The sequence below is a fragment of the Spea bombifrons genome, chromosome 1, assembly GCF_027358695.1.
Source record: "Spea bombifrons isolate aSpeBom1 chromosome 1, aSpeBom1.2.pri, whole genome shotgun sequence".
Lineage (NCBI taxonomy): Eukaryota > Metazoa > Chordata > Amphibia > Anura > Pelobatidae > Spea > Spea bombifrons.
In genome coordinates, this window is record NC_071087.1 from 148,816,288 (window position 1) to 148,888,376 (window position 72,089).

The 72,089-nt window shown below is 38.6% G+C and overlaps 1 protein-coding gene across 1 annotated transcript; it reads right to left on the reverse strand.

The window, feature by feature from the left end:
* Positions 1–1,032: 1,032 nt before the first annotated feature.
* MAP3K1 (mitogen-activated protein kinase kinase kinase 1) lies at positions 1,033–39,164 on the reverse strand. Its single transcript, XM_053448042.1, has 20 exons — positions 38,833–39,164; positions 17,242–17,392; positions 16,482–16,679; positions 16,000–16,200; positions 15,715–15,831; positions 15,193–15,341; positions 13,390–13,511; positions 11,630–11,711; positions 11,098–11,281; positions 10,537–10,815; positions 10,298–10,419; positions 9,856–9,947; positions 9,089–9,278; positions 7,666–8,941; positions 6,661–6,813; positions 6,124–6,286; positions 5,908–6,039; positions 3,842–3,984; positions 3,205–3,336; positions 1,033–2,558 (listed from the first exon to the last, which is right to left on the reverse strand). The coding sequence occupies exons 1-20, from the start codon at positions 39,123–39,125 to the stop codon at positions 2,409–2,411; spliced, it is 4,329 nt and encodes a 1,442-aa protein (XP_053304017.1). The 5' UTR covers positions 39,126–39,164; the 3' UTR covers positions 1,033–2,408.
* Positions 39,165–72,089: the final 32,925 nt, after the last annotated feature.

The window sequence follows — 72,089 nt, forward strand, 5'->3', positions numbered from 1 at the left end:
ACCCCTACAAAAAGGATAACCAAAAAAAATTCCAAAATAATTTAACTTAAATTCGCAAAGATGAAAACATTGACAAAAAGAAACCAGACTCTTAGTTTGTTCAAAAACTTGGATTTACTATAAAGACAAAAACACCAGAAATACATACAAATTATACTATAAAATCCATTTGTGGGTTAAAAACCTTTAATAATTAAAATATATCTTGATATATTTAAAATAACAAAGGATACATTTAAGCCAAATGTTCTTAACCCAGAGATTTCTGCAACATTTGCTTGCACAGTAAGGAGCTAAAAGATTAGCCCTCGAGCCCTGGAAATCTTAGGAATCATACAGCAAATAATAGTCTCATTGTGAAAGTGAACTTTGGTAGAAGAAGAAAAAAAAAAATCTAAAAGGACACCTGAGGTAGTCGAGACTGGAATAAACAGCAGTAGACATTATTTACAACTTAAGAAGAGTACCAAATAACGTTAAAGGACATCACAAAATAAAAAACACAATTATACAGGTATTCAGTCCAGCTTTGATCCAAAGAAATAAGATTACAACACAATATGCATAAAGAGAAAACACCACAATTGCCAGCAAGCTGAAGGAGACAAGGGTGACAGCAACATGGAAGAGAGTTTGAAGCGTAGGAATCAAGTTATAACACTGATCAGATGAGGTTCAGTTCTGTAAGGAGAAGCATTATTCATTACAAAGACCAATCTTCCAGTATGCGAAACAAGAACGCATAAGAAGCAACAATGGCAGCATGACAATAACAGTAAGACTTAAGGAAAGAAATAAAAATAAATCAGGTTTATGCCGTGGCATAATAGTCAAGTACAATACAGTTAGAGCTACCAAATTTCACATTTAGGAACAGTTTAACTCTTTGGAACTTGCTTGCCTGTCACACAATAAGGAATGCTGGATTTCATCGACTTGACGTTCACATTTAACACCTCGGTGTTAGGCATGTTTCAGGGTTATTTGCATCTTTTTATTTATTTTTTTTAGATGCAAGGAAAAAATTCCAACTTCTTAATAGTACATTTTTATTACATGCACAATAGCTTATTTTATTATCTCTTTCATCCTGAGTTTTGGAATAATCGTGTATTTTTTCAATGTGCAACAAACTAACCGGCTTCCAATGAGTTAAATACAAAACAAGCCATTTTTGATTGAAAATCTAACCGAAAGAAAAGAAAGCAATGCACCAGCTGCCTTTTAATTTAAGTTGCCATGCATAAAATAACAGGAAAACTATTTAAAAATAGAATGCTTAAAATTGAACACGAAAAGCATCACCCGCTGAATAGACGCAAGAAGCATTTAACGCGACGCTGAGTGATGCACAACAGTCCTCCCAATGTAGAAATACACTTTCAAGTAGTTTTTTTGTCTTTTTCTTTTTTTACACTTAACCCTTTGAGTGTCGGCAAGGCTGGCAACGCAATGGTTACCCTCACAGGCACCCAAAGTGCTCAATTGCATAACAGCCACATCCTACTCATAATGTACAACACAAGGAAACCCGCAGAAATCAATTTAAAAAGTACATAAAACGTGATTATGTAAAATGCGTTTGATTTGGTTTGGAACCTACAACTTAAAAAGCTACACAATAGAATAAAAAAATCCTGAATGTTCCAGAACATTAACAATTATGCCTGCTTTGTATTTTTGCAGAAGGATGCAACAGGTGAAGCAAACAAAGCCCTATCCAAATAATACAAATGACAGAAATCACAAAAATAGATGAATCCATTTTTTGAGGGGGGGGGGACCCAAATTGTTATGATGCAAGAGAAGAATGAATGCGCCAGCATCAAAGTACAGATGTGGAAAGTCAGAGCCGCCTCATAGAAACAGCTGCGGGACACAGTGTGGACAGTATTTACACATTGCAAAAACTTGATGGCCTTGTATCGGGATCTCCTGCAAAACAAGAACCAGGAGCTCAAACAGTATTCCCTCGCCCCATGACGACATCTCTTAAAGGAGGCTTCTAAACACTACTTTGCACATACATCATATACTGTGCACACATCCACAGAGAACACATGCGCCAGATGCCTCCTGACATGCACACGTTTCTGTAGGTTCTAATACACTGAATAGAATATATGTGTGTTTTTGAAGCACAATGAAGGGAAAGAATAACTTTTTCTTTCAATTTTAGGGGACTTCCAAAAGGCACAGTTTGTCAAAAATATGTGCTGTATATTTCAGCTAGAAATATAATCCTCGTCTGAAGGTTTTGAGTTGTCATGCACAGGACAGGGATGCTCTATACCGGGCCTATCACCACGGCTGATAAACAGGACACGCTGCTGCATTTCAGCAGGACCCATTGTCTCTGCAATCAGTAGCAATTATTCTTTTAAAGTCTTCTCCTTTTACAGTTTCTTCTACCACTTTATTCGAAAGACGGGGTGTTTCAGCAGCTCCCTCGAAGGAGGTCTGTCTTGCGGCTGAAGCTCCAAACACCGCAGGGTCACATCACGCAGACCAGGAGAAAGGTGCGGTGGGATTGTTGGAGCGGTTGTGGCACTTGCAATCTAAAATAATAACATTTTCAGTTATTTTTACATATATATATACAAAACACACACAAACACCTTCTTCCAAGATATCCACGTGTAAGCCTGTCACTACAAAATGCCACAACACGAACAAAAGACAATTAAAGATATATATATATATATATATATATAACTATATTTGTGTATTGTACATGTCCATTTACTAAAAAAAAAAAAAAATGAATTTGGCAAGACAAAAACTTTGTGTAATATATATATTACATACATATATACACATATACATATAGAAGCTCTTCTTTCTTCTGAGGATTTCTTCTGGTTCATGAGTACCATAAACAGTTCTCAACATCTTAGTCTATTATACAGAACTCTAAAGGTACGTATTGCCTGGCTCATTAAAACACAAGACAGGCTTGCAATTGTTTGACCAGGTTTCCTAGTTGAGCAACTGCTCCTCTCAACCCCTGTGCCAGGTTTATCAAAAGCCAAAAAATAAGGGGCAGAAAAAAAAGCCTGCTGACCTGCATGTCCTTCAGACTACCTGTGACAGTACGCCATATAAATTGTAACAGAATTGCTTACAACCGGTTGAAATAATAAACCTTTTATAACCCCATATACATCTAATATATTTAAGGACGAGACCCGCTTTGGCTCTTACCTTGAATATGAGAGCAAGGTGATTAGAGTGCTTTTCTGCATTCCACGGTGGTTTGGCACAAGACATCTCAATAATGCTGCAGCCAACACTCCACACATCACAGCTTCTTCCATACTGCTGCCCCCGAAGCACCTACAAAAGCAGAGGAAAAAATAGGAAAAGAGGCTCACTTTTACAGTTCATCCACCGTACATCCTACCACAGCTTAAGAAACCAAAAGGTAGCTGATATTCATGGGACCCGAGGTTCCACAAGTCATCTTTGATGTTTGAGGAATTGCTAAAATGGAATTGAACATTTTTTTTGTAGATCTCACATTTATTTTTGAAATGTGTAACTACTTAAGGGACTCTGCAGTCATCACAGGCACTTTAATGAGACGCCCAGCACATGCGCAGAAGGCATTCCCATTAATTTCAACAAGAGCGCTTTTCCAGTCAGTGTTCAAGAAAGGCTGTGTTCTGGTTTCTCATGAAGATATTTTGTATATTTTAGTACTGGATTCCTCATTGTGTGGGCTGTATGGGGCACTAAACTATCCCTTTAAGGTCATCCTCAGTCATTTAATCAGCAGGGGAAGAACACTAAGCACCTAAAGCCGATTTGGTCTCTGATTCTATTTCGCTATCAGACTTACCTCTGGTGCCATGAATGCAATGGTTCCCAGTAGCTGTCCCTGAAATTCCCCAGCGCCAGTGCCCTTTGATGCGAGCCGAGCTGCGGCTCCAAAATCTGCAATTCGCAGCCGCTGCCCAGTGCTGTCAATGAGTAGATTGGCGCCTAGAAAAAGAGCGAGCACTCAGCTTTAATCTTTCATTCCCGAAGCAATCAGCTTTAATAAACTTTACCAGGTTATTTTAAAGTCTAGGCAAGCAGTGTGATTCCCATGAACTAGGACTTGTGGTTAAGCATTGTCTAACAAACAGCTGGGAAAAGTCCTGTCTGGCTTTGTATAGAGGATGCCCAAGAAAACAAACACCACCAAAGTCTGGCTCTGGTTTCATTTGTTTGTACGGGCAAAGTAATCAAACACGCACGCTTCACGTGTGAAAAGATAATCAAAAATTAACAGCGCATTGCAGGAGTCCTAAACTGTTCTATGTACAGAATATAGGACCCGCACCTGGAAAAAAGAAAAAGAAAACTATGCTTTCCCCATTACCAGGCTCAAGCTAGTTGTCAAACATCACAGGGTCATGATTTAACCCCTTTGTGACAGAGATTTTTCACCCTAAGCCATCCGAGCTTTTTTCTGTTTTTTTGCATATTCTGCCACTTTTACTTAGAATTTCCTCTACAAATTTATGTCCAGCTTCTGAATAGAATCTCACATGCACGTTTTAAATTTCATAGCAAAATGCTCCCTCACAGAAAACATTTTTATCAACTTTTAAATTATCTCTGTAATAATTTATGTTGATTAATAAGCCTTTAAAGACTTTCAGGATCTATTTTGCAACTTGATGGTACCCCTTATGATGCCATGGGTACCACTACAGCCTGTTTAACATTCATTTTTAACTAATTTTTTTAAAATATTATTGAAGAGAAACAGCTTCTCACTCTTTTCACTTTGATCCCTACTGCTGCTGATCACAGGGCGATCAGTAAGCAGGGCTCCATTGCCTGCGCTGTTGAGCCCAAGACTGACACTGCCAGCAGAGAATGCACCAACTTTCAGGTAATTTTTTTTCTTATTCCTGAGGGATTGGTCAGCAGGAAAGCTAGCAATACTAGCTGTTGCTGACATGGCAGACCCCAGGCTGTCAAAAGACACTCCGATCCCCATTTCCTGCCGGTGTGAAACCCATATGACATACTATCACGTCCTCTGTCATCTAGGGTCTGTATTATAGGATGTAATAGTCTTAAGGTTGCAAAGTGGTTAAGGGTGCTTTTCTTCATTATTTGCGTTGTATCAGTGAATCTTACAAGAGATTATGATCATCATTATTATCTGTCAGCCTGCTAATGATCCAGAACATCAATGACAGAAAGGTTGAACAACAAGAATTTTCTTAAGATTCTTGGCAAAAATCTAGTCAGTTGTGGCAGGACCTGAAACAAGCAGTTTATTCACAAAAGCGCATACAAGAACAGAAAGCAACTTAATAGCATGTCCCACTAGGATGTGTCAAGCTTTAGTCCATAGTGGCATTTGAAAGGAAAAATCTCCAGAAATATCGGGTCCAGAACTCAAATGCAAGGCAAACGCCCTCAGCACAAGGGAACCAACAACCACAGAGGTTCTATATGGCAGGCTATTAAGTTGAGTTTTCAGTTGAGTTGTTCTCAATCTCTTCTTGTGCGCAATGTCTCCCCTTTGAGATCTTTTGGGGCTTACTCTAACTATACAGTCAAGTCCAAACATAGACCTACTTATGCCTAGACTGATACCAATCACACTCTAACAACAATGCAATATTGAACAGATGTGCAGAGAAATATGAATTTAGGATCTGGAAAAACATGTGTCCCTGAAAAATCTACGCGCTCACAAATTACTAATGTGCTTTTTTTTTTTTTTTACACAATGCATGTATTATAGTAGGACTCCCTGCGTCCCCCAAATGTTAAGATAAAAAAAAAGAGGTAGTACAAATAGACATGGTTGTGTGTGTGTGGTCAATTAAATTGCCTCCAAGAAGGGGATCACTTTGAGAAACTATAGGGCACTATTACACACAGCCTGGCGATTCATACCTTTTATGTCTCTGTGAATGATCTGGTTCTCGTGCAGGTATGATAGGCCACGCAGGAGCTGCTCAGTGTAGTTAATGATTACAGTTTCCTTAAATGCTCCATATTTACTCAGCAGGTGGGCAACAGAACCACCTGGAGGAAAGATGTGGTGCCAATTAATTCTCAGAAAATAATCATTACTTCCTCACTTTATTCCATAATGCAGATGGCTCTTACCTGCCATCCATTCAATGAACAGGTTGTAGTTGCTCTTTTCACATGTAGCACCTAACATTCTAATAATATTAGGGTGAGATAGGTGGTTCATCATCCTTATTTCTTCTCTGAGAGCCTCAACTACCTCTCCTTGCTCGGCTGAAGTATTCCGCACGTAGGTTACCTATCAAACATGGACATTCAAAAAACAGTTAAAAATCCACTTTTATGGCAAATTTAGTGGAACATTTTCATTTAGGGTACATTTATCTACACATAGGATTAGAAGCCTTTCCCATTTGGCAACTGCCTAACAGAAGGGAACGTCCACTGCAAATGCCTAAGCCATTGTGTACCGCCAAATGGGCTCGGCAAACGAATACATTACTTTAGTTGCTTACTGGAAAGTAAATTGAAGGCTAGGCATTATACACATTATAGCCTATACACAATAATACACAAAAGAAAAGGTAGGGTAGTAAAGCTGGATAGTGAAAAGTATTTACTCCACTGAATGACTGTTTCTTTATACGCAAAAAAAGCTAAATCAAAAGTCACCTGTTTAACGGCCATTAATGTTCCAGTTCCGACATCCTGAGCTTGATAGCAGGAAGAAAAAGCCCCTAAGCCGATCTGCTGGCCTTTTAGCCACTCCACCTCCTCCCTGTAATGATGTTTTGCTTTGGTATGTCCAGGCAGGGTCTCCGGAGTCTGTCAAAAAACATTAAAAACATTACAAGTTCAAAAGAAATGAAAAAGATAAGCTTTAAGTGAAAATATAAAAAGTAAAAAATAAACCTTCCAGCTGGTATGTGGACCATAATGAAGTCTTAGTTAGCAAAGTTTCTGCATGAAGTATTCTAAAATACATAGCACTTTAGTGACATGGATGTTTCTCTCCATAATTTTGGTTTACAGAAGAAGCATTATTATTCCCATGACTATACCAACTACAGCTATTTAATGACTATTAAAATTCCATTAAAATTAAGACTGCTTATTTGAACTTATGAGATGAAATATTTGATTTAAACTCATTGATTAGTGAATAAACTAGGAACGGTTTGCAGGTTAAAAATGATCAAGAAAGAATAGATACCTCGGAGGAGAGAAAACAGGGATGCATACAACGAAAGTACAAGTAAATTTCAAAGGAGGAGAAATCATTCTAAACGTAGAGCGTCAGAGGCTTCCATGTGAAATACTTAAGTTTTACTTCACCAAGGGGGTGGTAGATAAGTAGAACAGCTGTTAATACAGTGAGGGGATTTAAACACGCATGAAAAAGAAATGGGAAGATAAGATGGGCCACATTATTCTTATCAGCAAACTCCTGAGTTGCAAAAAGAGACATGAAAATAATGCTTCATGGTCACATCCAGACCGTGTCAACCCCCACCTACTATAACTCTATACTACAAGGGGTAGTAAGATCAAAATAAGAAGAATTAGCTTTCCAAGGTTATTCTTATAAATTTGTTCAAATGTAATACATTTACTATATCCTAACACACCGGCTCTGATAGATGTACGTTAAAAAGTATCAAGAAAATGCAAACTTACATCCTGCTGAATTATAATAATGTCCTCCCCATTTTGAACCTGCAGCTGGGGTATAACTGGCAAGGCATCCTGGGAGGCGGACATTGCCAAAACAACGGCTAGAGCTTCTTCTTCCTCCGCTTCCATTTTCTCCTTGCATTTCTGATTATGGCTAACATCATCTTTGTAAGTGTTATCAACCTCTGCTTTCTCAGTAGAAAGTACAGCAACTTCAGACTTGAAGGTGACGGTGCTATCACATGCTGAATTTGAAGCCTCCAGAAGGTCCTCCATGCTAGAATTGAGCTCTGTGTTGGCGTCCAGTCTGCACTTTTCCTCCACAGGTGTGAACACCGTGTCATCACTTGGTATAACTGCATTCATGTTATTACCGCAGTTTTCACAGTGTGAAACATTCAAGTCAAGAGTCATATGGGCTTTTGGAGTTTCTCCTGTTTTCCCCATGTTGTCACCGATTGTTGGTCGAGATGGCTTTGGCCGGTGTATTTGATGAGATGGTAATGGTCTTGCTTGAGTGAAAACAGGAGAAAGTTTATCGGGCTCCTTACTTCCTGAATAGTGCTTTTGTATTTGAAGTGAAAACTTCCTCTGCGTTTGGGGGGAAGCAGAAGACAATTTAGAGGGTGTAAAAGCCTGAGGTTTAGGTTTTGTGGCGTCTGTGCCAGGACCAGCTGGCACAGAAGGAGTAGAAGTGGGAGAAGGCAAAGTTTGGAAAAGGGAATGGGGGTGAGCGGAAGACTGAGAGTTCAAGCACTGACTCGGTGGTCTACGTTTTGTTTGAACAGCAGGCTTTGGTTGCTCATTTGTTACAGAGGACAAACTTAGTCCTAAGGACATGACTTCCAGTTCATCGCGTAAATCCTCCGGGCTGGAATCAGATTTTGAGTCACAACGATCTCTGCCCACTTTCCTTGATAGCTGCATAGTATTTTCGGGGGAATTATTTTGTGAGATTACTGGGGAGTTGGCAGGGGCAGAAGGCTGCACAAATGCTTCTCTGCGGTGTTCAAAGGCCTGAGCATCTTCAAGACCCTGTTGGATAACATCGACAATGTCCATCTCTTCAGCGATCGCCATTAGACGTCTCCGCATGCGGATGTAATGTGTTGAACTGGTTGCACTTAACATATCCAGCAATTTGACGTACACATGAGGAACTCTTGCAACCATTCTCGCTGCACTTAAGAACACCCTGCGTGACAGCTTCCCCACCATCGAATGTGAATTGTCAATAGATTGCAAGGCAAAATTTAACAAGGACAGCAGGTTCTTATACCTGTGAAGTGAGAGGGGACAATAATGAACATACATTCTTAAAGTGGTTCGTTATCACAATATCATTCATTTAACAGGAATGTACAATGTTCGCGGCATCTTTACGTAAATCCAATGTCATATTCTTCCATCGCGTTTTCCCCAATACCTTTCCACTGCTGCATCAGCCTGCAAAACCTCTCCGCTGATAATGTGAGGATAAAACTCAGCAGGAAACTCCAGAAGAAGTCTGTCAATTAGACACAGACGGCCGAGAAGGGCCTGCCAGTTGGTAGCTTCTGTTTGGGTGGCGAGAATACAGTTTAGGACATAGTCAACGCCACCAATTCCAATGGAACCTGACAGGGAAAAAAAGAAGAGAAAAACCCAAACATATACATATTGCTTATACATGCTTCATAAAAACGTTGTTAACCAAGATAAACATTTCCCATATATTTTATATATATATATATATAATAGTTTATGGATCATTAGTCATGGGTCAATAACACTAATCAAGAATAATACTGTAATATAATAATGTTAACATACTGCTGTTTAAATGCAAGATTTGAAGCGTGAATAGGTGTGAAAGTGAAAAAGTAATCCTACATCCTGCAGTTAACATGCTATAGGTTTATGAAATGTCAGATATATAAGATTAAAACGTAAAAATAACAGTCTACGGCTCAAGTTTCATAGGACAATGTGTTCTTTAAGATTGTGTACCTTTAATTAATTAGAATGGACACACTTGTCTGTGTGTAATATAAACAAGTCACAAGGCAATATATATTTATGCAAAATATATGCCTGGGTGAGTATGTCTTATAATTAGTTCTACCCATTTCTCCAGTTTTTCTTTTGTTAGCGATTTGGTTTATTTTGAGACGCACAAAACCATCAAGAAATAAAAAAAAAGCAATAATTTACCAGATTTGAGTATTTCTCTTCCGACCGCCAACTCTCCAGCTTGCCCTTTGCATAGCTCCAACAACGTTGACACTGAAAGTTGGCTTGTCCGGCTGCAGGGGTCAGACAAGATTTAATGGTCATCTGTCTTCATTCAAAAGCACAGATCCTATCTAAAGTCAATTAACTAAACCTACATGTAACTATTGCTTGTTTTCTAGTATGTGTACATTTTTTTTGGGAGATACTTGAAAGTATAAGTATTTTTCTTTACTGGTAAATGGGCAGGATGGATAGAATGGTTGTTATCTGCAGTCAAATTCTCTGTAAATGACGGGGGAACATCCATAACCATTAACTTTCTGCCCTGAATTCCTGTGCTTCCCCGCACCTCACCATAATAAAGGCTGCTTTAATTAAGACAATATTTTTGACAGTATTCATCCTTTGCATACTGCTGTACCTGTTGGCATCTGCACACTTGACCAAGATGGTTTCCACCACAGGGTTGAGAAGTCGTTGCAGTTTTTTTCTTTCCGCTGGCGTATGGCAGGGAGTATACACCAACATGGCTCGTAGGGTTTTCTAGAAAAGAGTGGACAAAGTTACTACTGGCCGAAGCTCATGAGTCTATGTTTAGCTTTAATCACAGGGAAGCTGGTACAAAGAAACGAGATATGAAAGTAAAGCGCTGATACTTACTAAAGCAGCGACATACACTTTGTAGACGGGGTCAGCGCACACCATAGACAGTACGCTGCAGCATGCTTCCACCACAACATCCCCTGAGATACTGGATTGAGATGAGCCACTAGCAGCCTGTGGGGCACTAGGGGTACCCCCACTGCCTGAATTTCCAGTGCTTTCACCATTTGCTAAGAGAAGGGCTCCGCTGACATCATGTGAAAGACGGCGCAAGGCCATTTCTCTAATATTCCAGTTGCGAGAAAACAAACAGCCCACCAACTCCATGCCGAACACCTGAAAAACAAAAACAATATTGATGTTATTTGGTATAAATTACTATAGGATGCATGTGCATCCCTAGCTCTATATGATATATACACAGTCTAGTAGCAGTAGATACATCTAAGTAAGTAGAAATTTGGGTATTGAAGAACTACTGCCCACGAGCTGCCTAACATAACCCGACCACACTATCCCTATTTCTGAAAAGGCAGGACATTAGATGGTAAACAAAGACTACAAACAGTAAACTGAGCCCAAGCGAATCCCTCAAGATTTTACACGTAGCCAAGATACCTGAATCCATGGCTCAGCCATGCTCTTGTAGGCAGAGGGAATTTGCTGGACTCCATAATGTGTCAGGTTTAAGTTGGAGTCCTGTGACCTTCTTTGGGACCCAGCTGTAGACGGTTGTTGTAGAGATGGTTGCTGAACAGCACGATGGACGGGAGGAGAATCCACAGGACCAGGTAACTCATGGCTACAAAATACAAAAAACACAAACTGTATTAAAAAGAGGCAGTCTGGAACTTTTATTTTCCTTCTTCAATCAGTGATGCACTCAAGCCTCCGGAGCAGGTAACTTTGGGAGATGGGGTTTGTTGATGGGCATTGCACCATGTTTCACACCAAAAAGTAAGATACAGGGAGCTTATTGGTTAGCCTAATATTTCAGTAAAGTTTTTTAAAGAAGTCGTAGGTAAGGTAGGTGAGATGGGTACTTAAAATGTACTTTTATTCTACACAATGAAGCATGGATATAATGTTAAGTCTTGCTTCTGAACTTACAAACAAGATGCCCCACATAAAGATCTCTCATTATACCTACCTGTGGAAATCCTGTGACCTCCACTTTGAACGACAAAGCGGACAAATCAGGGGCTCCCTGTTTCTTCTGCACTCCTCAGCCCCTGCAATATAGAGACATTTAAATACATACAGCAGCCTCAGCGAGCAGCACAGAGTACACCAACTGCCTTTAGCAACATCTACTTGATAGTTCTAATACAAGAAAATGATAAAACTGAGCACGCTCAACACCCAAACACAGACCAGTAAACTTTAATGAAGGCAATGCAAGATGCTAAAGACTTGAAACAGAGCTCCAGCTGCTCCTTGGGGTGAAGAGTCTTGCACTAGTGTTATGTTAACAGACCGTCCACCATTATCCATGGAAAATCTAAAAGTTTACTATAATTACAAGTTACATTTACCTTTAAATAAATATATCTGCTGAATTTGACATGTCACCCCCTGACTTTTAAAGCTACTGCTGCAGATGTTTAGTAGATCAGAGAATTCACGTCTTGTAATTAGTGCTGGTTAGAGCTCTCTGTATACGTTATGTAAACTCATCAACGCAGCACAGATGTCGGCGAGCGATTGCAAAAGACATTGACCTAGATATCCCGATGCTAACAAAAGCAGATCCAGCAATATACCGACATTATCCTATTTGTGCGTCCAATTTGTACTTCAACTGCAAATTCTCTACATAGGGCAGGACAACGGTTCCTCAGCCACTGTTACATGAGCCACTTTTGAGCAGATCACCTATATTGATGAGAGCGGTCAACCAAAATACAGCTGGCCGAGCCGTGCTTGTAAATCTGAGAAGGCGATATGTACCGGCATATACAAGCGGCAGAGCTCATATAACACAGCGTACGGAAACAAAGTCCTTATCTTCATGGCTCAGTACCTTAGTTTTGTATTTTGTTTTTAAATCATCCCCATGTTGACATAGAAGGTATTTTATTTTGACTGCTATATTCTATATACTGAGTGTAAGGATGCTGAATCTGTGAATTTTATAAGTTATTTTATAGCCATGTCCACTTGGAGGCAGCATTGCAACAAAATACAACATTTCTAAAAATCTGAACGTCTGCAACAGATGTTGCATTGCATTTGAGATTAAAAAAAAGGTATTCAATTGTAAACGATCAACAAGCCTATTGAAGCTTGCGTTTTATTATATTTCTACACTTTTTAAAGTGTATATAGTTGTGCAATGGTTATTATTTATCATTTTAAGTGTTTTAATCATCGTTTTAGCTGTAGGTAAGGTTTTATTCACCAACGAGGAAGTTGGCAGGAGATTTGAAGTTTGTTCTCCCTCGCTTCATTTTACATGATAAAGGGCCAATCCCAACGAGCGTCTGCTCAGAAGCCGTTCTGTACAAAGCAAATATCAAATATGAAAGTTCCTTGGAGACACCTACTGAACACACCATGCAGGAGACGCTCAGTGATTTTTGAACAGAAATTTATAAAAGTTTAGATAATTTAGAGAGTTGCAACCATAAATCTCCTGTCAACGCCTGCTTTAGTAAATAAATACCAAAACAATGTTCACTGAATGTAAAAAGCTGTCACATTACCCAGGGCTTTATCCCCCAGTAATATTTTGAAATTACCCCCAATTCACACAGAGGCGAAAGCTCTAATTATGCTCACTGGGTCTCGCATAGCAGTGAAAAAGTCCCCTAGGTGCCGGTAGTAACGCAAAGTAAAAACCTGACATCTACGCGATTATTAGATGACCGTGGCCGTGAATGTCATGCAGTATGGCGGCGGGTGACGTACAAATTGACATGCAGTGATGGTGCAGCTTGTTTCGGCAGCCTTCTTCACATACTATCAGGCTTTCCTCATCCAGCATGCCCAGCAAACAGATGGGGCACATCTGCTCCTCTTCATCCTTCAAGCTGCCAAATAAGAAGAAATGCACAAAAACTATCAGTTTCATGTACTTTGGATATATTAGGTGTACTTAACTAATTCAGTGCCAGATGGTTTAAAATAGTCAAGTGGAATATCACTCCATTACAAGGAATAGAAAGTGTCACAACAGTGCTGGTGATCTGGTTAGTTTTATAGGTATTACCAAGACTTTGTCTTTCCAGTGGAGTTGCCGCACTCAACTTAAGTTTGGCAGGATGAGAACATTTAAACTCCCTAAAAATCACAAAGCAGCAGAGCTTCTTCTGCATGGAGCCAAGTCTGACTTATTTAAAGAGTTTGAGGCTACTTCACACAAATTTTCCAGCGCTGTATTACGTAGGAACTGGCCCATAATACTGCATACATGTCAGGAATATTGAATGTTATCATATATATATATATACGTACATATACACACACACACAACACGCAATATTTGGGAACAAAAATACGTCTATTATTCTTGTTTCTGTCGTACTGAACTAGTTTGTGTCCAGGTCTAGGTTCAGAGAACAAACATCCTAAATAAGGCTGATACTTTATTATATGGAATCCCTGACATCTATTCTTGTTATAATACCGGTAGATTTGCCTTAAAAGGAACTTGTAGTCCCTACAGCGGTATTTTTATTTTTTAAACACACGTCAGAGCTCATTTTATAGCTTGCATATTGGAGGACGCATCTCAGCTGCATTTACTGAACCCAGGTAAAACCAGCATGGCTACAAAGGGCCTTCTCCGGACTATGTGCAACAAGGGCATCTAACACGCAAATAGGGCTGAAGTGCTCCTTTAAAAAGAATGATGGTCATTAGTGTTATCAGTCACGCTTCCAAGAGAGCTACATGTCTCATGCAAAATTATGAAAACCACAATTACTTAATATATTCAATTATACATAAAATTCTTAACAGACGTCAAACTAATAAAAACAATGCAATCAAATGGCATACAATACAACTGGCTAATAAATCTTAATTTTCACTTAAATAAAACAACTGTAGGCTCCTCAGATGAAAACTGATAAAAGGCATTCCGCATTCATAACAGTGCGCATGGACAAAAAATCTAAAAGGTTTAATAGCACTGGAATTCACTCACATTTGTAAGCTCACACGCTCCCAACATTTCCTTTCCTAGCAGCCCATTCAGGGCTAAACTCAGTCACCAAAGATGCGTGCCAATGGTACGCTAGCCTTCTGGACCAGCAAATGTGACAATTGACAAAAAGGGACATGCAGTACTGCCTAATGTATAATGTTCTGAAAGCAACAGTTAACCTACTGGTTAACTAGTTTCCATTACTCCTTTGTACCGTATCTGATAACTCTTCTATAATAATTTTATATAGCGTGTCATCAAAAATAGCAAAGATGGATTGGCCTAAAACCGTTAAATCCGAGCTGCAAGACGTTACAGCTGCTAGCATGTTTATGGTCATCCTCAACTTTCACCTTATGTCTAGAAGATTGTAATCTCTCAAGCGCAGGCCCCCTATAATTCTGTACCATCACATCTTATTTGTGTTCAATTTATTGTTAATTTTGTATATTGTTTGATTTTATAATGCATGAGGGTCTCTACATTATTATTAGTTTCTGTGTCAATAATGAAAATAAAGGAGACAAACTCTGAAATCTTAGCACCAATTCCTAGGTACAAACCTGGCATCTGAACTAGATGTTGAGGTGGTAGATGATGACAATGTATGAGAATTTGACATGCGTGACACAAACTTCTGGATGGTGTTACGTGATGGAGCTTTGATCCTTGAGCTACGTCTACTGTGATATTTCTGGAACAAACTCTCAACCTAACAGAAGAAAACAGCAGGTGTGAAATCTCATACGTTTACAGAAAAACACAGCTCAACGCTAAGCCACCCAAACTAGAGTCCTGATCATCACAACAGCGACATGAATCGTATCAGAAGGATGCGAGTACAGCTGTCCAAAATGAAAAATAAATAAAACTAGGTACCCTGAAAATGTTGATTAGATCCTGAATACGGGCTAGATTTATAAACGCTAATGTTTAATGTACAGCGTGTTTTAATTTGAGAACACCAACTGAACACTAGCCTACCGGAGGGCAAATATCTGCGTTGTCAGTTGAGCCTCTCTTCCGAAAGCCCAAAATGTCCCTTTATATTTTCAATATTTGACCAAACACAGTTAATGATGTACCTCAAAATTCTTTAGCGCTTTCCGCCAGAGCATGGTGTCTGAAGGTTCCAGCTGAAACACTCGCAGCATGACAAACAGGAGATGGATACAGAAAGAGCCTCTGCCACAGCTGCACGTCTGCAAGAGACAGACTTTTAGTTTGGGGAAAACATTAGCGGTAGACTTATCGGTGTGATCTTTGGGTTAGAAAGACAGAGTTTGAAGGCTGTAACATGCTGGCGACTACATTATTAAGTGTTAGATGTTACATTCCAGGATCGAGTTATGTGTTAAAAGCATCCTTACCTGAGGTCCAATGAACACTCTGTACTTATTATCAGGACTGTCGCCACCAATTAAGAAAGAATTGGGTCCAATCTGCTGCAGCAAGTAGAGTCGGGCTCGCATTACTTTGTTGACTCTGCGGCTGGTCTCCTCGGGACTGTAAGGTGAAAAGCCATCAGGAGAGGGCGCTCTTCGGGGCGGTGTAACACGTCCACTCTGAAACTACAAACAAAAGAGCTCTTATTCTACTAGTAGAAGTATAATAATAGGAAAGTGTGAATAATGGGCTGTGTGGTATATTTACAGACAATAAATAATAAGCACTTCGTAGTAAAAGGTGGATCTTATAATAAAACATGTAACATGTAACATGCCACATTATCAGTTAGGAGGCCTGCTAGCACTTACTATGTAATAAACATGGAGCAGAACATACAGATAATGTGAATGGCTTTCAATCTCTTAAACGGAATTATAAAGTAATTTTACAGATTGGAACTCACAGGGATGGGAGATATTCCTCTCCGCCGTACTCCTGGAGAATCTGGCTTCGTTGATTTGGATGAGCTTGACGAGCTACTAGGAGAAGGGCTACGCCTCCCTTTTTGTAAGTGGGTCAACCCGTTCAGAGACCGGTCACCGCTGGAGTCCGTTTTGGAGGAGTCCGATCCATCAGCTTTCACGGGAATTGGTTTAACAATCTACAACATAAAAGAAAAACAATAAGCAGGTTAAAAGGTGCTATATAGTCATATAATTAATATATTTAACCTGGCGTGTGCTAAAATGAATGTATTTGTCTGAATTTGGGGGAGGACAAAGGTTCATTAACTTATTTAGTGCGACTCCTTCAGGAGATCCATAACATTGCAAACGTCTATGTAAATGTGTGGTCTCTGCACTGGTATTTTGACTTTTTATGTTCTTGACATTGTCGTGATCTTCTTTGCATCACAAAATCAACATGACTGAAACTCAATAGTCCTTCCCAAAATTAACCCAACTGAGTGATAGACCACGTCTCAATTAAGAGTCCCCATTAAATACTTTTTTTTTATTATTATTTATTTTTTTACTTGGGGCCAACTGGCAGATTTAGCTACGGACGTCCCATGTAAAAATGATACCATTGCACACTAGAACACACGTACAGCGTATATTACTGCTGTTTTGTATGTGAAACAATATAACGTTTTCATGTTAGCCTAGGCTGACCTAAGAGGGCAGTGTGACTCCATAAAACGACAGCGCGACCAGGCTTACCACAGGGCCGCGTTTGTTCTTCCTCTCCAACCATTCGTGCTTCCAGGCTGGCATACACGTCGCCTTGAGTTTCTCCCTGATCATGCGCTCCTCTGGGCGGTCATCCATTTTCTGTAAGCCCCTGAGTGTTTCTTTATTCTCCATGTCACGGCTGCAGGAAAGACATAAAGCGCAGATCAAATCATTAGCGAGGTTGCTGGGCAGGGTGCGCGGTGGCACGATTTCCAGCCTGTCCACCGTGCTTCTCTGCTCTCGTATTACAACTACTGGAAGATTAATTCCGACTGGCCGGAGCAAGGCACGTAAGCAGCGCTCTGAAAATATTTGCTGGTTTGCTTTTTAGAGCAGAAGTGCCCGAGGACATTTTGGACATCCGAGAGCAGGATATAAAAAGTACAAATAAAATCAATAACCTTTCAAGAATATAAAAGAACACAGCTAATGTATTATGTTTCAGCACCGGAGAATCATCATGATAGAAGCTACAAAACATAAATAAAAAAAATAATTATGACATTATTAATTATAAGGACATTATTCTAACAGCCACAAGTAGCTGGTGTGTAGTTTCATCATATGTGTAAACATTATACACACACTGCATACAATTAAATTAGAGAATACACTACCCATCAGATTACATTCATACCATAAACTATTTCAGCAATAATGTGCTTTTCACCCTTTTAAGATGAATATCATGGCAGAAACACATGCTTCTAACCCTAAAACAGCCACAAGAACCTGGATTGAAAACGTTCATCAGATACATTCTAAGTACAGAAGTATAGCATTGTCTTAACCCTTTGTAGCACACATAAAACAACTCAGGTGACAAGTTTAAAGAGACAATCCAGTGTCTTAATGCAGCCCCGTCAATGACGAATGCATATTCTAAGTTAATATCAGTTTTCGGTTGCTTAAATCAGCAGTCTCTGGTAGAAAAGTGCTCCCATTGATATTGATGGAAGCATGTTCTGGAGACATAACATCCATAGAGATGGAGAAAAGGCAAATGCATGGGTGGCCAAATACCGACAAATGTCTATGCATTTACAAGAGGGAAAGGAGCGTTAATCCAAAGATGGCACTCCGCTGTCATATGTATTAAACTATACGGGAAAACACAAGCGCGTGGGTACATCAAAAAGTCAAGTCTTGATAATGAACCATGTAGTTACGAGTATTAGTCCACTAACATAACTGCAAAGTAGCAGAACGTTGCAGAATCTTGTAATACCTTTTATTGGACTAACCGTATTTTTGTAATAAGCCATGTTAAGAGGAGGAAAAAAATAAATAAAAAAAAACGCAGAGAATTGTGTTTCTCTTGGAAAGAATATCAATTCAACTTGGCAATGCGACTACAACACTACAGATCCCCTTCAGAAAATAACCTCTGTGCAGACACAAGAGCCTGTACAAGGAGCACCAAAACAAAAAGCCAGATAACGTCCAGCATATGGTAGGCAGCCCCGAACACTAGCCTTCCAGCAATAGAGAGGAGGGAGGGGAGGAAAAACACCCTCGGAGAAAATCCCTTTCAATTAACTAGGTCGGGAAACTGGATAAGAGCAAGGCTTTCTGAACCCAGTGTTTGTGCTTGATCTCTGCTGACTGCTATAACTGAAGACATTAGTACTGCATGCGGGGAGAGAAAAGATCCTTTGAGATGCAAATGCCTGTAAAATAAATACTCTCGGGCTTTTATCATAAGAGTAAATACATCGAGAAAACATAAGAGGCAGGAAGGTATAAAACCGATGTACGTGGATTACCCCAACGTCTCACAGATTACATTTTAAGTAGACTAATACCCAGCGCTCACACGTTTTGTTCACAATTGCAATTGACCTGGAAAATGTTTTGTCTGCACACAACGATCAGAGTATACGAAACAAATTTCTATACACGCATGGGATCGGCACACGACCCCGGAATCTAAGACAAGAACAGAAACCGATTAATGATGTGGTCTCTAATCCATGGGGCAGACCAGAGGGGCGGAATGGTTCTTATCTGCCGTCAAATTCTGTATTTATATACCTCTCTCTCTATATATATTATCCTGGATAAATACATCACCGGGCTGAACCCTTTATATTGGGCTTTCAGGGTCAATGAAAACAAATTCTCTAAACTTCGTATACCATAAAAGCCATTATGTGACTATCCAGATATAGCCCTTCCCTCGACGTCTTTAGACGCCTCGCATATAAGTCTGTAACACGTGTGTACTAGTCGTGCCGCGGTTACAATGCTTCCCAAACACGTTTGCTTTAAAAGGAGTTTGGAAGGAGATTACGGGCGACCTGTTTGTCAGCACGACCTTTGGAAAGAAATTGAGTCATTACAATAATTTATCAGGAAGGAGTAAAGGATCTTGGAGGAAAGAAGAGAGATGTGATAAAAACATTAAATAATTAAATAGATGTAATACAGTAAAGAAGAGAAGTCTGAGAGGTCAAAGGGTAAAACTGGAGGGGTCAGAGGTTTAAATGTAAAAATGTTTGCCTTTACCGAGAAGTTGCCAGCCGCCGATTAGAAGTGATGTTTTTTTTTTTTTTTTCTGTTTTTAAAGAATGCATATTAAATAACTTTCTGATCAGTAACGATGGTCTGAATTCTGTCAGTTTCCATGGACCAAGAAGCCAATCAGAATTCAGCTTTTAGTTGAAATATTTATTTTGGTCGTTTATATTTCTCCATCACCCTCAGTTCCTGATTTCACTAAAAGTAGGACTATGTAGGACTCATGGAAACGTATGAATTTATCTGTATTTGAACTTCGGACATAGTGCTTGGTGTAAACTAATTTACATTAAAGAATATTCCATTCAACCAAACATTGCTTGTGTTATTCACGTCTTCTTAGTTGGGCAAAAGCTATCTTGGAAACAGACTTGGCAGAATTCTTTAATAATTAGAGTAAAATGCTGAAACGGTGGAATGCTTAAAGCAACGCAATACAAAAGATAGCAAACTAGATTTATCCAAGACGCAGGAATGGCCTTAAAGGCCACGCGGATTAACTACAGGTCTCTAGACACATCTTCCAAAATGATGGGAAGCGAAAGAGTTAAGTGCAGAAAAGTGAAATAAATTGCATGCAACTTCCTTTTTCTTTTTAAGGGGACTTTGTTTTCATTCTCTTTCAGACTTCCTGCCTCTAGAACACACACACACGCATACATACACACACACACACACACACACACACACACACACACACACACAGCTGCGTAGTTCCTGTCAGCTCAGCAAAAGAACATAACAAATGGAAGTGCTTCAGAGCTGCAGCCATCTGAAAGCATGTTGGGAAAAGGGCCCATAAAACAAACAAGAATATCTGTTTATGTTTTACGAAGCGAACGGACATCGCTTTCTGCGGTACCAGAGGCTTCGAAATAATATTTTCCCAAACGTGTTTTTTGCAGCTTTGTGCTCACACACATATGCAGATTAAAGTGGACCTCTCACCAAATATACATTTGGGATCAACAGGGCATGAGAAGTACGTGTGCTGTACTAACACCTTAATCACATGACTGTTTGTAAGCTATTTAACTAATAAAAGGTTCCAGCCACGCTGTTAAAATAGAATTTCCTATGGGCACTGATTGACACCACTGTATCTCCTGTTCTACAACATACACAACATGACCAAAAGGAATGCCAACAGGTCTTCAAACACGCAAATCCAAATCACGGCTATTAATATTGATTTGGTGAATCTTTGAGGCTTTCTACCTCCATTCGGCCACAAGCTCGTCAGTCCGATCAGACACGGATGTTGGACTATCTGACACGGCTTGCAGTTGGCATTCGAGTTCATCCCGAAGATGGTCGAGCCTGCGTGGCCCGGCACTTCTTGGCAGAGCTGTTGTTCCACCTGGATGTTTCCACATTTACAGCTGAAAATGGCAGATATTGGACAAACCGGTGTAAAGGCTCCATGTTAAATGTCATCCAGGTTGGCAGTAAAGGGCGATCTAATGCCGATACCATGGCCGTGAGCTTCTTGTTACGCACCTATCAGCAATGGGTTTGGCTGAAATAACCAAATCCACTAATCAGAAGAGACGTCCGCATACTTTTGGACACGTAGCCAGTTAGAGATTTAAACCAAAGCCGTTAAAGATTTGCACAGCAAACTAGCAGATCTACCTTGTGTTAGGACATGTGATAACTGAGTGAATACATAGTAATAATTATAGTAACTATTTTCCAGCAACTCGTGTTGGCCATCGCTCCAATAAATCTCCGTATTCATTTTAACTGAATAAGTAAATAAAACTGAATGTGAAATGGTGCTCACTTTACAATTTATGGTTTCCACTGCCTCTGGAGCAAAAAACAAATTAATCACTCATAAGAATCAAACCAAGACAGCAAGTAGTCTGAGACGGCCTAGCTTGGCTAATCATGAGGGGAAATACGCTCAAGTAATATGATACACGATTAATATGATCAAACGTGTGACTTCTGTAGAACACACTAAGCGTTGTATGAGGGTTCTTACTGTGTCATTTCATATCAAAGAGAAATCAAGATCTGCCTAAACTATATTTTGACGTTAATGCCGACTGTAAATCTACACGTTATCTTGAACGCCATGACAGTAAACACAGAACAGGACCTTCCCAGATAAGTCATGAAGTTGTTTCTTACAGAGGAACCCTGGAATACATACATGTAACACGCGTGGCTGTAAAGCTTTGGAACAACATTTGCCATGAAAAGGGATCATGAGAGTTTTTCAACAACTGGAGAGTTTCAGTGTTTTACTACCTTGTCCACAGTGTTATAAAGACGCTTCCGTGAGGAAACAAAAGGTTTCAAGTTATTTTAATGATTCGATTTTGCGTGGAAGCAGACGTTAAGAGTTAATTAGTGGCTACAAATTACTTTCTGAATGATCAGTAGAAGGATTGAAGAAAAGATTGCAGCAAGTGAGAAAGAAATAGCAAAGATGCGGAATCCTGAAAGAAAGAACGAAAAAGAACAACGAGAAAGAGACTGAGGAGAGAGACGGCTCAATCTGCACTCGTGTTGCAGGAGCTCTCTCGCTCTCATGTGACAGTCGGCCCAGTTTACTTTCACGCGGCACAAAGGCCTATTGTTTTCCTAATGCAGGTGGGAACGGTGAAGCTTTCCAATAAGACGAGAAACGGGTTTGGTGAAAGACAGGTTTGTGCACATGACTTTCCTCCCCAGACACGACTTTATGAAATTAATGGGATCTCTCTGTGTCGTGTGATTTCCAGGGGAGGGGGAGGGGAGAGAAAAAGGCTGGTTTCAGCCATACGTTTATACGAATTATATGAAGCAAAAAATGAAATATACTATTCAGGTATTCGGTTATAGGAGAACAGATTTTTCTAACAAAGCAAGGTTTTTTTTTGGCTCAATTAGTCTATAAAAGACAAAAAGGTAAGAACGATACAATCCGTGAAGTCATTTTGACATTTGCTACTTAAGCTGTCAACATAATATCGTGGCAAAACGAACAAGAATTCGTCCCGTCAACAAATGTTAAGGGAAGGCAGTGACATCTTCCCTGGGGTTTTCATCATCACAGAATAGGCTCGGATCACCAGGCTGGTAAATCCCATCAGAGGGCCATACTCGCTAAATAGGAAGCAGTGTTTTTACTTCTTAAAAGGGACACCCCAGCCATCGCATGTACTTTAACGCATATTATTTCTGCATGCGCCGCCCTCCGCTTGCAAACACACGACTCTGCAGAATTCCTCCATATGCATTTGTCCCTTTCCCCATCCGCCAGCTATTTCTGTGCAGGAGACGTACATATCTCCATACACGTGATATATTTACTACCAATCAGCTCCTGTTCAGGGGGCCTGAACAGGAGCTGATCGGTGCACATGCGCTGGAAGCGCTCCCACAGATTTCAGTGAAGGAGGAATCTTAAAACCATGGCGGAAAAAAGCTACATATTCTAGATCTGGTCTATTTTTATTATTTTGGAAGAAGGCATAGTGAATTACCCAAAGAGCTTTAGCATGCGTTCTCCTTTAGAGGGAGTATTAGGGAGCGTAAACAACCCCTTGTGTATCAAAAGTGCAGAGTTTCAGATTTTGCAGTAAACTTTATAAGCTTTCGAAGCGAAAGAATGAAGGGAAAAAAAGCTTAGCTTGAGTGCTTATCAAATAATTTTATAAAGCTGCTTCGGGACCTGTGAGCGCAACTGGAGTCTCTGTATATTTCATTGGAAAATCTAACATACTCATGGACATCCTAAGCATATAAAAGTGTTTCCAAAGACAAGCAAATTAATATATTTTTAGTATTTTTTGAGAAATTTGAATAGTCTGTATACAATTTATAAATGGTTTTTTCTTTCATTTTTTTTTTTAACATAGTTAATACAAAAATCTAAATTGTTGCAGCTCGGCTTTAATTGTACAAATAGGAGAGTTACTAACAGTGGTAGTAAACTGGAGATTGTACAAGTGTTTGAATAATTCACATATTATATGAAGAATCAGAACACATTCCCTCTGAGTGTGACAGGAAGAGCGAGGCCAATTAACACCGATGAATCAGGACATCCAGAGATCATGCCAGAAACCTTTCTACGTGAAGAGAAGAATCCTAGAGGAATGAGGCTGCAAAGTACATGGGCTGCTTCCTTAACAAATACCAGAGAACAACCAAAACACAGCTGAGCGAGCCATCTAGTCGTATACTATGGATTTGCTACGTTTAATTGTTAATTACTTTTAAACGTGTTATTTCTGATGTACTAGTGGTTCAGTGTCTGCGGCCAAGAGGTGCCATGTCTCATCTGCAGGGGATTATGAGAAACCTCACCCGGCCTTTACAGATCACGTAGCGTTCCTAGTAAAATAGAGAATCCAATATAGGAAAACTAAACAAAGGGAAACTTTGTATCCCATTATTGATTTGTGTTAATCAGACCTTTTCAGTACATTACGTTGTATTCGACTGATCAATAGGATTCACACAATGCTAACAACTGATCACACAATGTTTTCAGGTAGCTGCATATTAGTCAAGGGTATATTATCCAGCACGGTTATTCTATCTAGACCAAACACCTCAGACTCGCTGCTTTGTGGTAAACAATAGAAAGTTATTGTTCATTACACTGCCGGACTCTCTGACTGATAAAAGTCTATGGAGGAATGGACTTCATTAGCATTGCCGTAAGGAATCAGCTCAGTGTGTTTGCGCAGTCACGTGATTGACAACAGCTGAAGTCTCCAGGTTTGTAGATAATAAAAGTAAATTTTTTGGAACAAAATTAGATAAACCAAGTATTTGTCAATGCCAACATACACTAATATTACAACATAGATATAGCTATATTATTTATATATATATATATATACACATATACATATATATATATATACATACCGTATTTATCGGCGTATAACACGCACTTTTTTAACTAAAATATGAAGCTGAAACCCTACCTGCGTGTTATACGCCGATAAATCCTAGAGCCAGTGGCGGAACTACCGGGGTCGCAACTGCGACCTGGAGTTCTGCCAGTCAGGGGGGGCCCAAGGGGTGCCGAGCGGTTGCTGAAGACGACGGCTCGGCAACTCTCGGGCCCCCCTGACTGACAGAAATCCAGGACTCCTCTGCTGGCGGCCGCCGCCGCCTGCCTCAGCCGCCGCCTGCCTCAGCGCTTCAACTCTTGTGTTGGAAGCGTGAGGCGTTTGTCTCGGGTGCCGGCGCTCAGCAGTGAAGCGCCGGCACCCGAGACAAACGCCTCACGCTTCCAACACAGGAGTTGAAGGTAAGTGACCGGGGTGGGGAGATCCTGAGAAGGGGGGTTAGGGTGTGTGTGTCTGAGTGTGTGTGTGTGTCTTACTGTGTGTGTGGTTTCCCAGATAGCAGTGATTCTGATGAAGTTTTTTTTGTTCAGTTTTTTTGTTCAAAAATGGGGGTGCGTGTTATACACCAGTGCGTGTTATACGCCGATAAATACGGTATATATATATCACTGTAGTTTATACTCAAATCGATTTTAACTTCCTGTTCCTCCATTACTTTTCCTCTTCACACACCCCATTTCCCCTGCCCACCACCGTCAGCAGGACTGCCAACAGATGTCAGCAGGCAGCCCTGGCCACGTCCCGCAGGGGTAGGTTTCCGGATAGCCAGAGCCCACGAGTTCCCAGGCATGTCTTTGTAGGATGGGGTGGAGAAGGGCAGAAAATATCTGGACAGATAATTGCTATGCTCATTGTGCCATGTATCAACACATTTCTCAAGTTCGTAATCTAAATAGTTACTTTAAAGCAGATCATCTTTAAGACGGTTACACTAAATGACAATTTACTAAAGGTAGTTTAATTACTTATTCTAAAAACGAGCTGACCGCTTTCAGTTTCTCTTAAACCATATGAAAACTTGACTACATCACAAAGTACAACCAAAACAGAAAACATATCAGTAAGAGACACTGTCTACGATTACTTTTCATACATACATTTTATTTATTCTTTAATATGAGTATATGAAAAATATATTTTATTGGATATATTACACACACGAGTGCAAGAGATAAGAAACTGTAAGAGTTAAAAACTAACCCTTAACGTATCAGCCTATTTTAATGCATTTAGTTAATACAGCCCTGGATATATTGCCATTGCCTTTCTAACACTTTATAAGACCACGATATTTAAAAGTTAAAAAAGTATCTAAATGCCAAAGTGTGCCATAAGCAGGATATTAAAAGGTTAATTTACACTAGTGGAGGGGGAGACAGAGACAAACAGAAGTTACTGACCTTGACGAGAACAATAGTGGATTAATCTGGGTGCAGAAACATTAATCAGAGCGAACCAGCTCAAAATACATGACTTATGGCAGGAATGAAGGGGATGCTAAATCACTGAACAATATTTCACCCTCCGTTCCAATTAACCTGTAAAACGTCAAAAAGGGACACCCTTTTCTGGCAACAGGGCCATTAAGTAGGGAGAACAGTTGGCTATAAAAAAAGTTTCATGTTTGAAGCTCTCTAATCTTAACAAAGGAATTCTAATTGCAGGTGGTCCAAGTATTAACTTTGATCCTTTCTTCGGCTCTTAACTCATGTACTGGTTTTTAATCATCCAGATCCTTCAAGTCCTGTAACTGGTGCACTTCTAGCTTTTCCCACCCCCTGACCTGTCTTTCTTCTTTCAAGTTATATAAAAAAAAAAAAAATACTAATCTCCAGTTTCCTCTTACACTGCAGTCTTTTCAGAGGTTTTAATTTGTGACCTTTGCAGCAGAAGACAGTTACAAAAGGACTTCCCTTTTGTGTACAGACACACAAAGACCTTTTATTTATAATAAAAAAAAATTAAAAACAAATTAAACAAAAAAAACACAAGGCTGGGAAAATGCAGATTTTATAATTGAAGCCTGCTCTGCCGCACTAAACTTTCAGGTGAAAGCAGGAACAGCATGGGTTCATGGAGGGGACAGACTAATAAACGGGGAAGAGAAGGGGATGAGGGGGAGAGAGAGAAAAAAAAAGAATGGGTCGTAAAACTTTAACAGAATGCTTTAATACAAAATAAAACTAACAAGAGACATTTAAATGCCAAGAACAGTTTAATACCCCTGGTCCACAGTCGTTTTACTCCAGGATAAGTACAGTCCCTAGTGCTTGCGACTGCCCTTAGGGTTCATTGCAGTTTTGCTTGCACGGTGCAAACAAAGAGTAGCTTTGCAGATACAGCGACTACCGAGGGGAAGACGGAGCTTCCCACAAACTTTGAGGAATTGACCAGACTTGCGATCCTTTCCGAGGTATCAGCAGAACAGCTGCGCAGCTCAAGGGAGGTCCCGGCAGAATACCATGTATTCTCCTTATAGACATCAATGGGACAGATGCTATTTTTCAGCCAATGTTTATATTATTGAAGGGGAAGGCAAAATATTTAGGGGATTTATATAAATCAGGTAGAGCTACAAAGGTCTGTATGAAATGCTCACATTGGAGGCACCAGGCAGTACCAGCACAGAGGTCCATGACCTCCCCTCTGACTCCTGGGATTTCTCAAAACGCTGCTTTACATTTTGACACTTTGCAAAACAATGTGCGAGCGCCTAGAGAGAAGAGGAGTTTTTACTTACCTAAATGTAATATTTCTACAATTATTCCTTTATACCTCAAAATAAACTGCGTAAAATTTAAACGGTATCAATACAGGAAAGGCTATACTAGCATACAATTCACTGATGTGTCAAAATAAATGTAAAAATAGTATATACTATACACCAGTAAGAAGGGTCAAGATGACCTTCAGTAATGCTTAGTCAGTGAGGAGAAAGTCTTCAGTTGCCCTACAAACTCTTATCTAGTATTGCATAAACCCTGTAATTTCTTCAAGACAGGGCTGGTCACAGTTAACACAGTTGCCCTTTGGCGATTTTATTTAACTTTCTAAACTAAACGCTTTCTATAGAATGAGTGTCACCACTAACTAAGCCGCAAAGAATGTAGTTCTATCATTCTACTGTACTTGAAGTCTTCAGAATAGGTGGGATCTGCTTCATGCGACCAAACATCGATTCTGGGAGACGGGCATAAAGGATATTAAAAGTCCAAAAATTTGGTTCAATAGCATGAATGTTAAAAATATACTTCCTGCACAGTTCCCCTCCCAGACGGCTTGTCTTTAGAAGTCCATCAGAGGAAAGACATTGTAAATTAGAAATGGTCACATTCAGAATTTATGGCCAAGGATCAATGTTCCATCTAATTTTTCTTAGCTGGCGTGCGCAGAAAATGTCTCTTGTGCAAAGTTTCAAAAAAAAAAATTTTTTTTTTCTTTTTTTGGGAAAAACTGTTGTGCGCACAATTTTTGGACGTGTGCGCTCTCTAAAAAAAGCTATGTGCGCGCGCACAAGCGCACAGCTTAGAGGGAACACTGCCAAGGATTGCTCTCCGATAGATGCGACAGTACTGTATACCGTGCAGGAAACACCAAATCAGCATACAGCAGATGTATAGACAAGCATTTTTTTTTGCTTTCAACATTGTTTTCTAAATATACAAATGCGGTTTTCTCAGTTGAAGAAAATGATTATGATTTCCTGGAATATAAAAAAAAAAAAAAAAAAAAAAAAAAAAAGTATTTCTGTGTAGGACATTTAACATTTGCAGATTAAAGCAAGAATGTGCATTTACCCGCAGGAAAAGACACAAAAGCACTTTAGATTACATTAACCCCTTACTATTTTACAAGTTACAATAAAAAAAAAAACTTTCTAAAATAGAAATACCTAAAATTCCGGAGTATAAATTGTGCTAGATGTTTCGGAACAAAGTTTGGATCTTAAGAGGGTTAAGTTCTGTGTAGCAGTCTATAACCTATATAAAAAAGACTGAATAGGGATGTCGAGATGGAACCTCATTCCCTATTATGAAACTTGTGAACACTGCACCACCTATCAACATACGCACATGTGATCCCTACACGTGGGAGGAAGTCCCCCTTAGCATTTGGATCATATGGCCTGTCATGCCCAGCTCTGCCCCGAGTCTATTGGTCACATGGACCTGCGGCTGCATACATTACAATACTTTATACTGACTTTACTCTACTGTTCTGGATCTTTAGAGAGATTACAAGCCTTTCATGGTGAAATAAAGGGCACATCTAAATTTTTGAAGCAACAATGGCTGAAGAGCTTTGTAGCATCAGGAGGGTTTCATGCAAGGCGCTACTAGCCTATAAAATAAACTCGAGGTACAATGCATTACAACATCGTCATCCAAGGAGATGAGTTTTTGGCTTACACCATTTGAAAAAACAATCTCCATAGAATAGAACCTCATACACGTCATGACAACTCCAATTAGTGTTGACCAAGTCCATGTTACAGGAGATTTCCACCAACTTAAGTAGTTACTTTGTCATCTAATTAGCACACATAAAAAACCCCTGCCAATGTTGCTGAATTATTTAGTATATTGAAAGTGTAATCTAATGAAATATGTATTTCTGCTTGGTGTCATTCCATCTTCTAGGCTACAAACACGTTTGGACAAGGCCCTGCTAACCTTTTGTTTCTAAAAAGAGCAAATTGTTATTTCATGTGCGCTTTTATTTGCCCTTGTACAGCGCTGCAAAATATAATAAAAAGATACATAAATTAATAAAAATGTATTACTGAAAGTAACAGCAAACATTGAGACCTCAAGTCACACTCAATTCTGGAGACATGGTGCATCAGCTAAGCTAAATTGCCTTTATTGAAAAGACAGCTGCAGAGGACATTAAGATACAAATCCCACTGTACAGCGCTGCTTTATACGATGGCGCTTTATAAATCAATACATTATAATAAAATAATTCTCCATTGTACAATCAGCGCATCTCCAACTCAGTAGAAACAGAGGCTGCCTACATTATCGTGAGGAGGTGATTCCCACAATCTACCTCAGAGAAACGACACGAGCGAAAGTTGTGGCACCTCTTGTGTGGCCTAATAACTTAGACATTATTAGAGAGGGACAAAGTTACCATCAACACTTATGACTGCTTAATGTCTAATAAAAATGCAACACATTTACTCTCTGGCATACCCAGAACTTTCACTATGGACTAATTTCTGGGGGAAAAAGGCTGAATATAACCAGGATTTACTTTTAAAGGGCTGGAGAGAGGTACAAGAATGAGCATTGGCAGGCACCAGTAAGAAATGGCAGAAGTTTGGGGCTGCACTTCTGTGAAAAGATTTGGGAATTTGGTCAGATTTAATCCGTTCCCAGCACTGTGGACATACAGGTAGGCCTGAAAAGGCAGACCGAGATTACGTTTAAGATGTAGCTGTACGTCATGTGTTTTACACAACAGCAGGGACATTGTCTACCACCAGTCTGGACTGCCCCATCAGCAGAAGCAAGTTTTGCTGGCTCCCTGCCTACCGATTGTGTGTAACGGAGCTCGGTGTGAGCACCGGTACATAAGGAATGCCCAATCGGCCATTCCCTTTCAGTAGGAGTCACCAACGGCCACCGAAAGGTCACTGGAGGACAGGAGGGACATAGCAGAAATGTTTACTTAATAAGCTGAACTACATAATGTAATGTGGGGGGGGGGGCATTTGAAAATGAACCTCCTATAACCACGGGACTTGACTGCAGTGGCCAAAAATCTTGAATCCCATAACTGATTGTACCTAATGTTTAGAATCACCTTGTATTGGGCTCTATTCACAGCCACCCCCTAAATTCACTTGAATCAAAAGAAACACGTCAAGTTCAACCGCCTTTTTTTGACATTAAGAGTTTAGAGGGTTCTACTCTACATCCTTACTTTGCATTTTCAGTCTTGGTTGATGCTATTTTTACACAAAAACCTGTAATTTGAAAGCAATTGGGTAATTAAGGAAGGACAGGGTGTATCCTTTTAAGCACATACTGAAATAGTTTCATTCTTTATAGTTAAGACGCCCAAACATGTTGCTACGAAGAAGGGGAAGAGAATGGACAACAGCTACTGCACGGTTAGAGAAAATTTGATAAGTGGGACCAAAAAGAAGTGCATTTCTTTAGAATTGTCTAAAATTTTAACATTTATGATTTTGGGAATCATGATCGTTAGCCTTTTATTGTGGATTGCAAGAAAGAAGATCAACCAAAAGCAAGTTACACAAAAGTTTATTTTATGCGTTTTAATGAAAAGGAGAAATTTTCTCTTAAAACAAGAAGATAGATTTAATATTCTACTAAGCTACACCAATTCTATTCTATCTACCCTACTGTTACATGCAATATGACAACCACAAAACAAAAAATATAAAGAACAATGGTGATAGTGTTACAACCTCAAAAAACATTATTGCATCCCAATATTTCCACAGTAGAATATAAACTGGATAAAATCGGGAAACATACAGCATGAGAACTTTTTCTCATTTCCTTCACTATGCTTCCTTGATATACAATGGTCTATAACATAGCAGGTATCCATGATGAAAGGTGGAAAAACAGCCATCAAGGCCAGAGTTTTCCACCAGCCTATGACCCCAAAAAAAAAATAAAAAAATTCCAAATGGGAAACAGATTTTTCCGATGATGTTTCAGAATCTCTCTACAAAACGTTAGATTATTTCAAATAAAATGCCCAAGAAAAAACAGGGCTTGTCAAGTTTTGTTTTAAAGCATTCTGAGCCAGGAGATGGACCTCCACTATCCAATACCCCCTCCATCAGCTTTTACCTCTTGGGATGTCAGCAAGGGCAGAGTTTATGCCACCCAGTCACGGCGTATTGTAATCATCTTATAGGCTCAGGTTGGATCAGTGCAAGAGCGTGCTGTGAGACGCAGAATAGATACTATGTGCAGAACTACCATTTTTCTTCCATAACCTCAAGCATTCAGATATCATCCAATACATACTGTAATATTATAAACTTTTTACTATTTCGATATGTTTTGCCCATTATTGTAATCAAAATCATCTGTTGATTGCCGTACTGAACTGAATCCCGTTTAATTTGAAGCCTGCTCACAGATTGTAGAAGACAGATATTTGTTTGCTTCATGCGACATGTAACAAGGCTTCTCTAATCCTGTAGATGCAGTCTCAAACAGAAACGGTTCACATACCGAGGTGAAATTCCGCATGGTTTATCGTTAAATATTTTCTCTTAGGATGCTACCCTCAGCAAATTACACGAGATGTTACATTTTCCCCATTTCTACAGCCTTTCCTAAAACCAACATTGTTTTTCGTAAACAGTCCGGTATATATGCATACATAAAACTATAAAGACTGTGTACACATTCCTGCAGGTCTGTACACGAACAAATAATACTTTGTATAGTATCACATGGCAGTATGTATGATTGAGTCTATAGAATTCTGTGGCATGTCTTAGAAGCTTGTGGGCTCAAGCTCATGTATACCAACCTACAAACGGAGAACCTTCTTCCTTAGCTTGGCCAGGCAAGACCATCAAGACCAAGACCAAGACCATCAAGCTCTCTGCTTGCACACCGAGTTAAGGCCAGCCACAACTCATACAATACACAGGCAAAGTTTGTATCTTCTTCTGGATCACCAGCCGGGTTGACCTTGACGGACTTGCGTCTTTTTGCCATAAACACGAACCGACTGTTGGGCACTAAGGCTTCCGCTAAAGTCAGTCTTCTGGGAGTTTACTAGACTCCCAATATTCCTACCTCAACAAGCAGAAAGGCGCATGTGCTTAAATAGCAACTTTCAACTAGTTTATTATCACATGCCCTACTAGTACATCAGCCAAAAACAACATAATCATGTGGTTGAATTTAACCATATCAAAGACACAGTTATGAAAATGATTTACGGTAAATCACTCAGACATGTCCTCACTTAAACTTCTACATGATTTAACAAAAACAGTTCGCAGGGAGACGTATAAACAGCGCCGTATCTAAACCCACCCATAATCTGATCTGTCTTACTTTACTTGTGTTCGTATGTTATGGCTAATGCTGCCTGTAATAGTTTTATAGCCAAAAATAGTCTTAACGTGACATCTTCATACTAATAGGGGCAGAAGATAACCACACACTTACACCATAATCATTTTAAACAATGATGGCACATTCACAATTACATTGCTTTAATAAAACACCCCTATTTACCAGCAAATTATCAATTCCTGTTTTGTGTTCAGAGGTTTCTATTTTTATGGCAAAAATTTAGAACTAGAACTGACCCGGTACCACATTCCAACAGGATGGACAACCATGACAAGCGACTTCTACGTGCTTGTTTAACATAAACGACGCAAAGTAGAGCTCCGGATTTGAAATCGACACAACTCTCACGGGCGATACAGCAACTTATTTAGTGGAAAGGCAAGCGGGTGAACGGGTTTGTTGGGGTAAATTATCTTTAAGATATCTTAGAGGAAAAAAGTGTCAAAGTATTTAATATGACACAACTAAGAAAAGGTGTGTGATGAAGCCAGTTAGAGGAAATGCGGCGCACTCACACCTCAAAAATAAGAGAAAGAACACAAATTTCTTTATCAGTTACAATGTAGAGAAAAAAAAAATTAAACCCGAAAGGGCAAAAAATATAAAGGGGGGGGCATAGCATATAGTGATGGCACACTTTGTTCAGTAAGCAGGTTTACACATCTATATCAGCCAACCTACATTACACAACAGACTCTTCTACTGAAGAAAAAAAAATGATTCAAGAACATTACTAAAATGAAGACACATTACCACAATGGTTGTGATTCTAACGAGAATGAAAATATCAATAATTAGCGTGAGACCGTTATGCGGGGCAGAGCGCCAACTGTAAAACACTTTGTATTATCGGAGAAATTACATAAAAAACTAAGAATTTCAAATATATGAACATAGTGAACATAAGGAAAGCTGTCACCATCAACAGAAAAGACTAAAAAGAACGGCACTGAGTAATTAGGGGTCAACCCCATCCATTAGGACAAGACAACCTCTCACCATTCTTCTTTAACAGCTTCTCAAAATATCATGAAGCAGCCATTGTTACTAATGGGACTTAAACACAGCCTAGGACAATACATAGCCCATGGCATGTCCATCCTCTTGTTGTTTTAGAGATCAGTAACTGTAGAGGAACACCGCAGGAGAGGTGACCCGTACAGACACGTTAAAGCCTCCAATGGGCATCAACATCTCCTTGATTGGGGGCATTATTGCAAACTTTTTAAGTTTTGAAATATCGTATCTGTGCATTAAAGGGTTTCCCTCTCAAAATGAGCGCAAGGTAGTAATAAAAACAGATGTAGCAGGGATACAATGTATTGGGGGGGAGGGGAAAGAAAGAAAAAGAAAAGGAAAAAAAGACAGGAAGTCTAAGCAATAACTACAGATAAGATAAGCGAAAGAGACAGCAGGAGCAGTGTCAGCAGACTGGAGGCAGTGGCAATATTTACTGTCTGTCTCCATCCTTCAGATGGAAGCTATGTTGTCTAAGACAGCACCCAAAACATCGCTTTATATAGAAGTGAAGTGAAGGTTGTGCATTCACTTTTAATAATAATTTAAAAAGTCAAACACAGCATCATCATGTGTGCTGCTGGCACGGGTGATCAGTGGACAGGTTGGGTTGAAAGACATTAGCATTTTTTGTAGTGTTTGTGATAAAGCGTGTAGGGGATTTTCACTTCGTGCCTAGTAAATAGGTTTTGACCCTTCCGTGTAATATCGTTTGCTTAGAGATCATTGTGAGCTGCATTAAAATGTTTTCAAACTATAAGCTACAAAACAACAAAACAATGTAATATATCATATAGAAATACCTACATACACACACACACACAGGAGTACCTCTCCTACCTATTCCAGATCACGGATGAGATACTTGTACAGTGTAAAAAAAAATGTTTTAAAATAAAGTACTAAAATACTCAAGGCCATGGTAAATGCTAAAAAGCAGAGTTTGCACAATGGCTCCCAGTTATATCATGTTCGTCTGTTTTATTTGGGGATCAAAATAAATAAGTAAAAAGAAAAAATACTGAGCATATACTCTAATTCCGAGAAAGTCTAAATTTACACCAATACCGCCAGTTGCTACCTGCACAGCACTGCATATAACCCGATTAGGTGCACAACACCGCTGGACTAATCAACTTTGCATAACCTTGGGGTCAGTTTCGGGTCCCAATACTGAAACTGGGAAACAGACCAAATATTCCAGGCATTCACCCACTACTCAGTGCCACGGGCAAGCTGAACTATGAGCAAATTCCCGTAGCTCTTTTTTCTTCCTACGTGGACACTGTCATCACACAGACTTTTAAGACTAATACTGCAGATTTGTATTATTTCACATGTTCATTTGCCAGCAATACAGCATACATGACCCAGGTCGCCAGAAAGAGAAGTCATGAGTTCAGAAGTCCGTGAAGGAAAACAAGTCTTAGACTTTTCTACCCTTTCTAGATGATCCACTTTTATTATAGATGACTTTACATACAGTGCAGAGGCCACAGAAATCTCTAAGCATGATCGGCGTTCACTGCTCTTCTTGCTGGAATATTACTTTTGCTCCCAGTTACACCAAACATTAAGACATATGGAATAGAGGTCACAGACGGACAATCTGAACGGCGAACAAACAGCAGGGAAGACGAAGAGCCCTGATTTACCCAAAGCTGCTGGGATTTTTCAGAACAGATTTACCGATAGCAATAAGTCTTTTTGAGTAACCGGCGCACAGAGCTTTAGGAAGAACTTGCATCGTAACCAAATCTTTTTTGTAGTTAATTGATAGCTCCATTTCTGAATTATGAGTTTGCTTACAACATGGTTCTACAGCAGTGCCTTTTAACAATGGGTAACATTATTCTCTGCGATACTGGGAGAGGCATTTCAGATGGCCGTAAAAAAACAACCTAATATATAAAGTCCTATCAGAAACAAGACAAGTTCCAACTCAGAAGCTTAAGACCAAAAAGGCAGCATCTCTGCACACGGAGTCATTGATAGCAGGATTTGGTAAAGAGGATACCTTTCATTGGCTAATTGATGCATGATAGATTGCAAGCTTTTGGGACTATGTCTCTTCTTCATATGCCTGAATGACACCTAGATAGTCCCGGAAGCTTGCAATCTATTGTACGTCAGTAATCCAATAAGAGTATCATCTTTACCAAATTTTCTGGCTTTTACAGTGTCAAAGCAAAACAAAATACACGTGTCACGTGTCTGGATAATCCGTGCTTTCCAAAACTGGTCTCAGAGGTATTTGCCATTAACTCAGCTTCTCCCCCCTACTATAGATTAGTACTTAAAATGTAAAACTGCGATGGTTAATCATTCATTATCGTTTTGCGGAGTGGTTTTATGTGTGATCGCTCACTGGATCTACTCAAATAATAATAGTAAAATATGTTCGTAAAACGAACGTGCTGCAGATTTAGTTTTGACTCCTCGAAGCCCAGATTGACAGATTGTACCGCAAACTCCACGAAACCCCCCTTCGGTGACTCAGGGGGTCACAATCTGCTGCCAGGTCCAAAAAAAAGAAGAAAATCACAACAACCGTAAATATCAGCCCCCAACAAGTTAGGTCACATCTGCAAAATGCAGTTTGTAAAACCTTAATTTTTAGGTGCGCCGCCAAGGATTACTTTGACCGCGCTCCATACGTTTCCTCCAAGGCATTTTTGACAGAAATCAGATACACAAAAGACAATACTGCTTGGACATGAGATTTAGTCACTAAGTGACAGAGCGCAATTATTCAATGAATAAAAAGCCCTGATGACTGCCTTCAGAACAGACGCGCTCTATATTCAGTCTTCGGGCTCCTCGTCCACTGATCCTATTATTGGCTCACTTTATTTTTGTCTCGGTTCAGTTCCGAGGATTAGGAAGAGCTCTGCCGCTTAAACTGCTTTCACAAGACACAATCACACGAACCAGACATTACAATCTACTGCGTTTGGTCAGTACATTTTTAACCCCGTGTACCAAGTGGGGGTCTCAGCGATGTGCTAAAAATATTAGGACCCGTAGCTGCAAAAGGGGTGTCTTAAAGACATTTCTCATTAGTTGTACGCAGACTGTGGGATATACTGTGCAGACATTATTAACAATCGATAATCATCTAATAGATTGCAAGAACTTACAATAGCCCCCCTTCATCAAATAAATCATTGGAAAAATTTGGGGTCACTCACGACAACAATGCAGAAATGTGCAGCATTTGAGATTTTTTTGGAAGGGATAAGCTGGTCCTGCATAATTCAACAGGAAAGGAGATTTAAGGAGACCATGCGGGGAAAGCTCTCCCTGCGCCGGCATAAACTAAAGTCAAGTGAAGAAGGAGCTAAAACCAACAGCACAACTCGCCGGTGACCTCTCCTTTTATTGAGGACAAAAACGCATATTTAACCTGCAGCAGCGGTCACTAAACCAAATGCCACGACATAACTCATTTTACACACACATACATACACATTATATATATATACATATTATACATACACAAAAAAACAGTCAAATAAAAATATGTTTTGCCAACAAAACACTCAGCAAGAAAATCAGAGGAAAACAATGAAATATTATTTCAATCCCACATACAGATGCATTGGCTTGTGGGAAGAATAAAAACATGCAACGTTATGCATGAGATGTACAGACATTTAACACTAATAAGCGAGGACAGCTTTACACACGTACATCATAGCGACCCAAAGACATTCTACACTAAACCAGGAAATTAAACCATTCAATAAATGAGTGTTGCAAAAAAAGTACAACAAAACAACTTTGTCCCTTGAAGCGCAACACCTTACTTGTCAATCAGCAAAAAGAGTAAAAGCGGTTATCTGACGAAGACAAACGAACACATACAACACCTACACTACACCTACACCACATCCATCAACAGTCTGCAGGACAATCCGGTCCCGCAGACTCAAGCATTCCACGAGGGCTTCCACTCCCATACAGGCTGAGAGACAGGTAAACGCGGGGACGGGAAGACAGAACACACAGCGTATGTGGCAAACATAGTTCATCTAATACAAAGAAAACACGCAGGTTTACAGTATTTTCTCTATCTGATTCAATTATAATAAAGTCACAAACAAACAAACTCATCAAAGGCAAAGGACTTATAATTATATACCGTATATAGGATTAGCAGACATGAAATGCCCCTGATCACAGTATGGCATCACATCTGTGCCCATTCTCTGTCCAGCATCTGTCACCATTAGCCCGGGGGGGGGGGTCGGGGCTGCCAATCTCCTGGAGATCTATTTATAGAGTTAATGAATCCACAACATGGGAAATGCACACAATGATCGCCTACAACACACACTGTGTGACGGAGGGGTAACAAAACAAAGGGTTAACATAAGTAAATGGTCAAAAAGCGTAATCGAAATAAACTGCACCTACCGACTGGATCCAAAATACCCCCAACACACACTGACACACACACCCTGACACTCACACTCACACACTGACTCTCACACACTGACTCTCACACACTGACTCTCACACACTGACTCTCACACACTGACTCTCACACACCTCGGCGTTCGGAGACTTTAAACCACTGTGACAGCGCCGATCAATCTAAAATAAGCGCTAATAAAAAGGGCGATAAGTGAGCCAGGCTGCCGGCTGCACACGGGAGATGCTGGCCATTTAAATACCGCCTGCATCCAGCAGGAAGCCCCCATGCGTCCGGGGCACCAACCCCTCAGCTGCTGGGGCAGGAAGGCAAGACGGACAGATCGCTTATTCTCTACCGATCTGACAGGCCGACCGGGGGCTTCTGCAGCAGCACCTACCAGGTTCAAATAACTAACTACGACTCTCCGATACGGTACCGCCACAAGCACTGCGGGCCAGGAAGTACTTTATCGCTGTTCGACAATACTGTGGCCCCAGAGACAGTACCGGGAGACTCATCAACGTCCGGTGACAGGAGCTCCATGAAGCAGCATAAAGAGTGCAGCAGCCTAAGCCCCGGCTGCAGCGCGCCCGGTCAATGCATGTGACCAGAAGACTTTCCCGTCCTCTCTACCCCCTACTCCAGGTCTATGCTCCCCAGCGCATCGTCATACCCAGTACTGTGGCTCCCCGCCGTGTCCTCGGCCTCGCTGCCCGGGACAGAGCCCTGTGCTGCCGGCTCCAGGTCCCCGTTGCCACCCGGTGCGTTCTGTAGCTCTGTTTCGGTTCTCACGGCCAACTTGTCCAACTCAACACTCCGAACTTTGCGTAGCTGCTTGCGTCTCCAGTCTGCTTTGTGCTCCCCCGCTAAATTCCCACTAAGCTCCGGACTGCTTGGAACCGTCGCCCCGCCGGCGGCTGTGGATAATCCGGACGACGAGCTCCGACTCCCCGCCGTAGCCGCCATCTTTCTAGGACCAGGTTTACATTCGTAGCGAACAGCCCATGCGATGGGCGGAGTCAATTACTAAAGAGGCGGAGTCCTTACTGGACGAAATCTTCGTAACCTGGGAGGAGCGTTTTGGACAGGTACGCAAACTGCGTAACTCCATCAGACAACGTATAGTGAATTTGAGAAAGCGGGCAAAATGTCCACTGTTGAGGACTGAGAGCTGCGGTGCAGCAGTCATACAAATATGACGCGAATCTGTGTTTTCCGTCAGTTTTAACTGCATTTGCTTGGTGCTACGCAACCTGCCTCCCGTAGCGGGTGTGGACCTAGTTTACGCAACCTACTCATTGAACAGGTGGAGATTGGGCACTGAGACAAACTCTTACGCTGTTTGCGTACGAACAGTGGGTGTGTGCTCTATTTACACTGACACCCACTCGAGGCGGATGTGAGGGGCGGGCACGTATTTCAAACTGTACCTGATAACCGACTGTCGGTGTAGACTGTAGAGGCTCAATAGCGGGATACGTGTAATTAATGCTGAAATTTTATTGCCAATTTGGCAAACTGCTTCAAAATGACGTAATTGCTGCTGGGGTAAAGGTTATACTCAAGAAAAAAAATGAAAATGTAAAAGGACCCATTGCAAGTCATGGTCATGTTGGCACGGCTTTAGCACGGAAACAAACAGTTTGGGCTGAAGGTCACACTAACAGCGGCGGCGGGGAATCCCGCGTTATAAATATTTAACCAATGGTGCTAATTCCTCCGCTTTGTTATATTTGGAATCCGAGTCACCGCAGCACCATTGCTTGGGAAAGTGTTTTCACGCATGCTAAATTTTTATTGCGGGCCGCCAAAGGCATAACCCTTGAAGATTCTATGTAGTGACTGTCTGAATATGTTACCTAAATAGCGGTCCTCATGGAAAGTTGGACATTATGAAATGATACACTTAAGTGACACCTGCATTCAAGCAGGGATATTAACTATAACATATTGGTTAAAAAAAAATACCAATTGAGGTTATACACTCACTGGCCACTTTATTAGGTACACCTGTTCAATTGCTTGTTAACACGATTAGCTAATTAGCCAATCACATGGCAGCAATTCAGAATCAGAATGGGGAAGAAAGGGGATTTAAGTGACTTTGAACGTGGCATGGTTGTTGGTGCCAGACGGGCTGGTCTGAGTATTTCAGAAACTGCTGATCTACTGGGATTTTCACTCACAACCATCTCTAGGGTTTACAGAGAACGGTCCAAAAAAGAGAAAATATCCTGTGAGCGGCAGTTGTGTGGACAGAAATGCCTTGTAAATGTCAGAGGAGAATGGGCAGACCGGTTCGAAATAACAGACAGGCAACAGTAACTCAAATAACCACTCGTTACAACCGAGGTATGCAGAATACCACCTCTGAACGCACAACACGTCGAACCTTGAAGCAGATGGGCTACAGCAGCAGAAGACCACACCGGGTGCCACTCCTGTCAGCTAAGAACAGGAAACTGAGGCTACAGTTGGCAGAGGCTCATCAAAATTGGACAATGGAAGACTGGAAGAACGTTGCCTGGTCTGATGAGTCTCGATTCCAGCCGCGACATTCAGATGGCAGGGTCAGACTTTGGCGTAAACAACATGAAAGCATGGATCCATCCCGCCTTGTATCAACAGTTCAGGCTGGTGGTGGTGGTGGTGGTGGTGTAATGGTGTGGGGAACTTTTCTTTGTGTTTGTAAGTAAGTGTGTGGCTAAAAAGGCAAGTGTAAACCAGGAGATTTATGTGTAAAGGCAAGCGTGAATGTGTACGTATGTGTGTATGGGCAGGCTTGTGTAATTATAGGCAGGCGTTTGTAAGGGTAGAGCATATGTGTGCGCATTTTGACAGTCTATACTATTACTGCTTTGGGCCTAAATGGTATGAATAAAGGGTCCACATGAGCCTGAGTTAGAGGAAATCTGAGACTGTGCAATCTCGGTGCTGGGGAAGTCCTGTGGATGCGATCTGGGCATGCCCTGTGTGTAATCTGGGTGCTGGGGCGAGTCTTTGTGTATATATATTATAAAAATCTCTCTAAACTAAAGCAGAGAGACTTGGTTGCATATTTGACAGAGGTTGCTGGAAATAAATCAGAATATATATCAGAATCATATATATGAGATTTGTGGGTGTGTATTGCAGGATCTTTACAATAGGATCAATCCAACAGATTAATTGTTGCGGGGCAAATAACACAATAATACACAAAATAAAACCTAACTTCACTCTGGAGCATAAACTAAACGGTTTGCCAGGAAAGGAAAGGGACCCAGCTACAGACTGACACCTAAATACCTCCCTTATGATACCTTACTACTTCACAACTCCGTTTAAAAGAAGAATTGGGGATTGCTATTCAATTATTTAATGGGAACAACAATGCATCATCTATCTATCTATCTATCTATCTATCTATCTATCTATCTATCTATCTATCTATAAGCCGTGTTCCCGCTCTGTGTCTGTAAAGCTGATGTCACAGCCACACGTATGCGGAGCAGCTATCGGGATTGCAGCAATGGTTTCCACGCCTTTGTCTTACTGTGTGCTTCCTCGTCTTGTGCTAATTCAGAAACCTCCCTGCCCATGCTGTATGTACATTCTGTACCCAATGTTATGATACTCATCAGCTAATAAATACATATTGTGGAAACATATATGTAACTAGCCAATAAGAGCGACTACTAGGATATTGTATTGCATTCCTGATTTGAGGTTGTACAGTATCGTTTTCACGGTCTTGCTATGCAGATTGCATCCCTGTATGGCCGTTTTTATACTCCCTGCAGGGTAAGCCCGTTTCCTGTGACTACCTGTACTACATCTTATGCATGTGAGTCACTTCTTAACTCATGAACAGACTAGAAAGTCTGGGAGCGTGGATATGAACTAAGTAAACAAGAAATCAGGCCAAAAATCGCCAAGTAGATTAGAGTGCGCGGAGGTAGGAAATTATAACGAGACTGAATTTCTGTAAGTAATATGTATAATCCTGCAGAACCTATTAATGTATCTGAAAGTTAAAGAGAGCACAAAAAAGGTCTTCATGGGTCAGAATATTGTGCCAAATAGCCACAGTTTTACAAATACATACGTTAGAATGCAACATAAAACTTGTTCAGTCAGTTGTTTCAGGGTATTTAAATGTCTATGATTTACTCGAAATGTTACCATTTGCAAAGTTCATCTCCTACGGCCACAATAACAAAAACCTGTGCGGAGATACATGCATATCTGTTGCCTCCACACCCATGTACAAGCAGGGGAGCAGGGAAGGGCAATAAATGATGCACGTTCATGATGCGGCTCTGTTGCCACAGCTTATGAAATGTAGGGATGTATCCCAGGCCTCTCTCCTTATCGCTACCTTGCACGTTGCTTTTGTGTTTTTCTTCCATCATGCATTATCAATGGTGTATGTGGGCATATATATACTTCTTATTCCCTGCTTCTTGGAATCCATAATTGTTCTGAAATACTAGCTTCTGACCAGTCGGCTAGTCATCTGACCTGCAATGACTCTGACTTAGGTTCATACTACTACTACTACTACCATTATTGACCTACGACGTTCCCATCTGACCCATTTACTAGTAGGTGATTTGACTTTGTACAAGATATTTAGTATTGACCTCTGATTATCCCTCCTGAGGCTTTCACATCTGAGCTCTTGACTTAGCTTCAAGCTTTGCCCATCCATGTGACTTACACTGGACCTGAGTTCCACCTACCCATAAGCTCTTGCATACATGCAAGTAAACAAAATAGGCATAGAAGCAGCCAGTAATATTTTGTTTGTCTACATCACAAATGTTATATTATAGTATATTTATTGTAGGGAAATTGTTTCACATCTGGTCACTTGTTGTACAGGTATAGAACTTGTTGGACCCACTTGGACTTCAGAATGATAGGTTTCAAGAGCAAATGGCAGATTTCCCCTAATATCCTTCAGTACACTACAGTTCACCAGTTTGTCCAGGCAGTAGGGCCATATTATAGGAATTGATTCTGAGGGAGATCTATTACAACCTAGGGTACTGCCTTAGAACTGTATTAGCACAAGGTAGCCATTTTTGTTCATTGCCTGGTATGTATATTCTGGGACCTTAAGCATCTGTTTTTCCCCATTTGCTTTTGATTTGTGTCAATCACTAAAAATTGAATACTGCTTACATAGCAGAAAAAAATGGCACTGCTTATACACACATTTATACAATGATTTACTTTTTTATTTGAAAAAGTGAATTCTAAAAAAATGTTATTTTTTGGAATGATAGGTTTTTACAGGTAAGCCGAACAATTATAACGGAATAGCAAACCACACAAATATTGGAAAACCAGAGTTTTTCAATGTTGCCCTTACCTGTAAAGACAGATATACTTCTATTCTAGAAGTATACAAATGAAGCTATCTACATTATGGAATTTTTTCAACATTTGGAACATTTGTTTTAAAATTTTACAGAAAATTCAGCTTTTGTATCAAAGGTCAAATACTTACACATTTAAAAGATTCCTATTTGTTCAAATAGCAGGAAGCAGAACTGCATAATTACACTTAAATAGCAATTGCTACTAGGTAATTTGTACAAAAGTATTTTACATACAGAAATAGATCCTGTTTCAAGCGCACCTGAGAATATTGAATCTCTGCGCTATTTCAAACATACTTTATACTAATAAATCTTCCTGAAATAACACTGCACATAAACAATACTTCCTTTCCCTGTATATGTTCCAGAGCTGTACTTTTAGATGTTCAGTTTTATTTTGTGTTATGTTTCCTGAACATAGTCATCTGTGCGTATATGAAGAATGAAATAGTTTCTTGAGCCAATATTTATTGCTCGTTGTATCGTTCAATATAAGCCAATCCCTGATATCTGTGATGTAGATGAACTTCTTAATTGACAAACTGTAATTTTGAAACTTAAAGTAGAACTTCCACATCTGCACCCAAGGTGTGTTTTACTTATCAGGATGTTTAACACAAGTTCTCACCTTCTCATGCTCATTTGGTACGCTCCAGCCTCATCCCTTGTGACCTGGTAGCCTCCTGGAGCTAAGAACACCACAGCGATGATGTTGCATTCAAAATAGCATTTAGCATCATCATGTAAGTGCAAAGACCACAAATGATCTCACATGTCCAATGCTGAAGCAAAAAAATGACAATATGGAGCTTTACGCAAGTGCCATTTGATGTCATTGGAGGATGTCACTGCCCCCTTGATCTGTGGTTGAGCGCACAACACTGGAGCTCTGTGAAGACAGAACTATGCTGTTCCCTTTGCTCCCTATTCACTACACAGCCTCATAAAATACAACTGGAGGTCCTCGTTGAAGTGTATATGTCACAATCTATTTTAGTTACTTTCAGGCTTTATGAAATTTGATTAAATTCCCCAGAAGCAACACACAGACCTTGTCACAGAGACTAGTGTGCGACACTTTGCACTACACTTCTATTTCAAATAAAAGGTACTACTTCTAAAACTTTCGCTGCTCCGGATCCGAACCTCTTCTCCTGACCCTTACTGAAATGGCTGGTTACATTTTCCAAGCACAAAATTATACTTTAATCTCTGTTTGCTACCTAGTTTCCTATAAACGATACTGCCACTTTAATGGGAATTTCCACATTATTTTTCAATTTGAATTGTAAAAAATAATTTAGCGTTTTTGTCATTTTGCTAAAGATCACTTCTGGGCTAGATAACCAAAATATGAATTTCAGGCTTCTCTCTTTGTAGTTGGAGGGCACATGCCATACAGACAGAAGTCCATATCATATGTACAAGTGCAGGAAACAGATGAGGGGAAACAGTCAAAATTAAACCATTTGGGAAATTGATAAAGAGTTGAAACCTTGTAAAAACAGCGGAAATACAGACTGGAAAAAAAAAACATTGTTCTGAATTTATTGTCCTACCATGGAATGAAAGGTGTACCAGCTGCACAGGGAAAATCCATTTCCAATTGATCTAAAGTAATTAATGACTACAGTAAAACAAACTTAAAGGGACTGTTTAGTGTCCTTGGCCTTCTCAACAAAAACAAAAGGAATATACTTGCTTTGTAAGTTCTTTAATATGCATTCTTCAACTTTTTGGAAACTACAGAGCAACAACCGCTCTTTGGTGCCATTTGTGTGCCACCAATTGGCTGCTTAAAGCACCCAATCAGTGATAGGAAAGTGCTCCCAATGGGCGAGCTTTCCGAGCATGAGCACAGTTGGTGTCAGTAGAGACCCCTGGAACCTCACGGAGCCAGCACTGGATCTGACCGGTGGCACATGGGCACAGGAAGCAAAAGCCAAGTAGCTAGAAGATGGGAAAGGCATAACGGCATATGGGGAGACTCCGCAGAATCTTTCGATGTATAAATTTAAAGGGAACAACTTAGCTATCATATGCATTAAAGTACAAAGGATGGTTTGAGTGTACCCTTCAATTTGGAAGATATTTAAATCTTATTTTAATTTTTACCAGACAAAAGGCTAATAGTCTACCTATGTGCTTTCTGCAAAATTGTTTATAGCATAATAGCTGTTATGCAATCAAAATCTTACCTCTTATTGTTCCATATACATGATATTTATTTGGTACCCGAGGGAAATCGTCTCGGGGGGGGGTTTAAATGTATTAAAGCCCTTTATTTTCTTGTGATCTCTACGTGTAGTAGAAATTCTAAATTACAATACACCAACTCATGTGAACTTGTATGAAATACTTTTATGCCCATAAGTCTACTTTGATCTTCAAGTGAAATGGATCACACAGTTTGCATAATATAGTCACAAAAATGTGGTATTTTTCAGAAATGTAACTGAGTAATAAAAACGAACTTTGTTTTATAGAGTACAAATAGCAACAGATGTATATTTATATTCATGAATATTATGAATGTATGATATTACTGTCTACCATTCCAGCAACGATTGCTCCCTCAGGCTTCAAACTAGATGCGTGCAGCTGCCATGCTTAATGAGAGTCACTTGAAAGTGTCCTTAGGGCACAGTGTATATCTGAATGCTTCATAAAGTATAACAAACAGCCATTCCAAAAGCCTGCAGGATTTCATTTTGTTATTTTCATTATTTTAAAAGTGGATAATAAACACAAAGATGAGGAAGAAAAATGTATTTTATTTAAAGTGTTTACATACCATACAGGAAAAAAGAGAAGCAGATTAATAAGAAACGACCATCCATTAGATGTTGTCCTTCATGGCAACAACATTAAAAGTCAATTGCTAGTAAATATATATACAGTGGATATAAAAGTCTACACACCCCTGTTAAAATGCCAGGTTCTTGTGATTGTTTTGCAATTGAATTGTTCACGTTATAGGTCACATTAAAGGTGGAAAAAGTTCTGACATGGTTTATCTTTGTCTCATTCTTTAAAATCACAAGGAACTGGCATTTTAACAGGGGTGTGTAGACTTTTTATATCAACTGTATTGTGCCCCTTCCCTAAAGGTTGAGCTAAATTTGAGTGAGTTTTCTGAAGCTGAACTGGTGGATTCACTAGAGTTGACCAGACAACCATATTCCATGTTGATTCTTCTCAATTTTTATCAAGTTGCAAAGGTAAGCAGATTTAGTTGTCTATTCCTAGGAAGTTCTATAGACTAAGCAACCAAGTTGACAGATGGCTACATTTTAACAAAATAAACCAAAATGAGGAGGCAAGTTGACCTAGAACAGGCCAGAGTGTCATTAAAACAAACTTGAAAAACTTGACAGGCAAATTGAGTGCAAGTTCAACAGCCAAATTAACTGCCAACTCCACGGTTCAGTGCAACTTGATATCGGTCTTTAGGAGCCTTGAAATTCCAGACAATGTTCAACTCAACAGCATCTCTGCTTTTAGAGAGTGGATGAGTTGTGATTTAAGATTGTTCAGTTAAGTCAGTTGATTGACAACTTGAACTTTAGGCATGTATAATTCACACTTTACTGAAAGCTAGTCAGGGTCAGTTTGTTTTAGATCCAAAATTATTGAGTGCCCAATACGTTTAATTAGCCCAGAATAAAATAGGTTCTTGGGAAAAAACCATTAATCGCTAGAACATAAAATACATAAATGTGACATAGAATTTTAACAGGAACAGAATAGACACGTGGCCTGCATTCAATGAAGCATACAGTTCTGTATGTCATTATGGTTCTAATTTATTCGTAATCAAATACCTTTAACGTTACTGTACTATTTTTACATAGTGCGCTTATCCATCCCTCGATCCATCTTCCAAGACTATCTAGCTTGTAATCAGTTATACGTCAGCTAATAATGGTATCGTCTTTACCAAATTTGCTTTCTCTTTTTCTATAGTTAACAAGGTACAACTCTATACATTTATCGAAATGGGATGATGAAGAACCTTTGCTAAGGCAGCTAGGTCCAGCAAAGAGTAGGGATTTGTCAAACAATGGATGGGCAAAAAGGTGGGAAGTTCTGAATTAGGATTGAGTAGAACCAGTTAAAAACTGGACAGAACTAAACACCATTTTCTCACCATGCAAAGATCAGGTCTTTAGATCAGCTGCAATATTCTGGAAGCCAAACTGTTGCCAAAACCTTTATCTGGAAATGACAGACATGAATAAAATAACAAAACTTGAATTAATATTTTCCAATGTTTTCCGTTGGGTTGTCACATACAGCAATACATATATTGAAGCCAAGAGGATTTAAGATAAAAAAGCACCTCAAAGATTAGTGGGATAAAATACACAGTTATTTTAATGACAGCATGCCTTTATTGCATATCTGAGTAGAAAACAGAAATGCTTTCTCTAGCTAGACAAATGACTAGGACACGTCTACTGAACAAGAAAATATTTCAAGATTTGTCAATTATCAACTAGATGTTGCAGTGCCTTAATGCTCCAGTAATCACAATAACAAAACGTTTCCTGGAAAATACACTCTATAAATTTCAACGTGACAACATGAAGCTTTCAAAATATAAGGCTCAGGTTTACTGCATAAGATTTAAGGATTAGAAAGAGTTGGAGTGAAATGTCTTAGCTAATCAAGCTGTTTGGTGTTACATGTGGAAATTCAGGCAACTGACACTTTGGTAATCTTTATGATTTTTCATGTCCTCAGTTTTAAATATATCGCTAATTTACAACAAATTAAAAAAATGAATTGAGTTTCAAATTACATTGACAGTCTTCCAGAATGGTTGTTGTGACAGTGTGACCCCTTGAAATCTTTGCAGTTTCAACTCAAAACATGGTTTGGAAAGAGTTCTTTAAAGTAACATCAAAATAAAGTAATGAACCTAAATACGCTATTATTTATATTTAAATAAATTCTAACACTTAAAGTACAATAATTTAATAATGGACAAAGAAAAGTGTATGCAAACACCCTGAATGTCACCTATGTATTTATGCATATGTAAAGACAACTCACATGGGCTGGAGTTTTAATCTGGGCAGGGTAGTTGGTGAGATAAACTTACAAACCTAAAGTTAAACTTAGCGGAGAACTTTTTTATAGATACATTACATGACCATTGTAATATTATCAACCATTGTTCATTCTCTTTACAAAATACATTATCCTTGTACTAAAACAAGAAATTGTCTAACATATAAGAGATAAAAATGGTACAGAACAAATATATATGGTGTATTATATTCCTTTAGTCCTATGGTTACTCTTAATTATAGACAAGCAACCAGTTTAATCATAACCACTGGATCTGACGCACCTCTTTAACCTGTTGTTTTCATATAATATGTGACCTCACTTCCCTCTATTGTATTCTAAGGTAGTTAAACTGGTACACAACTTGGACAAGCTCAGAAGTGTCCCCAGCAACCCAACCATCTCCCCTGTACGTAAAGGAATTGGGTCTCTACCAAACAGTGACTACATTGAAAACCATCCTATATTTCAGAGTGAGGTGCTGACTGACTTATCCAATGTAACCACATTCGGGGGCCATTTATGGAAAAAAGGATTTGACCCGGGTGTCTTTATGCAAAGAGACTTATATCCAGTCCATTTGAAAAAGAAACCTCTGTCTATTTAAAATCACTTCTAGGACCAGCGGTTGAGACTGGATTGCCTTCTTCCCCAGTGCTGAAATTGGTGGAAGTTCTATCATTGTCCCCTGAGGATAGGATTCCACAGAGGACCCAGGCTAGCGAAATCAGGAATCTCAGTTTCAACTTCTGTGTTATATAGTTGCAAAAAGTTTCCCAAAAAACCTTGATATATGGACAAAACCAAAAGCAATGTAGTAAATCAACATTGGGTGCATTGCATGTATGACAGTCAAAACTAAACTAATTGTGGGCCTAATCAATCTATAGATATTGACTATGGTAGTCTGTTGGAAAACTGTAGTATTGTCTATAGTGTTGGAGCAATCCCTATTGGTGAGATGAGACAGAACTTGTGCACTATAGCTAGACAGCTATATCCCACCATAATGCATGTTGGGAAATGCAGCAATATGGACAAAAGCTCAACAGAAAAAAGTAACAAGTTTAGATGTTCACTTTAAGTCTGATTGACTTAATGCTCCATCTCCACAAACGTTTTCAAGTAAACCAGGTAAATAAGACATCTTAGAGGATATGGAAGAAAATGTATTATTAGTGCTGATTTGGAATGTGCCTGCCATCAGCTTCTACAAATGTTGCAGAAGGAGCTTTTCCATCTTGCCCTGCCCTGTGGGTTCCCATGCACTATTTTCGTACTGAAAAAAGGAAACGTGTTATTAGCCTACTGGAAAGTAATGTAAAGAAAAGTTAGGGGATGTCCCTCCAATTACATTACATTTTGAAAGGCGCACCAGAGGATTCCATAGCACGTTTGCAATAGCTAAGAATACAAAATGAAAGGTTATTATACCCTAGCATTCTGTCACACTATATGCCCATATTTTGCTTAGCCTGCCACTATGTCAGTACCAAATTTAAATAGAGTCCTATATAATTTTATATGGCTATATTGCTTACCAATGAGAAGGCTTGACATTGCTTGAGAGTCTCAGTGGGTTAAAGAGCAGCGCAGTCCCACCGATTCAGCTGCTTAGTAAGCAATATAGCCATGAATAATTAGATAGGACTTGCCAGAATTGGGCTATTTTGATGTAGTGGGGGCTAAGCAATATTTGGCCATATAGTGTGACGGAATCCTCAATATTTATGCCTAAGACGTTGGGTATGCACTGAATTCTTGCTCTGTTTTGTGTATTTATTGGTCATTATTATAATAGCAGCAACCTGGGAGCTACAAATAACCTGTTTAACCTCATTTATCATTTTGACACGTACCATTGTTTGCAGTGTAGTTAAAGAATAATGAAACATCCCTGTAGTATTTATTTTTAATAAATCTGATCCCGTGTGTTAGACATCTTGGCACAATAGCTTCAACTGTTCACCATATTATAACTGCTAGTATTTGAAAAATAATCCAGAAGGCGGTAAAGAGTTGTGTTAACATATTGGCATGTTAACACTTCTAATGAGAATTTGCTCTCAAAATAAAAAGGGGCATCAGGGAAGTGCTGTGTGCATTTCCGATACTCATAATGGGGTACAGACGCAGCAGTAACATGCAGCAACACTTTTTATCTTTTAACCTGGGGAATCTGCTGGCGCTTTATAAAAAAATGTAATGTAATGTAACCTGGAGTGGTATTTGAGGAACAATACTACCAGCGGTACAAACCTACATTCTTATGATTTAAGTAAGAATATGATTTTTTGCAATTAATGTTTGTAAAAAAGAAAAGGCATATTTAATGTTACAGAAAAGGAGATATGCATACTGAACACTTTCAGTAGATATGGTAAGGGCTGCTGCCGTACCAGAATTCCCAGAATAGGCAGAATTAACGAATTCCCAGAATAGGCAGTTTGTTGCTTTCAGGAATCCAGCATTAATTAGGTCGAAGTATGAAATGTAGCAAGCTAGATGTGTCAATTGCATCTTCTACGGCTTCATTCAAACCCTTTATATATTTAAGTTTCCAACATGTTTGAAATCCATATATACTTCAGACAGAGCTATCAAATCTAGATTTAAATATTAATAAAGCTGTCTTGACTCTCAGTATATACTGTAATCCTCAATCATATGAAATCATTTGAATTCATATCTGCTCCCCGCATTTTTCCTATACCATCATCTTTTTTATGGCATTAGGTTAAATGTAATACTTTACATATTATGATTACAGGCACTTTTTGTTCTCAGCGTTCTCAGATATGTCTTACAGGGCATACATGCGATTCGATAAAATACATCTATTGTATGTTTATATTATTATCCATTCTTCTAAACACATGATCTACAGAAGACTCCATAACATTGCTAAAAAAAACACAGGCCAGCAGGGGATTTGAAAAAAAACATCAAAATATTGTTGAACTCCTTCAACAGAGCAGGATGTCCTTTTCTGGAATCATGGTCTCCTCCTAGTCTACCGGTCATGTTTTGTAGGCCTTTTTTTAGAAGAAAAAACAGTGTGGTTCCAAAGAGGTTAAGTAAAGAATCAGTGCAGCTTGTGCTGTCAATCTGCCATAAAATGTAATTTCTGCTTTCCATAGTCTTTAACACTGATTATATTAAGCCTTATATTAGGTGTGAATGTAATCCAAGCATTTGCTCCTTGAGAACCAGTCTGACATATTATAATCATTGACTTAAATGCAGAATGTCTTTTTATTTAGCCCACATAAACTGATACTGTATTTGAAAGTGAATAGCAACCGAAATAAAACTTTTGGCAAATTTGTTTTCTTTGTATTCTTGAAATTATGTTTCAAAAGCAGATACCATAGAGATGACTAGCAAATACCAAAGGAGATAAATAGTTACATTTTGAGATGCTGTCTCAAATTGTGCTTGTGCAGCAAGTATTCATTAACAATATATATGTTTTTCCTTCTTTTGTTGTTAGTACACTGAGCAGACTCTTTTCCCTGAATCCAAACAAAAGGTCTACTTGGAGAGTGAGGACGGAGCACAATGTCATAGAATATTACCATATATGGAAGTTCCTTGATGCAGCTTCCTAAAAGGAAGCTCGGGATGTAAGCTTAGCTGAACTCTATCCTTTATCAGGAAACAAGTACACAACATCATCGTAGGTGTTATTACAGACTCATAACAAATACACAGTATATTAAAGGAATAGTCATGTCTTTTTTTTTTACCAGATTGCTCGTTATAGAGTCTTTGCTGGTGCCTGTGCTCTTCATTGTTGTTGACACTCTACAGATCGACTTGGTTCCTCTCCTATTAGGGTGATAGACATTGGTGCAGAAAGGTGCCAACATAATTCAATTCTGAATTTAGCCACGCTAAAAGCTGCAAAGGTAAAAAATCCCCATTGGTTCATTTGGGAATATATACTTTTCTGACATGGACCTTTAACAAAAACCTATGAAACCTAAAACCTAGGTTAAGTATGTGTGAGATTTATTCAATGTAACAAACTGATAGTTTTTAGTCATGGTGATATAATACATTCATGTGATGTTTGGCACTAACTCCAAGCCTGGATTACTTATATGTGGTAGCAACACCTATACCATATACCCTTAATACTGTAAAGATTTTATATCTAGCCTAAATATTATAAGGGTGACGTGTCACAGTGAAGTCCCCAAACCCTAAAAACTCCGGCACCCATCACTTATTCACTACAGGGTATATTTTATATAAATTATGTTTACATTAAATCACAGGTACAGGGATGTGCAGTAATCTATAGCAGTATTTGTCTCACTAGTAAGAAGTTACGGAACTCCAAGTCCCCAGGGTTTCACCTTCCCAAACTCTCACTACAAGTATAATAGAAAATGACAGCATACATGTATATATTGATTAATTCTGATGAAAATGTGGTCCTGATGAAATTAGAATGGATCTAAAGACACTAAATATTACAAATATTTTTGTGATGTATTACTTTTAATTACAACTCCTTACTGAAATAGCTAATGTGCAGATATTCCAGTTTCCCATGCAGACAAAATGCTGGTTTTACATTCCTTTTTATCACCAATGAGACTCATGGGAACATAGTGAAACAGTGTGGGAATTTTTACTATCATGTCACTGTGACAGGTGACATTTATTGAACATACCAAGTGGGATAATACTAGCAGATGGCTCCATTTTGGCATCACTAAAGCCCGTCCTCTGTAAAGGAATATAAAAAATAACACGAATAACATTAGTGTATTATTAAAGACAAAGCACAAACAACAGGGTTGGCATCATGTGTTTTTCACATGATAAAGAATTATATCGACCTACACACATTTACAAACATCTAGTTTTTTTTCAACGTGTACGTTTCCAAGCAACTAAACCTCAAAACAATGGAATGTGGGGTAAATTAGAATCCTCAGTCAATGGCAAACATGTAGGAAACAATAGAACTCAGAACGCCTTCTCTCTCTCTACCTACTATTGCCTATTATTACTACACTGATCTGTACCATTATGATATAAACGCAGAAATAATTTGAATACAAATAGCAACAATGGCTGATAAATCTGTAAACTCTTTATTTATTTGATAACTGCTTAAAGCGACATAAAGTCCCTGGTTATAAAAATAGCTATACATATTGCCAAACATCAGCCTTGCTGTGTCACAAGAGATTCTGTATGGAGGTCCATACGTTGCATGCGTGGTCCGAATTGCACTGCTTAGATTAGGCGATTAGAGGGCAAGTGGTATAGCAGAGGGCAACTGCCACTGGGATGACCTGTTATAAGGAATTTGGGAAAATAATGTACCACCCTTTTTCTTGCAATCCTCTTTATGACCACAGGGGGCATCGTTACCAAATGTGCACAACTAAGGGTGTTGAGCTTCAGGTCTCAAGCACCACAAATAGGTCAGGATGTTTGTTTATTCCAGCTTGAGCCCAGGCAGCTCAACAAAACAGATGCAATTTATTAAATCACTTATTCTAATGCACAGATACAGTATACAGTAGTTTGACAGCCCTGCTATAAAGGCTGTTTATGTTTGCAAATGCTATTGGATTGACCAGTGAGCATTGGGGCAACTTGTACAGCCACTGACATTGCTATAGAAACTCAGTACATCATCCATTTTCTGGATGTATGTCATAGAATTGATATGAAAGTGTGTTTTTGAGTACATTTTAAGAAGAATGTTTATTTCTAGTTGTCATATTATGCTTATATTATTAGCTGGGTGTACTGGTCTCAATCAGAAACTAATGTACAGGTAAACAATATTGGGGAAAAAAAATATTTTTCTAAAATGGAAGCAGTAGTTCATTAATCCATTAATCCCGAATTGCAGCAGGGAAAACAACAGAATTAGTTTACAATAGCAATGTTGAATTGCGGCCCTACGAGGACTTGTTTTATGATCGTACTCAGTGATGCATAGTGGTCATTGTTTGATGCCTTTAGAATTCCTGAAATTCAAAAACTAAAAAAAGGATTGTCTTGACATCCTGTTAAAATTAAACTTTTTTTGTCTTCGAGAAATAATGTCCACATATTTCCAACTAATATTTAACCCTTTAAGTACTCAAATGAAGCAAGCATTGCTTGCTTTTGGACATTACTCTGGGACTTAGTGTGTTAATTAGTGTTGACTTTGATGAGAACTTTTCCTTCTGTAGCTTCAGAGATCAGATAGAGAAGCCTCTGAAGATTAGAATCACTTCAATAGCCGTCAGCAGGAAAGCAGCTTCATGCTGTTAAGTTTTCATATTACCAGATGTTCTTCCTGTGAGATATATTTAACTTACACTAAATAAATGGGGACCAGCGGAACACTAAAGAGCTAGAAACCACATAAATGCAGAAACTAAAGTAACAGGCAAAGGTTTATCAATCTGAAACATCACAATTCCGCCATCAATTCTCTGGTGTATTCCTTTACACAGTTCAAAGTTTATCTGGGAAATCTGGCAGCCCAATGTTAACAGCAGAACTCAAAAGAAAACATTCGTTTTTGAGTGTCACAGAGACACTGGAAGAAATGCTTCTAAGTGCAGAAGCTCACACTGAGGGGTCTGCATCATTAGCTTTGATGTATAGACCCCCCACAGTCTGGGAGATGGTTGGACTGCAGCGATTGGTCACTTAAGTAATATATTCATCGCTTCACATAAACATCTGGATTCTTTATCTAGGTCAGAAAGAGTGATCTGGTACATTTTAAGCAGGGCTTTATCTCGCATAGTATAATTTCCTGTTTTTATAAAACGTATCTTTGATGATAGTATTGCCATCAATAGAGGACTTATAACAAAATATATGTACCTAGTAGTGTCATTAAACCTATAATGTCAATTTCAATAAATATTCTGCTTATACTTATTGTGTCTTTTAGAAAAGATAGTAACATAAAAACTGACAATATACAAAGCTGACAACATAAACACACAGGAGGACACACCAGTACAGAAGAAGAAAGGGACCCTTACTTGTGAGTTTACAATCTAGTTACATGGCATTTCCACCTATATACACCCAAGGATTCATATTTAGGCTGAAAAACAGGTAATAAATGGATTTTAAAGAGCTTAGAAAGTAATTGCGTTGTAGTCTACACTGTAGCGGCAAAAGATATCCTCTGGGCATTCACAATGTAGCCTGCTCGCTGGAAGGCAGCCTAGTTTTTTGTAAAATGTATATTGGAACGCAGTTTACATGGACTCCAATGCAATTTACTGCATGCAGACTGGCCATCTGTCACACCGGTCAGATGCCACATTCTGCCCTATATTGCTACTCCAGAGGCAGATTGGGTTCAGCAGTGTGCAACTGCCAACAGGTTATCTGCATCCACCAAGGGGTTATCTGCAGCAACATGCTGTGTAAGCCACCTGTTTGAAGGTACAGTTATGGTATAGTGCTTGTGCTTCTAAGAATAAAAATCCAGAGGAACAGTTTCATGGAATATCATGTCATCCATTTTCTTTATATACCACATCTAGCAAATCCTTTCTGTTTTTAGAGCATGGGGTATAATAATTAGACTTTGTGTCTCGGGGCAAGTAGTGCAAGTAGTGCTACTCCTGCATGCCCTTACGGCAGCACCTCTACCAGTTCTATATATCCGCTTAGTTTTTTTGTTGGGAGAGTGTGCCAGAATAATTTATATTACGTACTGCAAACACAAATGATAGTAAAAAATATAAATTATAATGTTTTATGGTGCAGGAGACTATAAACAAAGGATACTGTATGTTTGATACTGGATGGATATTTCTGAATGCATTGTACAGTCAGATGTTAATACATACATACCATGTATCTATATATTTAACAACCATTGGTATGCATTGTATGCATCATATTACCAAAAGGGCATCATTCTAGATTCTCTGTGTCCCAAGTAGGTCTTATGACTCTCATGCCCATTGTTTACATTTCTACCCACCAAAATGCAGACTCCCTCTACCTTGTTCTTTGTTGCTCTATCCTTTACCCCCCCCCACTAAGAATACATTCACATAGTGGCATCTTCTTCTTTTTGTTTAAACCACATAAAGTGTATAATCTACTAAACCTCAAATCTCTGTGACTATGGTTCTTCTCGCCCTGTGTAGTTTTGGAATTTAAGGGATGTTTGGGAATTAAATCATAACCTGAAGTCAAAGAATGTGTATAGGAACAGTCTGGCAAACTCATAGTCAAATTAAAGAATGTTTTATTATAAAGAAACCATTACAGGTGCTACCTTCAAAGAAAGAAAAGTGAGAACTATTGAACTTGGTGGTCAACTTTATCAGGTAACTAGAAGCACAACAGACATAACTGTGGAGGCCCCGAGGTACAGATTGTCAACACAAGTCAAAAAGAAAAAAAAAGAACTTCAGTAAAATCCTTTGTAGATAATATCAGGAAATGCCAGTGGTCAGGTCTCAGAAATAGATCAATGGCAGAGACTTCTATCGACCAGATAGAGCAGGCAAAACAGAAAAAAACAGAAACAGAAAAAGTGACGAGGTAAAGTAATCTCCATCCATTTGTAATCTTGAATGTTTTAGAAAAAAAACAAATATTTAAGAGACAGTAAATATAATAAATGTTGATTTCAGTGAAAAATATATACAGAATAATTAGAAAATAAAATCTGGCTTTCATGAGAAAAAAAAGACTGGTTTCCTCGTGGTTAATGCTTTGAAGTGAAAAAAGTCCCCAAAACAACTAAAAAGGCACAAATGAAAATTTAAAGATAGAAGAATAACGGCAAACAAAATGTTTGCATAATTATTTAACTCCTATTTCCAGAAGTCACGTTACAGACAATCTGACCTAAATATACTGTACTATCCTCTAGCAGAATGAATTATTTGTTCCTAAGACTTCTTAAGAGGAAGCTCGGAGAATTTTAAAAAAACGCTGCTACTGCTTCTTAAGTCTGGTTTCCTGTCCATGTGGCTTCAGATCCGTTGCAGTAGTTATTATCAGCTGCTACAGGATCTCCTATTTTTAGTGGTGTCGTCTAAATCCAACTTGCAAAACTTTGGTCACTTGACTTTGATCAGGAAACTGTCTTAAATTTATAATCTGCGTTCAACACATTCACTATGAAAAACAACACATTTCTTTGAACCACTTGTTGATTAGGAGAAGAACAACTGGTCTGTACTGTAAGATTTCTGAGGTGCTTGAATGGCAAATAAAAATATAAAAGGTTTAAAGAGTTAAATAAATGATATTGATTGATGCCTAGAAAGTAGCGGGACGCAAATAAATCAAGAGGAGCACTACACAGTAAAAGGATGGAGGGAAAGACATTAAAATCTTGATTAATGGAACATTTGTCTTGTAATTCTTCTTAATATATGTGTGCAATCATGCTTAGCAAATTATGTAAATTCACAGTTAAGGGAACACACCACAAAATATATGAAAGGTATACCCACATAAAAGTTAAAAAATATTGTGGATTAACCTCATAAAAAGCATGAAGAAACATGCAAAGTACAAGCGCAATAAGTAAACTTATAGTACAGATCCCAAACAGTACCTCAAAAATACATTACAGTAGATAATTATAGAAGGTCTATCATAAACAACGTCCAAACGGCCCGACCAACTAAGGAGTTAACAATCTGAAGAGTTTCCATGGTTAGTGGAAATGCTTCTAGTACATTTAAGTTATCATAGCAGGTGCTAAATTTGCTATAAATGGGCAATTTATAAGAAGAGCGGACAACTGAGAAAACAGAGCAGTGGCAAGTGTTGGCATTCCAGAGGCCGGTAGTTGACTTCCTATAAGATGGTCTCCGGCATGTGATTATTGATGGCTACACTGAAAGGTTGCCAGTTGGCAAATGTGATAAAAGACACTGCTTTCATTCAGAAGAGATTCTCTTTCTTACACTCGTAAACATCCTCATCATTTTGAATAAGTAATAGAAGTGCTGTTAAAGGAACAGTTATGGCTAACTTATTTTTCGCCATTACTAAACCCAACTGCAAGAGATGTTTTTGGAATCTCAGATGTCTCTTTTTCAGATGGGATTAAGAACTCTATCTGAAGATGAGACCTCTGAGGGACCGAAAGCTCATGTGACTCTAAATATTTATCTGTGCTTGTCCAATGAAAGATATCACTGTTGAATACAGACACCTTTGGCTTTTTCTACCAGTATGAATGTATACATTTTTGTTTGTGTTACCATTATGGGTGAGAACTGGTTATGCAGGTTACTGGTTCGTTTTTGAGGTGCTTCGAACCAGTGAGAGTATGGGCACCCATTAATGCCTGGAAAGGTCAAGATAAGTGAGTGGCTACAAGTTTATAATTTCTTATTTATATTATTATGGATAATTGTACAAATGTATTATTGTGTATAGTATCATTGCTTGATATGAATAGATACAAATGCATAATTGGGCAAAAATTATTGGAAAGGAAAGGATTACCCAAATTAACATTGTTTTGATGTTTAGAGATCAAGGATAAAGATGGTCTTTGAATCTATAATAAAACTTATCTATAGTCTGGATGGATAATGGGAATTTTAAATGGAACAATGGCTTTTTGGCTTCCTTTTATTTTTATTTTATTAGCCACAAGTAAGAATAAATGATACCACCACATCTGCCCGACCACTCAAATAGTTATATGATTATATTTTATAATCAGCATCTGTTCTTTTTACATTACTTCTAGCAGATTCTTCCAAAACAGCTGTTCCCAATGAAATACAAGATGAAGAAGAAGGTGCTTTGTGCTGACTTTGCATACAGATAATAGGAAAAATATGCCTTGAGCTAAGCTAATGTATCTGCTGTAACATGTCCAATCAGGTCCACTTTCATCTACATGTTATATGATCCATCAGGTACGACAGAAAAAAATAAACCCATTGTTATCTCTGTAACATTAGTAAATACCTACTATCATAAGTCAACACATACACATATACATATGACAATTTTTTTTTTTTTATTCGTAATGGTGGTATGTCCATGATTATTTTTTAAAAATGTATAAATTAAAAGCATAGAACAAGAAAGAGCCTATCAAATTATTTATGTAATGTAACAGATAAACACAGTATTAGGAAAATAACTTAGAGGTGTAAGTGCCACTAAATTCTTTAATAAATACCAAAACCAAAGCTATTATTAAACTTTGAGAAAGAAGCATGTAGTTGGGAAGTTACAAGCTGTAACTCTTTGTGATTTCAGTCTTAGATGACTGACTGAGGCAGCCACTGACAGATAAGGTGAAAAAAGACCTAAGTTAATTAAGTTCAACCTATCCAATATATATATTAATGCACAAATTAATGCAAAAACCCAAAACTCATGGACACTCTAACTTTGCCCAGAAGGAAGAATTCCTTCATGGCTCCATCAACGGTCAGAATAACCCCTAGACCAACAAACTGTACATATATATATATATATATATATATATATATATATATATAGGGAGAGAGAGGGAGAGGGAGAGAGGGAGAGTGAGAGAGAGAGAGAGAGAGAGAGAGCGAGAGAGGGGGAGGGAGAGGGAGAGATGCTCATATGCTCACCCTTGGTAAATATGGAAAAACTGTAATATTTGTCCTGAGTGTACAAATAACCAATGTCTCATTTTTTGCACATTACAGGGGCAATAAGTACAAGTAGCGTATTGGTCTTTTAAAATAGACATTTTAATTTTGACACTTTTCATGCCGCCATTTTACCACCAATCTTTCCCAAACTTTGCCAAAGAGGTAACATTTTTGGTGAATTTTTCACACGGATTGCAATTCAGGTATACATTTACTAAGAATTTTGAGAGTTACTAAGAATAAACACCCATAATGTAACAAATATGTGTTTAACAACATCTCTTGAGTACATTAATACCAATCATGATTAGGTTTGTCGGGTTTTTGTGGGACTAAAATGCCACATTTGAGAGGTGCCAATTTCAGTTTTTCAACTTGGAATTTTGGCATCTGGTTATTCTACACCCATGTCCTATTTGGGAGATTTTTGAAGCCGGCAAATTCGTCATCAAGGCATATATTTTTGAAAACTAGACAGTCCAGGGTATTTCAAATGTTGGTACTTTAACACTTTCCATGCAATACACAAGCCTTACACAAAATTACACAAAAAAGAAAGCCTTGACAAATGCTGGTGGTTGAATTAGTGCATGGTGTTGCTGAAACGCTTCGATGCCAGGCACGTCATTGGTTGAGGAGGGGTTAAGTAGGGTTGAAGTACATTTATCCCAGCCCATAGTTAGTTATGGAGAATTGTATGTTAGTTGTTCTAGAGCTACAGCTCTGAATGTAAAGTATAACAATTCTTCATACCCCAGAATTGCTTGGTACCCTCAGGTAAAACAGTTGATACCCCAAATGTTGTTTACAAAGAGGTTTTTGATATGTAAGAATTATCAGACCCTCCACTGGGTCTGCGGTCCAACCACTTTTTATGATTACTGGATATTAAAATCTAGTAATATGAAGCCAATAATCTTAAAGCTGCCATTTTTTCTTTCATGTGTTTACTGCAGAACCAAAACCCAAAAAACAGACAGGGACTTTTATTTTGCAGTCAATATATAGTTCTGCCAGTCTATATAACCTACATCAAGCCAGATTGTGTAACATTCTACTCCATCAGGTCAAAACTGAGAAAGTTTTTTAGGCAGTTTGCCACATTTGACGCTTCATATGATAAAAGGCAATTCTTGCACTTTTGCAATTACAAAATTCTTCTTATTCAGATTTCCTTTTTTCATCAGTGCTCACGTCAATTACTGGAAGGGTCAACAATTGATATTACGCAAATTCAAATTTCCTGATTGGTAATTTCCTTTCTATAATTTTTAGTATATCATTGTATGTTGTATTGTATAAGAAACCCATGCATATTTACCTTATGAATAAATTAATCTAATATAGCTTTTTTAATGTAGCTTTTTTACATTTCCAAAATGTATCCCTATTCTATAACTCTGATTGTATCAATAATGAAAAATATGGGCATCTTCCAGAATAGATTAGCTGTATTCATGATTTATGACCAGGGCTGGAGTTAAATCTCAGACACCTTCACACAGATAATTTTAATTTGCACAGGAGTATTTGCAAATGTCTTATGCTTTTTCTCTGAACTTCATGCAGGAAAATTGAAATGTACTGATGTTGTGCCTTTTTGGCCCTTAAATGATTAAACCTGTAGGTGCATCCCTTGTCTTTCAAGGTCATGTTAAGATGTAATATATGTTACCTCATGGAAATGATGGTTGATGGGTGGAATACATTTTCAAGTTGTTCCATTTCCCCCCATTATAATGTTTTTATTTACTTTCAACCTGTGTTTTTTCTTTTTTATATATATACAGTTCCTTATTTCCCTATCTGATCACACACAATATGACCAGGAAATCAGCGCAGAGCCCTATGGAGTGGCCAAGAGGAGAGACCGATGTGAAAAGAGGATATGCAATTCACTTGTAGTAATGTTAAATGTCATATCATCAAGTAATCTACCTGACCTTTTTATTATTACATTCTGAATTATTTTCTTAATTATTATTTGCTTAACAATTTCTATTTCAAAGCACTCTACATATTATATTGTTTTAATTTTGAGGTGGAACGTACCCTTTAAGTCAATGCAATGGTTATAATAGACAGAATGTATACGCGAGTGTTTTTTATGTTGCATAAAGAATATGTATCGTCACTTTGTATCTTTTTGCAGCTTGTATAACTTTTAGTGGTTCAAAGTATAGCATTAGCTTACAAAATAGATAAATTGGGAATTATGAGTTTGTTCTACAATAACCATTTAAATGAATTAAGATGGCAGACAGGTCAATACATTGAAATAAAACAAAAACTAACACGATTAGTGCCTATTGTTACTCACTCCCTCATGGCAACTCATAACTTAACCTGGATCTACCGCTCTTCACACATTTCAAGCCCCGCAATTACTCCGCAGCCCTGTTTCTGAAGTTTAGGTTGACCAGTAGAGGTCTATTTTTATTATGCTAAAGGGAATGTTTATATTTGAATGCATTGCTTAATGTAATATTTGTATATATTGTATTTTTTCATATATACAGTAGAATTCCATATTCTGCAGAATTATATATATGGAAACTATGTAGATAACATAGTTTCCATATATAATGACATAAAAAACAGACACACACACGGCAACTATAGACTTTCTAATATGGGATGTTCACACACACATAACACCAGCACACAAACTTTGGTTTTACTGCTTACAGAATGGTCAGACTGATGATCACTAGCCAGCCCCGGCATTTTATGTCAAGGAGCCTCCTAGTGACGTAGATGCGGCAACCGCTGGATACGTTTTTTTTACCTAGCTTCCAGGTGTGGGGTGCCGATGGCCAGGCTAGGCCTGCAAGTGTATATACATATGTGTACACCCTTGCGCTCAGTCTTTGGCCATCTGTTTTGTCACTATCACCATCTTAATGTTTTAATTAAGTTCCTTAGATAAGTCACAATAAAGGGCCATTGTCTCTTCCCTGTAAATTCTCTCTGAGTCTTGCCTTTGTGCCACAGACTATTATACTCTGGCATACGCTTACTTAAAACATGGATTATATGGTAATTAAATAAAATTAGGTACTTGACAAATGTAATCTATACCATGACATGAATTATTGAATATGTTATAATAATAATAATAATAATAAACATTATTATTTTAATACTAAAATATTTCTTGCATTATATTTTTGGGTGAAGTTAAACCACTCAGGTTCCTGCTTTTCACATAATCGTTAATGGTTATCCCACAGATTTAAGGGTTTAGGAAATGGGCCATAACCTTAAAAAATATGTTCAATCAGGCATTCCACACGTGAAGGTAAACATCCCTCCATATTATAGATATGGGTGCTCAGAAACTACAGGGAGTAAATAATGAATGAGATCAGCATGAGGCTTTCCAGACAGATTGAACCCAACAGACAATATCTAGAGCAAATTATACCCACCTGTGCCAAAATGAGATCTGAATAATTACAATAACCTTTATACTCCTCCTTATCTGGGAAATGAGGCACAGGGAAAAGATGTGCTAGTCTTCTTTGTGTTTAAGAGATTAAGATGAAAGTGTTGGCTGAGTGTGAGAAATGGTTATGTCTCTGAACGGAACTATTCCAAGTGTTAGCGCCTAGCATGATGACACATCATGCTCCATGCAATAGTCCAGCGCTGCCCAGCTCTTTAATGCTATCTAGAAGAAAGAAGTATTAGATAACAAGACCAATGTTTGTTAGAGGGTCCATTAACCTATAACATTTATAGAATAAGGTTCCCAACCCAAGTACACCAACAGATCTGGATTTATAAATTAGCCCATCATGCTCTAACAAAGAAATCCATGCAACCTGGACCACCGGTGTTCTCTTGGCGTCTCTTAGCAAATTGATGATTTTGGCCATCTCCGGGTAAGTGAATCGCCCAAACTTGTGTTTGCACAAAAAGACCACTTTCTGAGAGTTGGCCTTATGGATTACAAATCCGATCCTGGTCATTAAAATTCAGAAAATCAAGTACATAAATAAGTGCAGGCATTCAATGAGTATATAGTTTGGTCGCTCTTAATCTGTTTCCAAAATTCACACTTTAAATATCAGAGGGATAAGTAACAGTATGATTTTCTGGTAGATATACATAGCATAGCACATATTTTAATTTAAACAACCACTTGATTGTATGGTGATATAGAAATCATATATATATATATATATATATATATATATATATATATATATATATATATATATATACGCTGAAGACTTGCTTTGTGAATGTTGATGAGTCCACATGGAAACTTAAAGACATCAACAGTAGCACAGGTTACGCATTACCATTTGCTGCCCTTGGCTTTGATGGCTTGGGAGCAAAGGGGGCAGTTTGTGGTTTATCATAAAATGAGTAAGGAATGATTTGTGCACCCAAGGTTAAAATGGAAGAGAATGGAAAATGTGTAGATTATTAAAAAATAATTTTGTTTTGCACACAAGAAACCCTCTGTAACGTGAAACTATTATAGTTCTTGTAAGTAGATTAATTTACCGTCACATGTAATCACATTGTCATGTTTGCACAGTGTGTACACAAAATGTAACATTTTCAATACTTGTAAATTATTAAACACTGAAATCCATGCAGATTGCAGTCAATGTAACGATTAAACAACAGAACAAAGAAATATCTGTCTTATCATTTAGAGATTCTATACCAATTTGTAACTCTAAACTTTATTTTTCCTTTGGTGGTATGCACTCTCTGAATTTATTAGAACACAAACTGATAAATTAAATAGTGGACGCATTGAGACTAGTAGGAAAAGTTTAAAGGTCTACTTTTTCCCACCAAAGCTATTTGATATCAGCTATGGAGTGGGTGTGTGTGTGTGTGGAGGGGTTGTGACCTTTTTTATTTTTACAGCTAAAAGACGTGATTTCACAATCTTACACTCAGTGTAAGTGGGAAACAGAACATTATTGCAGAAATCATATGCTTGAATGTGGGTTTAAAGGCAAGAAAGATTTTTTTTTATGTACTACAAATGTTAAAGGACAGAATCATCTTGCCTAACAAAAATGTCTTTGTAGATGTGTAGGAATATTATTTATTTCACAAATTACACAGCATTGTGCAATTTAATTACCTTGACACTAATAGAAAAGAAAATGCTTTCAGCCTCAGTTAACATTGATGCTCTTCTGTCCCAAAAACAAACTTCTTAACCTTAAAACACACAATTAACCTTTTACATTACTGTGAGGGTAATAAGTCGAACAGCACCCCAGCATAAGTGATAGAGGTTAAGAATTTAAACGTATATTCAGGATAGCCGCATGCCTGTCCCATACAAGAAGAGATCAATGAGTGATTAAGATTTCAATCTTCAGACTAGGAATAATGGGCTGACTAGATGAGCCGAATTATTCTTATCTAACGTTCCAATTCTGTGTTTCTAGTGTTCTCTGCATAGTGCCCTGTTGGGCAATCAAGCTGCCCGGTGTGGCACTGCTCCAAGGCCCATTGCGGAGATCAGAGATCTCCATTATAGCTAGTTGGCACAGGCTCGACAGTGATCTTATTTTGTGCCACGAATGCAGCGTGCCGGATATGATGGATTAGGAAAGGGGTTTCTGCTGCATGAAGAGCTGATTTGGCTGTGCATTAAGAATAGTTAGCAAGGAAGAGCCAGTACCTTTAGGCCTACAGAGAAGGTAAACCCAAGTAGGCAGAAATCTACACAGAAGACCAACCGTCCAGAACAGGGCAAAAGGAAGCACAGACTTTTCTCAGCACTACATGGGCCTAGAAAAAAAGGAGCATATTGTATGTCCTATAATATTTAACATTTTAAATTGAAAGCAATAAGGAACACGATAACATACCCAAGCCACGGCTCTGAGATGGAGGCTTAAGATACCTCCACGGTCCTGCTAAAAATCTGCTGACCTTGGGTTTGAGACAGCTAATATTTTTCACATTGTACTATAAAAGCACTTCACATCGAGAAGCCTGGACGTTCAACAACCATAATCACTTGCTCAGCGTTCATGTTTTATAAGCATTCAGCTTGAGAAAGAGCCGTCTGTCAGATACTTGTCCTGACAAGCCATTTTAAGGCAAACAACCTGTATTGTTTAACCTGTACAATTTAATATAATAATTCTACACGTATTTATACATCAAAAGCCACAACGTATTCTTGTGGGTGACAAAATGAAACAAGATCTAAGGATACATTGAATTTAAAACAAAGAACCTGAATTGTGTACCGGCACCATGGTTTAGAACATGATTCGGTTCATATCTGATTTATTGAGATTTGAAGGGTACTATCTGGAGCTTTTAAGGGGCAACAGCACTTGTTACTATGTCCAAGAAAAAACGGGTAATGAAGATAGTTATGTTTTTTTATGTCACACACTTGTGCTAGTTGGTAAACAGTTTTGGGGGGAATGCATAAAACATGCTGCCTGTTTGCTTGTCAGATTTTATTGTTATAATTTTTCATAAGTGTAAATGTCAATCAAACTCAGGATTCAAGTTACCCCCCATTAAGCAATGCATTTATTGCCCTATTTTTCTTTTGTTGATGTGAAGAACTGGTAAAACCTGGTTTTAGGGTTTGGGCTCCAGACTTTTTAACATCATGCAGAGTAAGGTAGATGTCAAATCCATTTGCGAGCTTTATTGGACAAAGGCACATGACTTAGAGTAGGTTTTAACAGGCAGGAATATAAGTATCCACCAATTACATATAAGGTATATTCTGGTATGCCTATCATCGGGACACAAACACTACCTAATTATTGTCTTCCCCGAGAAAATAATGGTCTAAAATTGTAGTAATCTGTTTTTGTGTGACGGCATATTATTAGAGGAAAGGTAGATTGCAGGAGCTTAGAGGACCTCATAGGTCTCTTGTTAATACATAATAGTAAATAGATTACAGAGAATTAGTGAGCATTTGAGTTAACTTGTGTGACAGACGTATGTCATGATTATACGGACAGTCCAATGCTACGCTCCATACAGAGATGGTAGACAGGAGTTAAGCTAACAAGAAACTTACTGATGAGATGGACTTTAATTGATGGATCAGATGTTCATTAATCTAATAAAGGAATGGGCATGACTGTTCTTTAAAGGAATGAAATTTGGTTGTCTCCTGTGCCAGTTCCGCAGACTCAATTTTTCATCTCAGTGCCTGATTAGAAAATACAAATTTTTTAACTAATACTGAAAGACCCCTCAGTAACCCTACTAGGTCTGCTACATGGTTAAAAGTCCACCACCCTTCCTGTAAAATGTTCTTAGTTGGGCTTTGTCTGATCTTAAATATATATTACTGTATTGTTTTCTTATTCATCCTATTCAACTTAACATGCAGCTAGTCGCTTAGCTCATAAAGATGAAATGATGCAGGATAAAGTTGGTACCCCAAACAGTAATTTCTCCCGAAACTAAGGTCTTCGTAAGGATTTGTAAAAAAAAAAAAAAAAACATGTTTTTTCTGTTACAGCTAAAACAGTCTTACAGGGATATGTTGCTGAAAGATTTACAAAAGAACAACATAATTATGCCGGTAATTAAACACTGCACACAAGGAAAATTGCTCAGATTACGCCTTTGCTTTTATTTGACTACCCGCTTGCCAGAATTTATACATTCTCATTTCTATTTAAAAACAGCTTTTGGAGTAGGCTTTTTGTTAATTGATTGACATAGTGACAAATAACCAGATGTGATACTGTGGAATCTACAAGACCCATTATTATCTGTTTGTTCAGTCTGTAGAGATATGCTGTACAGTCAAAAGAGAATGGAGAGAAAAAAAAACCTTGGCTTTGTATGTCAGAATAATTTACAACAAAAAATAAATGCAAAAACATTATCCTGGCTTAAAATGCGTTTTTTTGGTTCGGTTTTATTAAAAAAAAATATTTAAAATATATATTTCACATGATAAGCCATATAAGCTATTATTGTTTCAGATGAGTAAACGGTTTAGTACTAGTCCATTTCTGTACTTATCTGGGGAAGCCACAAGATTTATTACCCAGATAGGTCCCTTAATTTTAAATGCTAATCAGCCACTTTAACTCCAGCAAAAAATAAGTTCTCATGATGTAAACCAGCAGGGATCTTTTAGGTGTCATTTCTTTATACTTTCTTTTTCCCAGCCTAGAAGCCCTTCTTCAATGCCAAAATGTAAGCTATTACTTAATTATGTTTTGATTTGGTTTGTCAAAAGCATTTAGTGTTTCATAAATGAAATCACTGAAACCTACAACGTCCCAGACTGCAAAGTTCTTGGTACACTGTACTTATACAGTAACACATTTGCTTTAGGGTACAGGTCCTGACATCAGGTCTTTGAAGTATTTGGCGTCTAAGATATCATTCCAGTAGTAAAGCCTGTTTTAGGTTTTGCCACCTGACGACATTTGTGACAGCTCCTAGATTGCAAGCTCCTACGGGGACATAAAATACCTCTTGTTACATGCGATGGTCTTAAAAAGCAAAGAGAAGTCGTAAAGTCTATGACATGGACCTTGTAGTTGTCAAGCCTTCAGCTGTTTGACAGAAAGAGAATTGGTTTTCCCACCTGCTTTAAAAGGCAACTGTTGAGGTAAAACTGGATACTTAAAAGGCATGAGATCTTTAAATACAATCTTTAAAAGTGTTGCCCAGCTTTGTTTGAAAATAATGAAATAAAGTACTCATGTTAAACAACAATAAGCAGTTTGATTAATTACTCAAAACAAGAGTTCAGTGCATGACCAGCGAACACCATTCAAAAAAGCATAAATATTGGGGATTCCGTCACACTTTATGGTTATATTTTGCTGACAGGGAAAAGAAAAAATGTCGGTGCGCTAAGCTAGTCTCAGGCTCAAATAATACAAATGTATAATATGAGGCCTACCAAACAGTGTGAGCATGCTGCAAATACAGTGTGTTGGCTGTACAATGTATACAAAAAACAAAATACTGTCTGCGCTTCTCACCCTAATAAAGTTGGCAACAAATATATAAACATAATATAAATGAGAGGTTTTGGTTATATGAATTGGCCAAAGCATAATTAAGCTCACCCGCCACGTCAAGGCACACTCTCAATAGGGTGAGAACCTACTCTCACCTCCTACATAGTGGGCACACAAAGCAGTTTATACTGCTACCAAAACCTTATTAATGTGTTGGGGGAGGTGCAATTAAACCTCCTCCCTATTAACCCCTGGACAGCAAGCTGCAACCAGACTGATGAGGAGCCAACAACCTTGTGGCGGGTGAGCTTAATTATGCTTTGGCCAATTCATATAACCAAAACCTCTGATTTATATTATGTTTATATATTTGTTGCCAACTTTATTAGGGTGAGAAGCGCAGACAGTATGTTGTTTTTTATATTTTGCTGAGACTGCCATTACATTAAAGTACCCAGAGTTTGGTGAGTCCTATTTAATTTTTCGATGGCTCTATTGCTTACAGAAGAGCTGAATCAGTGGGACTGCACCACATCTTATCCCAATGAGGCTCTCATGCAATTTATAGCCTTCTCTTGGCACATTTAATAAGGTACTTCTGTGGCAGGTGGGGCTGCTCAACCCTAAGGTTTGGTGAAAACCTGCAAATATGAACAGCAAAAAAAAAAATACAGAAAGGGAAGCGATTATACATAGCCATGAAAAATTATATAGCACTCGCCAAACTTGGGGTACTTTGATGTAGTTGTGGGCTAACCAATATATAATATATGGCCATATAGTGCAAAAAAAAACAAGCTATGGGTACTTTTTGTTAATGAATCTAGTAAAAGCTGTGAGTGTGTAGTTCCTCCTGTAAAATGAGGATTCAAAAACTGCAAAAAACTATAGCAAGTTGGTCTTTTAAGAGCATTATTGAATAATCATCCAATAAAGATAATGCTTATCTTCAGTCTATTTTCAAGACAACTAACTATTCAGAGAATAGATGATATTGTTTTTTTGTCAAAATAGTACCTAAATATCTCCTAAAAAAATAATAAAAACTTACAGGTTTTATCTGGTTTTGCCTTTTTTTTTTTTTAAACAATTCTATTTTATTTTAGTATATTTTTACTTTATTAGTACACATTGTTTCCTTTACTCTTCAAACATATTTTATCCTACATTGTTATTTATGGTTTATGCACAGTCTATAAAGATACTCTGTGTTTGATCTCATATACAACTGTGGGCAGTGTATGATTAGGCGTTATTTTGCAATGTTCTTAAACAATAGAGGCTTGTATAATAGAACAATAAATCTTGTCGGTTATGTTTTAATCTTTCTTGAACATGAAATACAAACACAGCACCATAAAGAAGAAACGTGCTGCAGCTCCATTCATAGCATGCCCAAGCACGATCTGGTAGTAATATCCAAAGCCTATATTTTCTTGTTCAAACAACAGGTTTCTCCTTCTAATCTGTACCGAGTCAGAGAATTGTGTTATGTGAGTTCCCAACATTTTTGTTATTGCTTAATAAAGAAATTCCAGTTTTGTAGTTATTCTCTATTGTAGCAGAGCAGCAAAACATGTCCAACATGTTCAAGAAGAACAAATGACCAGCATTTCAATCTAAATCAACAAATATATACCTTAAAAATGAGGTTTTAGTACTGTATTTTGGGTAAAGCACACAAGGTCACCCGCTATCTCAAGGCACTTGAGAGGTGAGGAAAAACAGCGTTACTAAGCTAGCAAATGTGTATTTATTTGCTTCATGGCGCTCAAACTAAAATGAAGGGGAATGACTTGTATTGTCCAACCTAAGAGTGGAGTGGGTGGGTCAGGGCAGAGAGGTGTTGGGGGGAGCAGGTCAGAGCAGAGGGACGCTTGAGGGGTGGATCAAGACACTTACCCTTGTGAGAATCCAAATTCTATGCATGACAGCCCCCTTTTAATGTTTAAAAAAGGTTTAAAGACACTTAGGTTTGATGATATAAGCCCCACTCCTCTTTAAGGTTGAGCTCCCTATTAAGGTTTAATTCGGCAAGGCACTTGAAGAAGCCTCCGTCTTTGGATATTTACTTGATGTGGATATCCAGTCATTTTATGTTTCCAAAGTAAAACTGGTTTTGGGCTGCCTTTAAATGGCAGATGATCTTGTGTACCTTGGTCTTTTGCCTTTTTAACCCCTTCAGACCCAGGGGGTTTTTGGTACATTACAGCATTTTTTGCCATTTTCACCACATGTGGGTTTAATTAAGATTCTCCTTTTCCATATTTGATGTACCCAACTCAAAGTATACACCCTTCATCAGAAAAATAGGGCTTTCATTTGAAACCATAGAAACATGAAAAAAGTAATCATTTTGAGTGCTAGTATGTAAAAAAAAAAAACGTTTTTGTGCAATTTTCCAATTTTTCCTACACTTTTGGTGCCACTGTTGAACAATGACCACATTTGGCAATGTGCAAAGTCAAATACTAGCGTCAGGACATACCTGTACATCCTAAAGGGCTTAATCTAAAGTATGTATTTGCAGGTTTGGATTTGAGCGCAGGTCAGTTGTCCTTCTTTGTTAAAAAAAATTATGTCATAGCTGCCATCCAATAACATGCAATGGAGAGTAGACGACAATGTTTTTTATAGTTATGACCAGAGGCGTATTCTGGCCTAGGCGGACCTTTCTGGAATATTATATCATATCCTGGCTCTCAGCAGCAAGGATGGCAGTGTAGCGGTACCAGCTGGGGGCTATGTCCTGGGTCAAGCCTAGGGCAGTGCCAAAGGTAAATATGTAAATGCTTACAATCAGTCCCAGACATAATCAAGCTACGTTAGGCATCTACCTCAACTATTGTTCAGAATGGAATGGTCTACCACATCCTAACATTCTGTAGAGAGAGCTTGTGGCTATCC

What these genes read in the sequence shown, in the direction of transcription:
- MAP3K1 (XM_053448042.1), bottom strand. Translation starts at nt 39,125, where the DNA reads ATGGCGGCTACGGCGGGGAGTCGGAGCTCGTCGTCCGGATTATCCACA. An exon ending in AAGTGTATGTCGCTGCTTTA is followed by an intron (nt 10,420 to 10,536) that starts GTAAGTATCAGC and finishes ACTCTTTTCTAG; the next exon opens with AAAACCCTACGAGCCATGTT. An exon ending in GCTGATGCAGCAGTGGAAAG is followed by an intron (nt 8,942 to 9,088) that starts GTATTGGGGAAA and finishes CTCACTTCACAG; the next exon opens with GTATAAGAACCTGCTGTCCT.